Below are 63,880 nucleotides of genomic sequence, written 5' to 3' on the forward strand. Positions count from 1 at the left end.
TCCTTCACACTCAGGGGTTCTGGCACCGGCCCCTGCTGGGGGAGCCTCTGTGTCTTCCTCATGCAGTCCCCTCACCTGGAGGGCTCTCTCTCCAATATGGCCTTTCAAGTGCTGGCTTGAATGCCACCTCACAGACCCGGCTCTCCCTCTGTGTAACTCTGAGGTCCCCTCCCTGTAGATCCCCCGTGGCCCCATCACTTCCTGCCTTGTGCTATGGACACCCGTGATGAGGGCGTATCTCCCCAGGGACCAGCCATATCTCTTGCATGCCGGACTCACCAGCACCCGATACTGTGCCCGGCACACAGTAGGTGCTCATTAAATGCGTATTGTTTAGAACTGAGATGAACTGAATTCTTAGAAACTTCGAGTTCTTGGAGAACAACTCTGGCCCTGCCCGTGCAAGCGAGTCCCCAGCCAAGAGGGTCCCCAGGTCTCCTGCTGGCGCCCCAGAGCAGGGGCGCCCGAGGGGGTGGCCAGAGGCCAGCCCAGCACCTGAGGCCCCCCCGGCTGTTCTGCCAGACCGCATGCTCCGCCTCCTGCAAACGGCCATGGGGGCAGCAGCTTGGGTAAGTTCCCCTTCCGCTTCCTCCTGCCTCCTGTCCTGCTGCTGCCGCTGCTCCACGGCTGGGCGCCCCGCCAGGCTCTCCACACCCCTGGTATCGGCAGAAACGCTCTGTGCCCTGAGCTGTCACCACCGCTGCCCGCCAGGCCCCGGACACGATGCAGGCCATCAAGTGTGTGGTGGTGGGAGATGGGTAGGTACCTGGCTGAACTTCCTCACAGCCCTCTGCCGGGGTAGCCCGGAGACCCTCCTGCCCTGGCGTCCCTGCGGAAGCCCCCCGCCCTGCAGATGTGGGAATCTCCGGGAGAAGCCGCTCCCTTCTTCTCCAGGGCCCAGAGGGAGCCCCCCGGGTGGGCCAAGGACCGCTTCACTCTCTCTGCCCACCTCACCCCGGAAGCTACGTGGGTGCAATGTACAGGACTGCAGATGGGGGTGCCTGGGGCCCTTCGCCTGCCCTCCGAGAGCTGGGGCAGGTGTCCCCTGGGACCTCAGTCTTCAACTCTGTGGACGCAGGGCGGCGGTGGGGAACCAAGAATCTGGCCTTTGTCCCTGGTTGACCTGGGCTCTAGTCACTGGTTTGTGCTGGTATCTGCCCTTGGCCAAGTCACAGCGCCTCTCTGAACCTCAGCCTGGCTGTTTGGGAAGAGGCCCGCGCCCGCAGGGTTGATGTGGGGTCACTTGAGATATTCCGAGTGGTTGTCCTGTGCTCAATAATTGTTAGCCTCCTACCCCCACCCCCTCTCTCCTCCCCCTCCCCCTCAGCCACCTGCTTGGGGAGGATGTGTGAGGGATGTGGGCGAGGAGCAGAGGGGGAGGGGGACACGAGAGACAGAGTTAAGAAAGGAGGAGGGAAGAAGGGATGGGAGGGTGACTGTGGGGGTCCGTGGGGACTGGCTGGGCTGAGGGGCCTTCTCAACTGTCAGACCTCGGTGACCTCGGGTCATTGTGCCCCCTTGTGATCCTCAGTTCCTCATCTGTCAAATGACAGGTCTAATATGCCACTCCCTCGTGCCTCCCAGCGACAACGTCCTAGGGTCCAGCCCAGAGGTACATCCTGGGGTTTTGTGTAGGTCCAGCCCAGCACAGCCCAGCATAATCCAGCTGGGCAGGCCTCTTGTCTGACTCTCCCATTCTACAGAGGGGCGGCTGAGAAACTCGGATCTTTGCTGGCCTGGGTGGCCGGGGTCTCCCGGGCCCCTTCCTGTCAAGGGATCGGGACGCAGGGGGCCCAGTCTGGCAGTCTCGGCAGCGGTGGGCGGGTTATCAGGCAGCCCTCAGCGGACTCTGGTGCACGGCTGGCGTTATCTGCCTGCCTGCACAGCCCTGCTCCCTTCTGCTTTGTATCTGATATAAGGAGGGCCGGGCGGAAGCCAAGGGCAACGTTCTACTCATTCAAAGTTACCTTGGTGGCAGGCCCTGGAGGGCGGCGGGGAGGAGAGGGCGGGCAGGCAGCCCCCTGAGAACGGGAAGTGATGAGACCTAGCAGGGGAAAGCCCAGGGCTGCCCCTTTGTCCCCTTGGCTCCCCACTGGTCTACCTGTGCCCCCATCACGCCCCCTCTAGTTTATCCTCCCACCAACCCTACTATGAGGCCCATTTTGCAGGTGGGAAAACTGAAGCTCAAAGAAGTTAAGTAATGTGCCCGAGACCTCATGGGATTTGAACCCGGGTCTCTGACTCCAAAACTCCGTGCTCTTAGCGGCTACGCTGTCTGTGTGGCGAGGGGAGCAAGGAGGCCTAGGGTCCCCCGACTTCCACTGGCTGCTGCCCCATGCCAGGCACTGTGCTCAGTTCTGTTATGGACTTCACCTAACTCACTTCTTGGCACACTCCTGTGGGGGTGGACTCATCCTACCTCTATTTTCTAGACGGGGAAACTGAGGCATAGGGAGTTTAAGTGACTTGCCAGAGGTCGTGCCACTGGTAGGTGGTGGGACTGGGATCTGAAGCCCCAGCGTGCACTGGCAGAGCCCCAGTCAGGCAGGCAGGTCTTAATCCTCTGTCCCACATCAGCGTCACCTGGGGAAGCTTGTTAAAAACACAGATCCCCAGTTCCGCCCCGCACCCCTGGATCAGAATCTCTGGGGTAGGACCCTGGAGACTGCCCTTTAACAAACACCCTGGATGGCTCTTACGACTCTCAGGTTTTAGAGCACTGATACGGGGATTCTCAGATGGGGAAACTGAGGCCCAGAGGGGTGGGCCTGGGGGCTGGGATAGGGGACTGGGCAGGTGCTCAGAAACTTCCCCGTGTCCCGTCACCCTTGGCCTCTCGAACTTCCTGTCTTTCAGAGCCGTGGGCAAGACCTGCCTTCTGATCAGCTACACCACCAACGCCTTCCCAGGAGAGTACATCCCCACCGTGTGAGTGCCGTGGGCGCGGGTGCTCGGGGGGCGGGGAGACACGCCTCGCCAGGCCCACCCCCTCTCAGGCACTTCTTGTGTGCCGGGCAATGAGGGAACTGGGGGTCGGGCAGCCGGGAGATGCCCTAGCCGGTCTCTGCCTGGAAGACTGCCTGGTGATCCGGCCAGAGAGGCAGCTACCAATGCTGAGATGAGCTGAGGGCGAGCGCCGAGGCTCCCAGAACGGGGGAGACTGCGTCACTGTGGGGTGGTGGAAGGGAGCGGGCGGCCTTCAAACAGGCCTCTGAGAAGAGGGAGATGGAGGGGGCTAGCCTGAGCAAGGGCAGGGTAGGAAGAGGGGCCGGGTTGGAGAAGTGGCGGGGGGTGAGGGGTGGGTGCAGGAGGAGGTAATCCAGGCCTTGATCCCAGGGAGCGGAGACCCCTGGACACGCGTGTGCTAGGGAGAGGGCAGTGCCATCTGGAGGCCAGTCGGAGGCCCTGTGGAAGCAGGGCTGTCACTCGACCGACCGTAGGTAGGAGTGTGTGGGTGTCAGACTCAGGCGGGAGTTGGGGGAAGCAGCCCTCCCTCACCAGCCTTCAGTGGCTCCCATCTCTCAGAGGACAACTTCCCAGCTCGGTGGCTTGGCGTTCAAGGCTCTGTGTGGTCTTCTCTCAACCTCCCCTTCTAGCTTCACGGCCCATTACTTTGCTTCATGTTCAGTCTGCTGCCCGCCCTCTCTGTTCACCAGACATTTCCACCTCAGGGCCTTTGCTCAAGCTATTCCCTCACTGGACTGCCCTTCCTTCCCCTGAGCACGTGTCTAGCTCCTCCAGGCCAGCTCCAGGGCCCCCTCCTCCAGGAGCCTTTCTGATCTAGCCTGCAAGGGTCTCTCTGGGGACTGACTTTATCTGATCTTTGCCCATGAGCCTGTGGAGGGCAGGGAGCAGATCCAGTTCTTTTGGGGTCACCTCTTGTCTTAGCACAGTGTCTTACGCATGGTGTCATCTACACGTTGTCTCATACATGTAGACGTGTTTTGCGTTGACCTGAATTGAACTTCATGGAGAGGCCCTAGGAGAGTCAATCATACCTACCGTCTATTGAAGGCCTACTGTGGGCTGGCTCCTGCACAAAATGGCACATGTGACCTCATTTGATCCTCACGGGGGCTGGGTATTATTATACCCAGGACGCCATCGGGGATCTGAGGGTCACAGCAGCTGAGGGGCCTGTCCCCAGGGTCACCAGGTGCCCTGGGCTCTCTCTACTGATATTTTTCCCCAGGACACTGACCCAGGCCCCAGTTGCCTCAGACACCGTGGCCGGGCAGGAGGAAGGCAGGCAGAGAAACCTGAGTAGGGAGGCTGGAAAGCCGATTTCTGCCCCAGCTCGGTCCCCAGCTCGGTCCCCAGCTCACCATATGGCCTCGTGCCAGTGCCCGCCCCGCTCTGCCCCTGCCCTTATCTGCCTGTTCACCATCAATCATCAAACGTTTATCAGCAGCTCCTAGTGCCCAGGGAGGGCTGGCTCTAGACCTGAGCGGGGAGGCAGGTGCAGTCAGGGAAGGTGGCTCCTGCAGAAGGCCATCGTCACCAGCCGTGTGCTGGCACTGCCTGCGTTCCTTCTTCTGCCTGTCCAGCTGGCCTGGAAGGCCCACTTGCCTAAGGACCTTAGACTATTCAGCTCCTCTCTCTGAGCCTCAGTTTCCCTTTCTGTAAGAGCTGGGGGCTGGGCTGGGAGATCCCAAGCTCGTTGCCCGGGTGCCTTCTCTCTGCAGGAGGATGGAAGGCATATTCTCTGGTGCAAGACAGTGGGACTAGCGGCAGCCAGGCTGGGGCTGATTGTTCTCAGCAACTTGGAGAACCCTGGGCCCTGGTGGCCTCTAGTGGCCTCGGGGCACTGGACAAACTTGCAGAAGGACGGACAGAATGGACCAGACAAAGTCTACCTTCCCAGGACTCTCTGAGGAGCTGAGTCGGAGACCAGGGCCGGCTTCCTAGCTGTGCCGTCTAGGCGGTTGCACAGGCCCCGTGCTCAGAAGGGTCCTGCACTTGGCTTAATACTCTGATGTCCTCGTCTTGAAATTCTTACCTTTTGAACAAGGGACCTTGCATTTTCATTTTGCATGGGGCTCTGAAAGTATGTGGCCAGTCTTGCACGCCGCCCTCCTTGGTCTTTGGGTACAGAGTTCCTCAGCTCTGGACAAGCCCCCAGAGGGGCTCCTGCTACAATGCCTGTGCCCCTGCGACAGGAGGGGAAAATCAGTCACCCTGAGCCCGTGACACTGGAGAGTGGGGGCAGCGGGGAGAGTGGAGTTGGGGAAAACAGGCCGCCAGAGAGCTCTGGCACAGAGATAAAGATTTGGGGAGTTTCTGGGGCCGGGGAGGGGAGGGCTTGCCGGGGGCAGGGAGGCATGTGCCACCACACAAGATCAGGTAAGCAGGGGAGCTGAGCTCCGCTGGCTGCCAGCGGCTGGGGGTTAACAGCCAGGGTCAAACCCCGCTTTACAGATGGGGAGATGGAAGCCTGCTCCGTGGATGGTCCTGTGTGGGTGCTGGGGATTCAAAGACACAGCAGGAAGACCCTGCCCCTGGTCACAGGAGTCCTCTGTGACATGGGGGTCTCCCCTTCCATCTCACCTCCTTATAACCATTCTCAAAGGGAAGCCCAGGTGAGCTTTCAAAAGGGAAAATTCGATGGAGCCCACCCTGGCCTGAATCCCTCCATGGCTCCCTGCGCACTTAACACCCATCTCCTATCCTGGCGTCAAAGCCCTGAATGATGCTCTCCGTCCTCCCCCGCCAGCCTCCCCCCAGCCTCTGTGCTTCCCCCTTCCCATCATTCGGTTCCCTGCCCAGGTATCACCTCCCTGACCCCCCCCCCAACCCTTCTAAAAAGGCCCTTCCTCCCCCCAGGACCCCCCCATCCCACCACCTCCTTCGTAGGCGGTGCTGAGCTGACTTCCCTCCCCGAGATGGAAGCGCTGAGAGGACAGGGTCCTGGTCTGTCTAGTTCACTGCTGTCCCACCACCTTCTAGAACAGAGCCGAGCACACCGCTGGCACTCCGTAGTGACGGGACCACCATGGCAGGCAGGCAGGGCACACTCTGGCCTGCCCCGAGGAGGTGCGGAACTCGCCACCAGCGGGGTGCTCAGCTCTGTGGGTCTCCTCTCCGAGAAGGAAGAACACAGGTGGTTCATTCAGGTCTGATGGGCCAGTACTTGATGTTCACCCTCATCTGTGAACCGGCAGATGGAGCCTGGAGACCCCATAGGTGGGATGACATCAGCGTCCCCTCTAGCTAGACGAACCGGGGGCCCTGCCCATCTCTCCTGCCTGGCCCTTCAACTGCCCCTCTGCCCAGACTCCGGCCACCAGGCGTGCTCTTCCTCACCGTGCTCAGCTGGCTCGAGCCTCCCCTCTTGGCTCATGCACCCCCTCTGTCCCTTCACACCCCATCTGGGACCCCTCCCTGCTTCCGCACCTCCCCCAGCCCCCCTCCTCTCTCTCCACTGGCTCTGTAACGCCTCCCATTTGTCTCCCAGCTTCTCCTCTGGCCCTTCTCCAAACTTCTCCACGAGGCCGAGAGGGGCATTTTCTAAACGCAAGCCTGATCACGTCACCCTCTGCCTGGTGAAGCCCCTCAGCGGCTCCCCGTTGCCCTGAGGACCAAGACCTCAATCCTAACAGCCCGCCCGACCTGGCCAGTCCTCCCAGGCCCCCCAGTCACCAGCCACGCACGCTCGACGGTCTCTGTGTTCCTTGAAGGCACCATCCTCTCTCCTGACGGGTGGGCTTGGGTGTGGGCTGGGTGACGCCCGGCCCCCTTTCACCTGCCCCCGTTCCAGGCCATGCCAGGGTCAGGGCTGGGCCTGCAGGCCTGAGGAGCGCAGAAAGAGGCTGCGCAGACTCTGGGTGAAAACACCCTGCTGTGTGACCTTGGGCAGGTCACTTGCCGTCTCTGAGTCTCAGTTTCCTCGTGTGTAACATGGGGACAATGAGAGCGTCCACTTCCTGGGCCTACTGAAGGGCCTGGAACAGTGCTTGGCACCCCTGGGTGCTCAGCAAACGTGAGCTCCTGCCCTCCCGCAGCTTAGGGCAGCCCCGCGCCCCAGCTCAAACCTCGTTGAGCCTCCAGCCATGAAATAGCTGCGATGCTTACCACACGGGCTTGTCCGAATTGGGTAACGGGATCTAGTCCTGGCTCTGCCACCAACGGCTGTGCGACCTTGGGCAAGTCCCTTCCTGTGTGTGAACCTCAGTATCCTCCTCTGGAAAACGGGTGCAAGGACTGGCCCCAGCTCTGGTGGAAGGTTCCCCTGGTCCTGGCTCCCTGTGGGTCTCTGCGGGAGGCGGCTCCCCAGGCGTTGGGGATCATGGAAACATTGTCCCTGCAGCGATCCTCAGGCTCCGGCAGCTGGTCCTCTGGGGAGGGGCCAGCGAGGGGTGTGGGGACATCGCACATGAGATTGCTCAGCTTCTCAGCATCCTTCATGGGGTGGCTTGAACATCCTCTGTCTTTCTGGATCCTCCTAATTGCGCCGAGAGACAGGGCTTTTTTCACAGTGAAGAAAGTGAGGCTCAGAGAAGCTAGGTTACTCACCCAGCGTCACGCAGCCAAGGCAAGGCTTCACAAGGGACTCTGTTCCTTCCCAACCCTGGGTGGCTGACGGCAGGTGGATCAACCCTCTTGCAGTGCATCTGTCCACTCACTCGCTCACGAATGGGTGTCACAGAAGGAGCAGGGCTGAAATCCCAGCTCCTCGGTTTATGAGCTGGCTGGCCTTGGAAAATTTACTTGGCCTCTTGGGGCCTCAGTTTCCTCATCTGTATAATGGGTCCTTTTGTCTCGGGTCACATGGGATTTCCACACCTAATGTATGAAGGCCCTTAGCCCTCTGCCTGGCCCCAGAGTAGGTGCTCGGTGCTGCTACAGGTCCCAGGAACCGGCTCTTTTCCCATCGCCGCGGTCCCAAGACCCTGGGGGCGGCTCAGAGAAAACAGACACCTTTGGCTCAAGAAATCCTGGGAGGCTTTTCATCTCCAGAATTTCAGACTGGACGTTAGAGGAGGGAGTGTCCCTACATCCTAAGCTCATTGCAAAGGAGTGTTTCTGGCTGAAGCCGAATACAGCCTGGTTGCTTCTTTTCCCATCATGCCCAGCAGTGTCTCCCCGGACAGCGCCGCCTTCCTGAACCCCCGTGGTGGAATGGGTGGTGCCCAGAGGAGGTACACTGAGCCTCGACTACATGCCAGATGTCGTGCAGGGAGGAACAAGCCAGGCTCGGTGCCTGTTTCTTGGGGTGCCGAGTTCACCGCAGATTGCTGGGTCAGGGCAGTGTGCGGGCCCCGACCCGGCTAGGGATCCGGAAAAGCTTCCTGGAGGAGGTGATCTGGAGACGGGGCTGGAGGAGGGCCTGAGTAAGAGTCAGCCCAGCACGAAGGAGGAAGAGGAGTGGGAAGTCTGGGAGGGGTGTTTGCAGGAGCAGGAGGCAGGAGGGAGCAGGGCCATCTGAGGGACGGTGAGGCGACCAGGAACACACTCCAGGCCTGAACCAGCACAGTGTGTTAAAAACGTCAGGCTGCCATGTTGTGTGTGTGTGTCGGGGCAGGGTCTTTCTCAGGGCAGGGGCTTTGGAGTTACTCTGGAGCAGTGGGGCTCCTGCAGCCTGTCGCTGAGCAGCCTTCTGTGAGGGCTTCGCCGAGGAGGTGGCGTCCCCGGGGCTTCCGTTCAGCTGGGTTTAGTTCTGTTCCACTTGCACTCACTGGGGCCAGGCCTGAGAGTGTGGAGCTGAAGCCCCCCACAGCCCGTGGGGACAGAGACGGGACAGAGACGCACTAAATGTCTGCTCCTCTGCTCATGGTCAAGGCAAAGCAGTTGCCCGAGGGAGGGAATGCGAGGTCTTTCCAGCTGGGGGACAGGGAAGGAGGTGGCCTGGAGGCTTCCCCACAGAGGAGGAACTGCCTGGGCAGGGTTTTGATGCATGAATAGGAGACAAGGGGGAAAAGGAAATGGAAGGGTGTTCTAGAGAGAGGGCCAGACAGGAGCAAAGGCCTGGAGAGTGTGGGTGACCACGTGGTCAGGGTGGGTGGGAATATTTGGACAAGGAGAGGTGGGGAAGGGCGTTCTGGGCAGGGGGCACAGTGCGAACAAGGGCAGGGAGGAGCGATGCCTGGAAACGGCTTGGCTGGCGTGTGACAGGAAGAGAAGGAGGAGAAGCTGGAAGAGCCTGAGGTCTCAGTGGGCTAGGTCAGGAGACAAGGAGCAGGGCCTGTGCGGTGACTTCAATGAGGAGAAGTAGGGTGGTGGTCCCTAGCTCTCAGGGGAGGGATGCGGGTATTGCGGAAGCACAGCTGTGGCGCGGGGCAGTGACCCCCAGATCAGACAGAACTGGCTTCTCACCTAGTTTGGTCACTTGCTGGCTGTGTGGCCTTGGGCAAGTCACTATACCTCTCTGATCCCAGTTTTCTCTTTCGCACCTGAGGAACCAGCCCCTTCCTTGCAGGGGTGTGTGTATGTAGAAATACTGCTGGGTTGAATTAAAAATTCTGGAAGCTCATTTGATGGCCCTGGAGGCCTCTCTCGTGCTGGTGGGGAGATTTTAGTCGCTGTCGTTGCCCCACCCTATCCCTTGGGCATGTGTCTTTCCAGTGTGTGCCCCATTTCCCAAAAGTGCCCGTGACTGAAGGCTTTCAGTGTGCACTCCGGGGTGGGCTGGAAGACCAGGAAATTAACCCCCAAGGATGTGCCTCTGCCAAGGGAAGATGGAGATGGCGGGTAAATACCCCACTGCCTGCCTCCTCTGGGGACGCCCTGAGCACAGTTCATGCTGTCTCCCAGGTGGCCCCAGAGGGTCCTGCCCCTGCTGCCCACAGTGGTAACAGCTCACCCGCACACCCTGTGTCGGCCGCTGCCCCTTCCTGTCTCCTCCCCACTCCCCCCTGTGGCTGCCAGGGGTCGCTTCCCAAATGGCTCAGGGTTTGCTTCTGGGGGCCCCACCTAAGACAGAGATGAACATTCATTCAACAACATTCAAATAGTCAAACACTGGGGGACCGACTTCAGTGTCCAGCGTGGGAGGGGGGCAAGGTTTATTCTGATCGAGCCTTGGAGGGAATGTTATGCAGCCTCAAAAAATCGCCTCTCGAAAGGATAGGGCAGAAGATTGCAAGGTCAGAGCTGCAAGGGCAGAAAAATGATGGAGACAGTGTTGTCCTCTTTATGCTTACCCGCATGAAAAACATTTTTAATGTAATAGACCAGTAATGAGAAAAAAAATAAAAGAAAACCCAGCCACGCAGTGCTGTGTGACTTCGGTCCTGTCCCCGTCCCTCTCTGGGTCTCGGCCTCTGCCGTGGGGCTGGGGACTGGGGCTCCTCGAGCTCTAGGGTGGGAGACTGACCCTTCTGTCTGGCCTGCTCCCCACAGGTTTGACAACTACTCAGCCAATGTGATGGTGGACAGCAAGCCCGTGAACCTGGGGCTGTGGGACACGGCCGGGCAGGAAGACTACGACCGCCTGCGGCCGCTCTCCTACCCGCAGACGGTGCGCCCCCAGCCCCCAGCCTGGCCGCACTCTCCCGTTCCCTCTGTGGGGGATGCCCTCGGCCCGCTCGGCCTAGTGGACCCTGACCCGCCCCCTAAGGCCCAGCCTGTGGGGGCTGTGACCAGACGGTAGGGTAGTGAGGGCCTGGTTGGGTGTATGGATTCTGGTTCCAGACGGCAAACGCTATAACCTCTGTAGCCTCACCTTCCCCATCTGTAGAATGGGCTAGTAGCAGCACTTCCTGCAGAGTTCTGTGTGAGGATGAAGCTCTTAGGGCAGGCCCCAGCCTCTAGGACGTGTTAGACGAATGGACAGCAGCCTGGGAGCAGAGGGGGAAGGGCACCCCTGCTCCGCCCAGATCCTAAACCCCCAGCGTCCCCAGGCCCCACCCCTCAGTGGCTGCCAGGGGTGGGAGGGGCCCAGGTGGGACCCCCTCCAGGCCCCTCCCGGGTAACCCTGGCCTGCTCTGTCCCCAGGACGTCTTCCTCATCTGCTTCTCCCTGGTCAGCCCCGCCTCCTATGAGAACGTCCGAGCCAAGGTGAGCTGGACAGAGCAGGGTCCTGGGGGCACGAGGCAGGTGACCCAAGGGAGAGAGGGATGGACAACTTTAGGCCTGCCCCTGGGGCAGCAGTGGGCCTGGGCAGAGAGTGTTGCCGGTGGCAGCCAGGGCTGGGGGGACTCAGGGGGTGAGACCTGGAGGGGGTCTCAGAGCGGGCTGGGATGGCTAGCTTTCCTCTCTGCCGTCTGTAACCTTGTCCCCCTCCTCCCGCACCACCCGGTGCCTCTTCTCACACCCTTGCCTGCCTCTCCTCTCCTCCCCGCTCTCATGCCCCTCCTGCCCCTGCACAACGCCTCCCCGCGCACCTGCGCAGTGGTTCCCCGAGGTGCGGCACCACTGCCCCAGCACGCCCATCATCCTGGTGGGCACCAAGCTGGACCTGCGGGACGACAAGGACACCATCGAGAAGCTGAAGGAGAAGAAGCTGGCGCCCATCACCTACCCGCAGGGCCTGGCGCTGGCCAAGGAGATCGGTACGGGGCCCGGGCTCAGGGGGGAGCTAGAGGCAGGGGCCCGCCTCAGCCTCGAGGTGGCTGCAGACAGGGCTCCAGGGCCAGGCTGTGCGTTTCAAGCCGCGTACCGGCTGTGTGACCCTGGACGAGTCACTTAGCCTCTCTGTGCCTATTTCTTCAGCAGTAAAACGTGGCAATAGTGATAGTTCCAGGCGGTTGGGAGAGTTAAGTGAATTAGTACACACGAAGCTCCCACAGCCCACTCACCATGTGGAAAGCCCTCTGTGTTAGTTAGTCGTAGTAGCAATATAATCCATAAGCAGATACTGAAATAGTGTGTTTTGAGCAGACAGAAGCAGGGATGAAGTGAGTGTGCTGTGGTTGCCCGGAGGACGAGCAGACAAGTCAAGCTTGGGTTTTCCAGGAAGGCTTCCTGGAGGAGGTGCTTTGGTCTTAGGTTAGAAGGGTGACACCTTCCCTTCTGCCTTCTTCTCACCTCCTTTTTCTCAACCCCCTGGCTTCTCAACCCAGCTCTTCTTTGCCTCCTGATCACTGGGCCAGAGAAGTAAAGTGACTTCTCAAGGTCACACAGCTAGCAGGTGTCAGAACTGGGATTTGAACACAAGGCAGCCAGTTGCTGGCTTGGGGGCCTCCGTGTGGTGGCTCAGGGCTGCCTGCTCAGGGAGGTGGTGACCGGCCTGGCCTGTCCATGGTGTGGGGGCCTGCTGTCCTTGGCGAGGCCCTGATCTGCCTGCCGCCCGGGGATGCGACACTTGCCTGAGAGCCCGGGATCACCAGCTGGGTGTGGCCACTGTGAGCAGTGCCCCAGCTGCCCCGGCTCGGCCTCCCCACAGGCTCCTGCAGGCCAGGGTTTGGCCCCCGAATAGGTGGGGCCTCCCCACTCGTCCCTGCCTCGGCCCTACCACTCTTCCTTCCGCCGGAACTGGGAGGGCCCTGGGGACTCACATCTCTTCACAGGAAGAGAAACCGCAGCCACCACCTCCCCCTCCTGTGACTAGCCCAGGGACATGGCCATCTTCCCCCGGGGGCCTCAGGCTGCCTCGTAGACCCTGAGCTCCATGCCCCATCCTAGGGGCTCTGGTTCCCAGCTCTGCGGGTCTTTCCCACAAACATCGAGGATTGCACCCCTGCCTTCTCTTCTTCCCAACCAGCCTGTCCCCCCCGGACTCCTTCCGCCCAGGACTGACTCTCCAGCCTGCACTGACGCTTTCCGTTTAAAGCACGTGCCCTGGCATAAGGAGAAGGGGCCTGGATTCTGGGCCTGGCTCTGGCACTGACTTTCTGTGTGACCTCGGGCCACTGGCTCCCCATCTCTGGGCCTCTGTCTCTCCACCCACACAAGCTGGCCTGGACGATCCCGCAAGGTCCTTTCTCCTCTGCGAGGAGATGACTCGGGATTCTGCCTTGGCCTCTAGCCAGTCCCTCCTGGAGCTGATCCCAGGTGCGGGTGGGGCAGGGGCTGCGAGTTAACTAGCCTCAGAGAAGCCCAGGTCGAGGGTGAGGTTGGGGGACCTGCGGGGCTGATGAGGAGGACAGCGATTGCCTCTGCCCGCCTGGCCCCTCCGCAGCCCCAGGGTGACAAGGTGTGGGCGCCACTCTGACCCCAGCCGATAATTGTGCTGCCAGGGACTGAGCATGTCCTGCGTGCTGGGCCCCTGCATTGTCCCTCCTCATTCTCAGAGCAACTGTGAAGGAGGGACTCACCACCCCCACTTCACAGAGGAGGAAACTGAGGATCGGGGGGAGGAGGTCACTGGCGCAAGGCCACTCAGCCAGGACGTGGCAGAGCCCAGATTCAAACGCAGGCCGCCCGGCTCCCTCAGTCATGAAGAGCAGGGTCATCTGCTGCCCCCATGCCCCCTCTGCAGCTCCCCTGCCCCCCTGGCTCAGCTTGACAAGCCGTCACCTGTCGACGTGTCCTAGACAGGTGGGAGACCGAGGTGCAGAGTGGGGACTGGCCAAAGTCTAGACTGGTCAGAGGAGGAGCGGCAGGGAGCCCAGGCCCCCAGCTCAGGACCTTTGCTCTGGGCGCCACTGAGCCAAGAAGAACAGGAGGGTGGGGGCGCCGGGGAGAGCAGTTGGTGGGTGTGGAAGAGTGGACACTGGCTATGGTCCCCTGCAGAGAACAGTGGCAAAATGCCCAGTGCCACCCTTCTAGGGACAGATGGTGATGGCAGTGAGGCCCCCAGAACTCAGGATGCTCCGTTCCTGCCAGCCGAGCCCTGGGACCACTGCCCATGCGCCCTGGTGGGAGCGTGCTCCCCTTGGAGGAGACACGTCCAGCGTGTGACTCTGGACAAGCCACATCCTCTCTGAGCCTCAGTTTCCTTGTCCCTGTCCCCTCCCCCTTTCTCCCCAGCCCCGGGCCTTGGTGGGCTTCCCCCTTCCAGGGGCTGCCCCTCCTGAGATCCTGGCTCCCCCTCCCCTGCTGGGTGTCCCTGGGCCCGTGGCTCCACCTCTCTGGGCCTGCTTCCTCATCTGGGAAGTGGGGAATCACAGTATTTCCTCACAGGGTTTCTGGAAGCGCCCGGCTTGGTGCCTGGCAGGGAGCAGGTGCCCAGCAGTGTCACCTGCTTCCTTCCCTAGAAGAGGGGCTGCAGGGAGGAGGCAGAGACCCCCTACCGCCCCGCTCCTTCCTCTTGTTTCTGAAATTGGCCCCCAGGCCTCTCGAAGAAGGGATTTGCAGTACCTCACTGCAGGGGAACTGGGTTGTAGTGGACTCGCACAGGTTGCTTCCAGAAGGTCATGGCACGCTGCCCTGGGAGTGGGGCTCTGCCTGCCCTTCTGGCTGTCCGTGCCCTGGGCTCCAGCCCTGAGTGGGCCCCTCATGGGGCAAAGGAGAAGCTCTCCATTCTCCTTCCTCTTGCTGAGGCCCCAGCTGCCCCGAGGTGAGGAGGGACGTCCAGCGTGTGACTTTGGACAAGCAACTTCTCTATGAGCCTCAGTTTCCTCGTCTGTAAAATAGGTGATGCTAAGCAGTGGTCAGATGACTTTTGGAGGGTCCTGGTGAGTTGGCCCTGAGGGCCTCAGGCCTCTGGGGGAAGCATGCAGGCAGGTATGTGGCTGTTTTCTAGAAGCAACTGAGGCATGGAGAGATTCGGTCACTGTAGCATGAGCCTTTCTCTTCCCAAGAAAGTATCGAAATTCCCACCTCTTTTCCGCTGATTAGGGGCTTATGTGTCCAAGAAGGACACGGACCTGCTCTCATGGGTCTTAACCCCTTCCACCGGATTCAAGCTCCTGACTTCAGACATGAGGGGGCCTGGGAAGGGGTCTTGCCCAGGACTCTCCCCTGACCAGGGCCTCTGCCCTCTTTCCGCCCCGCCCCAGACTCAGTGAAGTACCTGGAGTGCTCGGCCCTCACCCAGCGAGGCCTGAAAACCGTCTTTGATGAGGCGATCCGGGCCGTCCTGTGCCCCCAGCCCACGCGGCCGCAGAAGCGCCCGTGCAGCATCCTCTAGGGGTAAGAGCCTCCCCTGTGCTTCATGACCCCCCCCACACACACACAACAGGCTCTGGCCGGGAGGGGGCATCCAGCCGCCGCTCATGGCCCTCAGTTTCACTGGGAGTGCACTTAGGCCAGGACAGAAGGGGGAGTGGCAAAGTGGCCTCAGTTTCCCCATTTGCCTGAGCCAGTCCCGCTCGGTGAGCCCAATTCCCAGAGGAAGGTCCAAGGTATCAGAATATGCCGGGGAACCTGAGCCGAGGAGCGGATGTCACCAAGCTCCTGCTCTGCTGTCCCTGCAGGAGGGCGGGGGGACAGGGGATGGAATGAGCCCTCGGCCCCCCCCAGGAGACCCCAGTCTGGCCAGGGATACCTGACACCCACGTCGGGGGGAGCAGGACAGACCGAGCTCTGAGACTCTTGGGGCGGAAGGAGGACGGGGAGGACTCGGCGTGGCGGCCGAGGAGGGGGGCCGTCCTGGAGGGAGGGCCCCCCTGGAGCAGGAGCCGGGAGACGGGAAGGGGCCGTGAGCGGGCTGTAGAGTCTGCTCGTCCCCAAATTCTCAGCCCCTGCCTGCCTCCCTTCCAGGTTGCACCCAGCCCTCCCACCCAGATGGTTGTGACCTCCAGGAGCCCCGCCCAAAGCCCGATGGCACCCCAGCTGGCCACACTGTCCCCTCCTTGTGGCGTTTCTTAGCAGATGGCTGCAGAGCTTGGTTGAGCGTCTTCTCCGTGCCGGAGGCCCCCTGGGGCCCGAAGGCTGTGAATTTGTAGGTGCTGCGTCCCCATCCCCTCATACTCCTGCCTTCTCAGGGGCCAGAGGGGACCCCCGGACCCAATAAACCCCTGTGCTACCGTGGCCAGTGCCGGCTGCTGCATGTGGCAGCGTCCACCCGTTACTCTACTCCCACCCAATGCCTGAATCCCCTCTGGAAACTTCGGGCCAGATGGTTGCTGGCCACCACTTGTATACCTTCAGGGACGGGCCTCTCCCTCCCTCTCGAGGCAGCCTACTTCAATACTGATGGTCCTGCTTGTCTGAATGTTCTACTGAACTAAAATAAGCGTCAGATGTTTACTCCTCTGGTCTTAGTTTTCCTTTTTGGGACAATGTAGAACAAATCATATTGTGTAAGTCTCTGCGGGCATCTGCCCAGCCAGTCAAAAGCCTGGGTCCAGCTGACTCCTGCCATGTCTCAGGTCTTTCTGCTCCACTCACAGGATCCTGAGCTGCATTTACCTGTGAGAGTCTTAAAACTTTCAGACCCCAGTCGAGACTTTTGCTATTGCAAATAGAAAACCCAATTCAACCTGCTTAAGCAGAAAATAAATTTATTGATTCAAGTTTGGAAATATCATGACTTCAGGTGCAGCTTGATCAAGGGGACTCAAATGATGTCATCAGGGCTCACTTTCCTGTACCTCTTTGCTCTGCCTTCTGCTCTCTGGTTCCTTCTCAGGCAGGTGACTCTCAAGGGCTTCATCCTTCCAGTTCAAGATCAGCAAAAAAGAGCCAGTGTTTGCCCCAGACGAAGTTCTAATTAAGGTTTACTCTGATTGGACCAGCTTAGGTCTGGGGCCCTCTTTCAACCAATGATATTTGTCAGGGAGATGCTGTGCTCTGATTGGCCAGGCCTGGACCACATGCCACCTAGAGCAAGGAGTGGAGGCAAAGCCACACACACCAGGTTCCCAAACGGAGACTGAGAGCCTTGCTGGGATTTGGGAATATGGGTGTCACAGCCAGAGACCCCCAGCCTCTACTATTGCAGGTCACGGGAAAGTGTCCCAACAGCGTAAGGAAGCAATGGCGGTCCCAGCAGGCACTAAGCAAAGGCAAGTCTCTAGGAGAGAGATGGGGCTGTCTTAAGGACTTAGGAGGGTCATCCATTAAGCACGCGGTGCCTGGTATGGCGGGTCCCACCATAGTGCCTGCTAATTTACAAACGCCAGACTCTCCGCTCCTGCGGACAATCACACGTCTCTATCTAAACCTCATCCATTATTCCACACGTGTTCATTAGGCACCTGCTCTGGGCCAGGTGCTGTTTCAGGTGCGGGGGTGGGGGTGGTGGTGACGTCCAGTTGCGGGGATCCAAGGATGCACACAAGTTCCTGCCCTAGCGGCCTGGCGCTCTAGACGCTAAAATAAAGGAATAAACAAAGAGACAGAAGACCCCGTCCCTGATGAAACAGAGGTCCCCCAGTTCCCAGCCAATGAAATGCCTTGGGTTCCCATTTTCGGCTCCCCCAGAGCTCCTGGCCCCCCCACCGCCCCCCCTGATGTCCTGAGGCTCCGAGGCAGGACCCCACCGTCTTGAAAGGGACTGGGCGCAGGGGGAAACCCCACGGCCTGTCTCAGCTGCAGCTCAGACAAGGTTGTCGTGTTTTTAAAGTTACTTCTCCTCTGAAACAAAACAACAAACCCCATTAAAACCCACACCCACCTGACACGAATGCAGACATGGGTGGGTCAGACCCCACATCCTAATATAGTCAATGTTTAGGCACCCCCTGAGGCGCCCCCTCTGGTTGGTGAGAGTCTGAGGGGAGCCTCCTCCTGCTCTTACTGGGGCCTCGGGATAAAATTCGGGGTCCCTGCCATGGCCCTGGAGGCCAGGCCACACACCCCCCTCCTCGGTACTCACACCTCCACTGTCGGGCTCAGCTCTCTCTCATTTCCTCAAAGCCACATTCCGAGACCTTTGCACTCTCTGGTCTGGTTTCCTTTCCTCGAATAATTTCCTCTGCTCCTCCAACTTCCCTGCATGCCAAGGGCGGGCTTCTTCCCCTGAGCGTGCCCCAGGGGACACAGTCCTTGCTTTATACCAATAATCACATCAGCGAATAAGTTCTCTCACCATTGTGTGCTCCCACCTAGCACATATTATCTCATCTAATCCTCCTAGCAGCCTTCCAACGTAGGTAGTAGCAGCTCTGTGGTGCAGAGTAGGAAATAGAGGCACAGGAGGGCACAGGACCTGGAGCTCAACTCACTAAGGCAGACACTCTCCTCTCCCGCCCTCTACCACTACTCCCATCCTCCTTGCTAACAGGATCCTAGCTTTGTGCAGAGCAGCAATGTACCTAGCCTCAGACAAAAATACTTGTTTTCCCAGCCTGCTTTGCAGCTGGGGGTCCCAAGGTCGCACAGTTCTGGCCCACAAGACATAGGTATAAGTCAGCTGGAGAGGTGGCTTCTGTGAAAGTTTTTGTTTTCTTCCATAAAAAAGTGATAGACCCAAGCAACACTGCCCTTTGTCCTGTCCCCTTCCCTGATGAATACTGATGAGATGTCTGGAGCTGCAGCAGCCATCTTATGAACTTGAAGCCACAAGCGTGAAGATACGAGCTAACACGCTAAGAATGGAGGAGCAGAAAGATAGAAGGGCCTGGGTCCTTGCCAACTTTGTTCTGCAGCTGAGCCAGTGCCAGTGGCTGCCTTGTTATGGAAACAAAATGAAAATGAAACCACCTATTTGTTTACGCTGCTGTTGGTCGGGCCTTCTGTTACCGTTAGCTGACAGCACTTGTAACTTAGGTCTTAGGACTCCTAGGCCTGTGCTCTTTCTACTGTATCAGCGTGCCCAGCAGGCACTGGACATGGGGTGAGTCACTTGTTTCTGCTCTGCAAGGTGGCAGAGGGCCAGAGGCCCTTCAGATAGGAAAGAGAAACCTTGAGGGAAGTCGGTGAGGAGCCTGTTTTGAAACAGGAAGAACTGTTGGTTGTGGGCAGGAGCTGAGAGCAGGTGATGCTGGCTCAGTTGAGAGCAACCGCTCACAAGCACCCACGCAGTGCCAGGCCTGGGCCGGGTGGCGGGGCTCCAATGCATCAGACTTGGGCAAGGAAAGCACCTGCCAGACAAGACTACTTCATTCGGTCTCGGTCTCAGAGCCTGGCTGCTCCTTGCTCCTTCTTCCAAAGCAGAGGCTTGGGGGCCCCCCGGCTGCTCCTGATCCCTCAAGCCTGGAAAATTCGGCCGTCCAATATCTGCTAAACCACCCCCTTATCTAACCCACTGCCACTCGCTGCTCCAGCCCTTCCTTCTCTCCCCTGGACAGTACCTACGGCCTCCTCACTGGCCTCCCTGCCTCCACTCTCTCTGCCTGTCCTCCACCTCCACCAGGAAGCCTGGAGGATCTCCCTTATTTACAAACAATTGTGTCACTCAGATGCCGGACGTTCTCCTGTTGCCTTCAAAACTGCGTATACAACTATCAATTCGTTCAATCATCTAGTCGTTCAGCAAACAGTTATTGAGACTGTGCCCCCAACACAGGGTTTGTGGGTGAGTCAACGTGGGCCTGCTCTCAGGAGCTCACCACCTGGCGGGAGGCTGCGGAGCAAGCAGAGAGCCCAGGGAAACGGCCCCTCTGCTCGGAGGGCCCCCCACGACCCTGGCCAGCACCTGGGACCTAGTACATGTTGGACAAACATTTGTTGCTTATATAAATGAATAAGCAGATGAAAGATGGATTTTAATGGCGACAGAGACCTGATCTTTCCAGTGACCCCGCTGAGCGCAGCCTTCCGGCCATCCTTGCCAAGGCCCCAGTCCCGCGCGTGCGCCGTCTTGGATGTGCCAGCCCAGCTGAGTCCCCGGATGATTGCAGCCCCCGCCAACACCATGTGGAGCAGAAGAGCCACCCGACTGGGCCCAGCCAACTCACAGAATCATGAGAAAGGATAAAATGATATGCTGAAACAGTGACTTTTCTGGGGGCGGAAGTCCCCTCGCTCTCTTCTTTTGATCTCTTCTCCTCCTCCTCACCCTCTCTACTCCCCACCGCCCAAGAAATATCACCCCTGGGGACATCTGACTATCCAGGCCTCCTGGGGTATGGGAGGCAGGCCAGGGTAGGCTCTGGGGAGGGAGATGGAGATCTAGGATGGTTCTAGAAGACTTCCAAGGCCTCAAGAAAGGTGAAATGATGAGCAGTCATCCACGTAACCTGAGTTCAGTTCAATTCAGTTCCCATGTTTTAGCTGCAGGCTCTGTGCCAAGCTGTGCCGGGAGCTGGAGGTGCAGAGAAGGGTGAGGCCAGCTGTCTGCTCCCCAGGGGCTCAGAGGCCAGGGGGAGAGGCAGACATGTACGTCGACACCTGCCACGAGATTTGTTCCACATACCACAGAAGCGTGTTCAATAGAGAGGAAGAGTCTGGTCTCAGGCAGAGATGATTCCGCCCTCCCCCTCGCCGCAGAGCAGCCACGACAACAGGCAGAACACGAAACAGAAACACAAAGTCTCATCTTCAGATAAACCAGGAGACACCTGTGGCCCCAAACCACAGCACACCACGACAGGCAGCAGACGGAGGGTGGTCAATGATTTAACAGGGCCCAGGAAAGGCAAACCTAAGCGCCGGCTGTTCCACAGCAGGGCAGGCCGGGGGGCTTGGAGACGGAAGAGATGCAAACCACCTGGCCTCGTGGAACCCTGGGGGGCTCCAAAGTAGGGGACCCCGACACCCCAGAGGGCGAGGCAGGAGGCTGAAAACAGAGGGGTGCGTGTGGAAGTCTGTTTAAGGAGCAGTTAGACCCCTGGGTCCCCCCTGCACTGTGCAGCCGGGCAGCCACCCCTCCCTGACCCGGGCAGGGAAATCAAGCAGAGAGTTCTGGACCCAGGGACGCCAGCTACAGCGCCAGTGGGGGTGAGGCCCCAGACTGATGACTGGGGATGTGGTAGATTTGATTATGTGTAGAAAATACTCACTCCCTCCACCCCCACCTCCCGGGGAGGAGCTGCTCCCCTCCACTGATGCTGGCCTTGGCTGTGTGCTACGTTTCGGCCGACGGGACGTTAGCACATGCATAAGGAGGACTTTCGCACCTTGGCGTGCTCTCTTGTGCTGACAAAAGAACATGCCCTGGTAAGTCTGCTGGCTCCAAGAGTATAAAAGAAACACGGGGCAGAGGTGTTCAGCTGACCTGCAGACCTGCAGCCCAGCCTAGACCACCCGTCCCAGCTGACCTGAAGAGTCAGGTCAGAGTGCAGTGAAATAAACGCTTCTTGTCATGTGCTGCAGAGATTTTTGTGATTGTTTGTTACACGGCAATAGCTGACTGATACACGGGGATTCAGTGAAAGTCTGAATACTGAACAGGGTGACCCAAGCCCCCTTCCCTGGCCCAGTTCAGTAATGCTAGCACCCAGGCATACACTCATCCCAGGAAACTGGACAGGATCTGACCACCCCAGAGAAAAGTCTTACAGATGCTGACATCTGGGTGTCCTTGACAAAAAACCCGGCTGTCCCTACAGAGATGTTCACTATTTTGCAGCTCTGCCTTCCTACATGGAGCTTCCAGTCCGATTTTTAATGTTTCATTCTGAAAAATGAATGGATAATAAAAGAGGACTAGACAATTGAGGAAAGCTCTAATATGAAAGAGACCCAGTCAAACAAATAGAAAAAAAAGGAACTAGCAAGAAATAGAGACAATGCAGTGATCAGGAGAAAATTTAAAAAAAAATCATCCTTGCTATCCTTGGAGAAATAAGGAAACATATTACATCCACAAATAGACACAGAATACCATAACAAAGGAATAATCAGAAAACAGAAGAACTCTTAGGAATGAAAAATATGTTGATTAAAAATTAAAAAAAATTAGAAGCATTGGAAGATAAAATACAGTAAACAAACAAACAAACACAAAAACAGCTCCCAGAAGGTAGAATAAGAGGGTAAAAGTAAACAACAAGAAAACTAAAGGATTAATGCAGGAGGGCCAATAGTCAAATAATAGGAGTTCCAGAAGAAAATAATAGAAAAATTCTTCCCAGAACTGAAGAAAACAAACTTTCAGAGTCAAACAGTTCACTGAGCGCTCCAAACACTTGGTGCTGGGGGCACATGACCCAAGTGTTATGAAATTTCAGAAATTTAGGGATAAAGCAAAGATCCTAGAAGCTCCCAGAGTAAAGAAAAAAGCTACCTAAAGTTACACACAATGGATTGAGAATAAGAATATTACTGGAAGCTAGAGACATAGACAGATGCCTTCCACCCTCTGAGTCAAAGTGATTCTCAACCTGGAATTCTATACCCAGCCAGGCTATCAACAAGTGTGAGAGGAGACTTAACTATTCTCAAACACGCATACTTTCTCAGGAAGTTACTGGAGGATGTACGCCAACAAAATAAGAGAGTAAACCATTAAAGAGGAAGACACAGGATTCAAGAAACAGGATCTAACATGGGAAAAAGCTGAGGGGAGTCCCTTATACGATGATGGAGAGAGAATCCCAGCTGTGCACAGGCACGGAAGACACTGGGACAGATAACGAGGAGCTTAGGAGTCTCCAAGAGACAATTATCACTGTGGTAGACCCTGGAAATTCCACTGTGAGGTTTTTATGAAGCTGTAGGAGTGTATGGAAATAGTTAGTCCAAGAAATCTAAGATATTAAAAAAAAACTAAGCAAATGAAAAAATGAGGCAATTATTACATCCTGGCTGAGCAGGACATAATAGTTATATTACATTAATAATGGAAACTCTGACTATGCATTTAACAGAAAATTATGTTGTGTTGAGAGGATGGGGAGAAGGGAAGAGAGTGTGTAAGAAATCTAAAATCCTCACCTACATAATAGGAAGTCGGTGGATGATGGGTGAAGTAGGGAATCAGGAGATGGAAAAATAAACCTGATATTTAGCAAGATGCAGATAGATACAAGGAGAAATAGCTAAGAGGGTGGAATTGACTCTGGGATAAGAGGTGGGTCAGGGCCACCGGAAGACTGCTACTTTTTGCTGTTATTGGTCTTTTGAGCACTACTGCTTTTTAAAATTTACTTGCAAACAGTACTCTGATAAAAATAAAAGCAAATTTAAAGTAACTGCTTTACAGATAAAAAGGAAGCCCAGAGGAGGGACCGTCAGAGGATGGGAAGGCTTCAGAGCAGGTGATGCTTAAACCTGTTGAAGGATGAAGAAAGGGATTGGGAACAGCCTGTGCAAAGGGCCTGGGGCACGTGTGAGGCTGAGCCTGAAGGCCACGGTGCTTCGGAAATAGAGGAAGGGGCGGTTGGGAAGAGAAGCAGGCACAGGGTACTCAGGCCATGGCGGGGACTGTGGATTTCATTCTCAGCAACGGGTGGCCCCAGGAGGGGCTCAAGGAGGAAGCAGCTGGTGTGACTTAGGTTTTTAACAGACTCACACTCCCTGGTGAGTCGGGGTGAGGGCAGAAGCAGGGGGACCAACAAGAGGTGACGGTGGCTTGGCCCAGAGGGAGTTTGGGGGCTGGGCAGGCTAGAAAGATGAGAGTTCGAGGTGGAAGCAGTAAGGCTTGGTGCTCAGAGCGACAAGCTTACCCGTGTCTGTTTCATCTGATCTTCACAGGAAACCCCTGGGGCCTGGCAGGAAGGTGGGCACATTCTACCCAAGAAGAAAGTTCTCAGAGGAGTTTCACAAAGTCACGCTGCTTGACTGGGGCAGCGCTGGGGCTCAGACTCACCTGCAGGAGATGGGGGGTGGGGAGGGTCACGCTAACATGCGGGTCCCGGGACACCGGGACCACTGCTGTGTAAAGGGGTTGACCAATTCTGTCTCGAAGCAACCAGTGCAGCAGGTACTGACAATGAGGGGCTGAGGCTCAGAGAGGTTAAGTCGCACATCCAAAGTCACACAACCAGTAAGCGGCAAAGCTGAGATTGAACCCCAGCAGGAGCCAGCAGAGGCTGATGAACTGGAGGACACCCTTGCTGGGGACTCCAGTGACAAACCCCCAGGGGGCTGGGCTGGGAAGGGGTTGGGATCATCTCATCTTATTTGAAAGACAGACCTCAGTATCAGTAGCTGAGGCCCCCACCTTGCATTGTGGTCGGCTGTGTCCTGGCTCTGGGGCATGGGAGGAGCCTCGGCCTCGGCTCCTGGAAAACTACCCGTCTGACGGTAGAGGCACAGTCGTTGTCTTGGGGAGCCCTCCAGTCTGAGGGTGGAGACACGGCCTTGGGTTAAGGAGGCCAGGATCTGATGGGGGAGATGGCATTGTCCCATCTCGGGGAGGCCAGCCAAGCAGCCCCCCAGGATAGCAGGCAGACAGGACAGCACTGAGGTGCCAGGTCCAGGCCGGAGGTCAGAGGCCCTGACGCTCCAGGACCTCAATGCCAGGCAGGCGGGGCCGCCCCACGGTGCCAGACACCCAGCATCCGCCGCTCCCCAGAGCTCACAGGTGTGGGGTTGCACTTCCTCTTTCTGCCCTGCCGCCCCCAGGAGGAGGGGTGGATCGGGGCCCCAGGGTCCCTTCTGCTTGGGGAAAGCCCCGGGGTGGGTTGGGTGTCTGACCCAGGACACACCTGCCCCCAGCCCGGTGCCCAGGATGGCCACCTCTCCAGCCTCCTGGAGGCGCTCGGCGGAGCACAGCCTCCCCCAGCCCCCCACTGCTGGCCATCCATCCACCCTCCTCTCACGAAACACGCAGCAAACGCCTACTGCGTGCCAGGCTGGGGCCGGGCCTGGGGCCACAGCAGGATCCACACAGACTGTCCCTCGGGGGCTCCCAGCCCAGCATGGGGAGGACACAGAGCCTTGAGGAGCTCGGATCAGAGGCCATGGGGGGCCGGGGGCTCCGGGAGGTCTAGGGAGGGGCCGAGCTAATCCAGGGCATGCGAGACCCGGGAGGGGCCACCTCAGGGAGGACTCCATCTCACACGTGGAGGTGGCGTGAGAGACTGTCCCAGGCGGGGTGCACAGCCTGTGCAAAGGCCCTGAGGGGAACCAACACTCTCTCACTGTTCCTGACTGGTGGGCCTTTGAGGGACACAAATCAGGTCACACAGTTCCTCTGCTCACGCCCTGTGAAGCTCCCCACCCACCTGGGCTGAGACAGCAAGGCCCTAGGTGGTCTGGCCCGAGCGGGCGCCCTCTGCCTCCCTCCTATCCAGCCGCACTGGTCCCCTTCTGGTCCCTCAAACACACAGGCTTGTCCCCACCTCAGCGCTGAGGCACGGCCGTTGCCTCTGCCTGGGCGCTCTTCCTCAGACGTTTGCTTGGTCTCCCTCACCTCCTCAGAGAGGCCTTCCCAGCTTACCCGTCGAATGAACGAATGAAAGATCGAATGAATGAATGAATGAATGGCTGTCCTTAGCCCTTTATGATGCTCATACTGAAAGAGGAGCTTAGGAATGATCTAGTCCAACCTCCCCATGATCCAGATGAGCTAACTGAGGCCCAGAGAGGGGAAGACTCCCACCGTCACACAGCCAGTCGGCAAGCTGGGACACAGCGTCCAGGGGCAGCCAGGCCTGTGCTCAGGCCCCAGGGCAGAGCATCTCAGACCAAGTGTTGGCACCCATGGTCCAGGGGCCGAATCCCGCCCACCGCCTGTTCGTGTGCAGCCTGCCAGCTAAGAATGGATTGTATAGACGACCATTTGCAAGCAATTTGATGACAGGAAATACTAACTTTGAGCTCCAATTAAGCAAAGTGTGATTCCCCCAAAAGAATTCCATTCTTCTCAGTGGTAGACCTGTGTTATAAAAAATGTCCTCAATTGTTATTATTATATTCTGAATTTCGTCAATTTACAAATAGCAGACATTTGTTTTCTCCTGTATAGTGTCTTTGATTTTGCCTCTTGGCCCCCAATGCCTGAAATATTTATTCTTCACCCTGCCCTTCCTCTCCTCACCCTGCCTGAGGCTCTCCAGACTCGACTGGTCTCAGGACTAATGAACCCCACCTGGCCTTCCTCTGTGGCCGGTGTCCAGCCTGTGGCCGGTGAACCCAGACCGTGGGATTGTGGACTCCCAGCCCAGTGCTCGCCCGTGCTCCCAGCCCGCCTCGCAGCACTGCCCAACCCCACACCTGCCTGGCCTCGGGCCCCAGCTGTCGCCCCGGGGGACATGTGCCACAGTGGCCTGGGGGGCGTCTGGCCGCTGGCTGTCGGCCCCCAGCTCCCCTGAGCACCACACTCTCCTCTCCAGCCCCTGCAGGAGCCAAGGCCAGCGTGGGTGGCTGGAATCTCCCTGGTAACAGGGTCTGACCCCCAGCCTTCTCCCCAACCTGCCGCCCCTCCTCCCTCATCCCGCACCTGCTCCGGCCCCTCGGCCCCTCCTCCCGGTCCCTCCTGCACCCCCCACCCCTGCTCCCTCCTTCTCTGGCTCTCCATGTCACCATCTGTGGCACAATCCCTCTCTGTCACTCTCCCTGCCACCCCCTCCTTTTTCTTCCTCCTTCCTCGCTCTCTCCCTGCTGCTCTCCTCTCTGCATCTCTCCCTCTGCCCCTTCTCCGCTCCCTCTCCTCCCTCCTTCCCTTCTCCCTGTCACGCATTTCTCATCGCCCCCCCTCATTCTGGCTTTCCACCCACTCACTGTCTTCTCTCTCTCTCTCTCTCTCCACCTCCGACCGACCCCCCTTTTCCTCTATTTCTATTGGCTCCTTACAGTCCACTGTTCCCCTTTTCCTTCTTTTCCTTGGGAGGCTCCTGCCTGCAGACCCCCCATCTGTGCCCCTACCCCCCCGTCCAGGAGGTGTCCTGGAGATGGGGGGTGACGCACCAGGCGCCGGTGGGGAGTCAGGGCCGGAGACCAGATGGGAGCGGCTCTGCGGGCAGCCGTGGCTGCTGCGGGCCTAAGAGGGGCCGCCGGCCCGCACCCAGTCTAGAAGTGGGCACAGTGTGGGGCCCCCGGTGAAGGGGTGCTCTGGGGGCAACAGGGGACTGGGCAGGGAGAGGGGCCAGCAGAATGATAACCAGCCTGGCAGCAAGGAGGGCATCCCTCGCCCCCTGGGCAGGTAAGGAGGCTGGGGCCTGGGTGGGGTCCCGGAGGGTGGGTGCTGGAGCCCACCCTCTGCCCAGGATTAACGTGGGAGGCTGAGGCTGGGGGCTGGGCCCAGGGAGGAAGGAGGGCTTCCTGCGACCTCTTGGTGGGCTGCAGGGGGTGGAGGGCATTAATCTCAGAATTTCGTGCCACAGTTCTAGAATCGTGGAATCACAGAACAGCAGAATGTTGGAGCTGGGAGGAACCAGATGCATCACGTCGTTGGCCTCCTCGGCTCACGTGCCAGCTTCCCTGAGCTCCCTTCCGTGCTGGGCACTGTGCTCAGCACACTGCTGTTTAGTCCTTTCTACAACCCTGGGAGGTGGGTACGCTGGTCTTCATTTTAATAGGAGGAAACTGAGGTCCAGAGGTGGGAAGTGACTTGCCAAAGGTCACACAGCAATTTGCATCATCACTCTGTGGCAGAGCCTAAGCCCCCAGCCTAGGGCTCGTGGGGCATGTTCCTGGGGGCAGATTCCTGGCCTGGGGTGGGAGGGAGTCAATGGCCCTGACTAGCGCTATCCGGGTCTCTTGGGGGAAGGCCGAGGGGAGCAGAGGGCAAGCAGAATGCAGAGCTGGCCAGGGGCCATCAGCCTGCATCGTCTAGGGCTGTCCCAGTCCTCATCTCCTCTCAGCCGAGGCCTTCTGGGAAGCCGGCAGGGCCGGGAGGTACTGATGGGTTAGGAGTAGACAGGGCTGGGTTGGAATACTGGCTCCCACTCACCGGCTGGGTGACCTTGTGTAGCTGACTGAACCTCTCTGGGCCTCGCCTTCCTCCTCTCTAAAAACCCTCCCTCGTGGGCTTGTGAGGATTTCCTGATCTGAGTTTGAGGGCTCTGCCAGGCAGCAGCGGCCCACCTTGGAGCTCTACTCACTGAACTGCTTGGTCTGTTCCCATTTCCCGATGTGCTGGTACTGGGCTGCAGGCTGGGGTTAAAGAAACAAACAGCTCAGGGTCCCTGCACCCAAGAGCCGGCACTCCAGAGGGGAAGGGAGTGGGGGACAGACAAAGGAGAGTGACTGGGGCGTCTGGCATCCGTGAGGGACCGTTCTGAATTGCTGTGGGGCTCAGGGCAGCCACTCACCCTCTCTGGGCCTCCGTCTCCTCCCGAGCAGTCCTCTGAGGAGTCCGCCCCCGGCTTTCAGGCAAGCTTGTGCCCAAGATAAACCAGACAGGGAAGAAAAGTCCCTCCTCCCCCAGGAGGAACTAGATCATGCACAGGATTCCAGCTCCTTGAAGAAAAAGACGGCACCTAAATTGCAGGTCTGGCTGACGCCCACGGAAAGCTGTAATTTCCCCGCTTCTGACGCCCCGGGCCGTTAAACTTTGACGAGGAAGATGGGCCCAGATAAGGGTGGAGGCAGGGAGTCTTCCAGAGGAGCCAGGAGCTCAGGGAGGGGCTAGTTCACCCCCCTCCCCGTATAAAGGGAGGGCCTGGCTGGAGGGGGCTGTCCTGAGAGCTCACCCCCAGGTTTCCCTGGGGGCATCTGTCCCTGCAGCCTGGAAATTAGGTTTGCCTGGCTCGCTGCGCCTCTCTCAGGAGCCCGGCCTCTCTCAGGAGCCTGGCGCTCTCCTCCCTCCTCCAGCTCTGGGTTGCAATTGGCCGCCCGGAGGGGATGCTGTAAAGAGGATTTGCGCACAGAGGCAAGGTGGATGGGTGGTGACGTAGGGCCCCCTGGCTGAGGAAGCCAGGACTCTAAGGTCCCAGATTCCACAATTCCGGGTCTAAGAAGGGCTGATTCTGGCATTCTGGAATTCTGACATTCTCGGATTCAAGGACACGGAATCTAAAAATCTATGACTCTACAACTCAATTCTAAGAATCTAAAATGCTATTTTTAGGCCTTTAAGAGTCTAGGGATTTGGGTCCATGATCCTAACAGTTCAAGAGCCAGTGGGAGAGCTGGGTGCCAGCTGGGTGCCCTGACCAGCTGTGACACTGAGGCAAGTGTCCTCCCCAGGCCCGCCTGTGAAATGGAGGTGGGAGGAGGGTGGTCTTAAGGGTCCTCCCAGCTCTGCCCCTTCCTAGCTGTGTGACCACAGCACACCTTTCACCTTTGTTCCCTGTCTGTACGGTGGGAATGACACCAGTGTCTCCCTCATAATACCCCATAGGGTGCTGTACATCACCAGCTTAGCCCTGGCAATCGGGCCTGGGTGACAAGGAGCTGGCAGCACTGTTAGGGTCCTATGAGCCCACTGCCCAGACAGCCCCTCCCTTAGTGCCGCTGTCCCAGGCTCAGGAGTGCTGACGAGGTCCTGGGGTGAAGGGAGGTTTGAGGTCAGTTGGGGGTCTCCCTCCTGGCTTGGAGGAGCAGCGAGGGGTGCTCTGAGCCCCAGCCTGGGTTCTGTGCCATTCTCAGCACCGCCCTGCCTGGTGCTCAGAGCCCTTGGAAGCCCCACGTCACCGGGAGGGGCAACCAGGCGCGCTAACCCACCCAGAAGTGTTTGCTCAATTTGCGGTGCCTGCCCTTTCCAGGAGCTGTGCATCTTAAAAGTGGTGTCCGGACAGGGCCGTGCAGATCGCAGGTCTCGCTGGAGGCGGTTCAGGCCCATCCTCGGGCGGGAGGATGTTGGAGGAAGAGCTTCTCCTCTGCGAGATTTCTTTCTCCCTCAGGGTTTCTGGAGGGAGAGTCAGGGGGCAGCCCAGAGCCAAGGGACGGGGAGGGGGTGTCATTAGGAAGAAAGGGTCGGGGAGATCCAGGCCCCAGATGAGGCTCTAGCTTTCAGCCTTGGCCTCTACCTGGGCCTCCTGAGAGCCAGGAAGTCCTGCTGAGGGAGGCTAGCAAACCCTGGGGGCCTTTCCCCGGGGGGCCTGAATCTCCACTAGCAGCAGTTCATCCACCCCTTGCATTAAGAACTGTCCACTCCAGTTCCTGTGAGTCCTCGATGCCTCACACACTGATGCAGAGCTGTGTTTGAGGGGAAGGGTCAAAGTGAAACAGGGGTGTCTCCAACTCAAGGAGTGTCAAGTCTAGCAGGGAGCCTGGAAGAGTCCCAGCTCCCTATAATACAAGGGAGGGGCGACGTGAAAGGTGCTAACAAAGTAAACAGGGATGCTGGCTCCCACTGTGCCCGTGGGCAAGCTCCTACCCATGCTTCAAGACCCATATGAAATGCCCTCTTCTCGGGAAGCCTGCCCCGCCAGTGCAGGGGGAGGGGGCTGTTCTCATACCCACCTCCAGTGTGTTGTGAATTTCTCCAGCACAAGTCAGCCTCTGGCAGGAGAAGGGGCCCCAGCCCCACCCCCAGCTTCACAGCCAACCATCCCAGGCAGGGCCTTTTGGGGGCAGAGTGGGGTGGGCTGGGTTAAAGGGGTCCCCAAGGGCTCTGACTCCCAGGGGTGGGGACACTCCTGAGCCTGTGGTTCTTAACTCCATTCGGAATCTGATGAAAGCTCTGGGCTCCGCCCAGACAAGACACGGACATGTTAACTTTCACAGAGTTTCCACAGAGGGCTCGTGGATCCTCTGAAGTTCATCTGGAGACCCGGGTCAAGGTTAAGGACCTGTGATGTGCCGTAGTTTTTTTCAAAGCAGAGTTTTTCACTGTGTCTTCACACGGCAGAAGGGGCAGGGGAGCTCCCTGGAGTCTCCTTTATAAGGGCACTAATCCCATTCACGGGGGCTCCACCCATATGACGTAATCACCTCCCAGGGCCCCCCTCCTAATACTACCACACTGGGGGTGAGGGTTCAGCATATGAATTAACGGGGTACACATTCAGTCTGTAGTAGTGGGTGATGCACTTGGGGCTCTCAGCTGGGGCCATCCTATGTAGAAGGGACAAGTATTGTTTTATGAAACAATATGGTTTCAATGGGTTGTGATGTAAAATGAACTGGTGTCAAAAAATGTTTGAAAAGCACTCGTATAAAGGGAAAGACCTAGGTTGTCATCGGCCGATTGAATGACCCACTCGTTCCTTTATTGGACATGTGTGGAGCACTCACCCTGTGCATGGGCGAAGGGACACGGTGGTGCACCTGCCAGCGCTGGGCCCTGCCCTTTGGAGCCAGGCAAGCCCATGTCCCATGCCATGCCCTAGCTGTGTGAAACAGGGTGGTCATGTCACCTCTCTGAGACTCAGCTCCCCCATCTGAGAAGTGGGGACATGTTGCCAGCCTACCTTGCCCTCCTGTGCAGAGTGAATGGGCTGGTGCAGGTCAGATTCTGCCCAGGTGCACGGTAGTGTGATGGGGGAGGGGCAGTGGAGAGAAAGCCAGCTTCTGCCATGACCGGGCTGTGTCCTCCCTCCTCCAGGCCAATAGCAGCTGCTGACCGCCCTCCCCTCAGCCATGGACACCCTTGGCTATCCTTCATCGGTGCCCACGACCTCGGAACCTGGGAACACCTCCTCAGTCTGGCCCCTGGATGTCACCCTGGGAAATGCATCCTCAGCCCCGAGCACAGCAGGGCTGGCCATCAGCGGTGTTCTGATCCCACTGGTCTACCTGGTGGTGTGCGTGGTGGGCCTGCTGGGCAACTCGCTGGTCATCTACGTGGTCCTGCGGCATACGGCCAGCCCGTCGGTCACCAACGTCTACATCCTCAACCTGGCGCTGGCCGACGAGCTCTTCATGCTGGGCCTGCCCTTCCTGGCTGCCCAGAACGCCCTGTCCTACTGGCCCTTCGGTTCCCTCATGTGCCGCCTGGTCATGGCCGTGGACGGCATCAACCAGTTCACCAGCATCTTCTGCCTCACCGTCATGAGCGTGGATCGCTACCTGGCCGTGGTGCACCCCACCCGCTCTGCCCGCTGGCGCACGGCGCCCGTGGCCCGCACAGTCAGCGTGGCCGTCTGGGTGGCCTCAGCCGTGGTGGTGCTGCCCGTGGTGGTCTTCTCGGGCGTGCCCCGTGGCATGAGCACCTGCCACATGCAGTGGCCCGAGCCGGCGGCGGCCTGGCGAGCTGGCTTCATCATCTACACGGCCGCGCTGGGCTTCTTTGGGCCACTGCTGGTCATCTGCCTCTGCTACCTGCTCATCGTGGTCAAAGTGCGCTCTGCTGGCCGGCGGGTGCGGGCACCCTCGTGCCAGCGGCGGCGGTGCTCCGAGCGCAGGGTCACACGCATGGTGGTGGCCGTGGTGGCGCTCTTCGTCCTCTGCTGGATGCCCTTCTACGTGCTCAACATCATCAACGTGGTGTGCCCGCTGCCTGAGGAGCCTGCCTTCTTCGGCCTCTACTTCCTGGTGGTGGCACTGCCCTATGCCAACAGCTGCGCCAACCCCATCCTTTACGGCTTCCTCTCCTACCGCTTCCAGCAGGGCTTCCGCCGGGTCCTGCTGCGGCCTTCCCGCCGGGTGCGCAGCCACGAGCCCCCTGCGGGGCCTCCGGAGAAGACCGAGGAGGACGAGGAAGAGGATGGAGAGAAGGGTGGGGAGAAGGGGGCAGGGAAGCCAGGGGAGAGGAAGGAGGAGAACAGCCGGGTCAGCCAGATCACACAGCCCGGCACCAGCGGGCAGCAGCGGCCGCCCAGCGGCACGGCCGGCAAGGAGCAGCAGTTCCTACCCCAGGAGCCCTCAGCTGGGGAGAAGTCGGGCACGCTGCACATCAGCTATCTGTAGGGGCCTGCAGAGGGCCAGGGTGGCCCGAGGACAAGGCAGAGGCTGTGGGTGTGCCTAGGGAGGCCACCCGAGGGGCCAGGGGCCCATGATGGGGTGTTCGGACGCCTGGGCTCTGATCCCAGTGCTGCTGGGACTTGCTGCATGACCTTGGATGGGTCAGCTTCCCCTCTCTGGGCCTCGTGTTCTCTGTGACTCAGGGATGGGAGTCATTGGCCTGGACGAGCTCCGCCAAATGAGAAGTCTGGAGGGCATCACTGCTGGGCTGACCTTCCTGAGGCGGGCCCAGGTGAAGAGGATACGGGCAGACTGCCCTTTCCCCTCCTAGATGGAGCAACCTGGTGGATCAGCCTGAATCTTGGCCCTCAGAGGGATAAACCAAGGCCGGAGTTCCTGGGCTCAGAGTCAGGTTCCCAGAAGAGGGACTGGGGCCCCAGGTTCACAGGGAGTTGGACTCAGGCCACGAATAGAGGAAAGTTTTACTCGGCGGGAGGAGGGTGTGAGACCGTCAAGGCCCATGTCAGCTCTCCCCCACTGGCTGCAAGGCCTGGAACCAGCTCTTCTCCTCTCTGGGCCTCAGGGCTCACCTGCCGAACAACCCAACAACCTCCAGGCCCCCTTGGCCCAGACGGTCAGCGCCGGGGCTCGTGTGCTCCTGGACACGAGGAGAAGGGGTAGGTTCTCCAGGAAGCTAACTAAGTCCAGCTTCAGGTCCCTTACTGCTGGGGCCCTTCCGAGGCCCTGCGTCTAATTTTGTACTCGTAATTTTGTATTCTTTTTCTTAAAGAGGGACTCCAAATTGCATAAGCTTAGGCCACCCAAAACCTAGGTTAACCTCTATTGAGGGCAGCTGATCAATCCCCAAAGCAGCTCACTTTGTGTCCTGTGGCTGCAGAGGGGTGGGGGTGGGGCCGGGTGGAGGGCAGGGGGTGGGAGGGAGTCTCAGGATCTTTGAGACTCCAGGAGCCCCCTCACAGGAGACACCGTCCCCGTTCCTCCCCTCCTAGGGACCACAGCAGGGACCCGGCCCAGGCGGATGGGCATGGAAGGCAGAGCGTCTCAACAGAGGAGAAGGAGGAAGAGGAGGAGGAAGGGGGGGAGGGGGAGGAAGAGAGGGCAGGGGAAAGAGGAAGAGGAAGGGGTGAGGACCAGGAGGAGGGTGGAGGACAGATCTGTTCCATGACCTTGGAGCTGTCCTCCACCCCTCTGGGCTGAGCCCAGTTGCGGCGTCAATGAAACTGGGTTGCCGATGGCTGGCCGGATCAATCTCAAGGAAAAGATGCCACCAGGGTGGAAAAGCAAATGCTCTGAAGGGTCCAGGGCCGGCCCCCTTGAGGGCCTGCCTCTCTGCTCCCTGGGGCTATAGTTCGGGGAAGCCCAGGGGAGACAAGAGGAGGCTGGCGTGGGACCACAGGAAGAGGCCACTGACCAAGGCTGGGCATGGACCCGCCTGGACTCCCTCCCAGAGATGACCCCTTAGAGCCACAGTGAGACTGGCCCCATGGAGGGCGGTCCCTCGGGCTAAACCCATCAACCCCCACCCTGCAGAGGGCAGGGGACCCTCAGGGAAAGCATGGGAACCACAAATGGGGAGACCTAGGTCTTCAACCTACCTCAGGATCCTGGTTAGCCTTGACCTCTCTGGGCCTCAGTTTCCCCACCATAAAATGGAGGTGGTTGTCTCAGCTTGCCTGGCTCCTGGGATGTGAGCTGGGTAAACAGACCCACACACTGCAACGGGTGGGGGTGGGGGGGTGCGTATCAGGGCGTTATAAAGTGGAGGCGGCCCCCATGCCAGGCTCAGCCTACACCCCCTTTTTCTTCATCAAGTGGCCTCTCTTTCTCTAGCCCTTGGGGGAGAGGACACCGCAGGACACGACAAACGGGGCATTGGGGGGTCAGAGGCCAAGGATCAGGGAGGCGGGGCTTGGGGGAGAGGTTGGCCCCCTCAGGGGGAAGGAATATCACAAAACCAGACCTTGTGTGCAGGTTGGAGGCTAGAGGCCCAGCCCTCGGTCTGGGGTTCCCCTGAGGAGGATCTGGGGGTCTGAGGGATGAGGGGCCCCTGGCATTCCAGCATTCCGTGGCCAGCCCTGCCTTCCTGATTCCTGGGGCAGGGGAGCCTATTCTGCAAGGGTGGCTGGGAGGCCCCTTAGGGAAATCTGCTGCTTCTGCCCCTAGGTCTTGTCAATAAAGACGGTAACACATGACAACAGCTGTGGCCTGAGCCAATTCCTCTGCCAGGTGCTGAGTGTCTAGACTGGCATGCATGGATGGGTGTGTGTGGGGGTCCGTCTCTATCAGGATGCTCCCTCTATCCACCTTTCAGCTCTGTGGCCAGGCCTCTTTGTGTGTGGCCCCCCAGAGTCCCGGTCCTCCAGGGCACATGGAAGATGCCCCTGACAAGCCTCAGCCTACATCCTTACAGATCTTATCCAAAAACAGTAGATATACTCTCTTCCTGTGTCCAAATATCAAATCTCATGGAAGAAAGCTGATTGGCTCCAACTGGGACACATGATGGTCCCTTGGGCCAATCACCAAAGACGAGGTGATAGAGTGTCATGATTGGCCAGGTGTGGGTCACATGCCCATCCTTCCTGCCACTGTGATGGACAGTTTGGCCTGACCAATGGGGTAGGGGATGAGTCACAGGCAGACTACCCACGGCAAGGGGAGGTGGGCCAGGCAGCGACAACAGCAGACGGGAGGGATGTGTGTGTGAGCCCAGTGCAGGGCACATAGTAGGTGACAGGGCATCTCAGCCGATCCATGAGTGAACGTGAAGGGGTTTTAACACCGAGGGCCCGCTGTGCATGTGGCAGGTGTGCACGGGGTGGGAGCAGAGGAACTCTGGGGGCCGAGTGTTGTCTGGGAGGAGTGCCTGGGCCGGGGTTCCCCCGCTAGACCCCACAGCCCCTGGGCCTTCCCCCGACACAGTGTGTCATGACCTGTGCATGCTCATGTGCATGCGTGTTTGTGGGTGTCCCGCTCGCCTTGTCCCTCCAGGTAGGGGCTGTGCCTGATGCGTCTGTGTGCCCAGGGCCCAGCAGCACTGCGGGCCTTCACGTGAATATTTGGAATAAATGAACAAATGGGGGGAATTGCCTTTCCCAACTCCAGGGGCAATCTCCACCCTGAGACTCGAGCCTCCTTTGGATCTGTGCGACGCGGTGACCCTGAATAAGCAGAGGAGAGGGGCCGGGGGCACCGAAGGAGCTTGTGTTGGGGTTCGGGGCTGGAGTCTGTGGGTTATGGGACCTGCAGGGGCTGCAGGGCGAGGGTAGGCTCTGGATTGTGAGCCTGAGTGGCAGGAAGGGGTGTGCCGACCCTCCCTGCCTGACTCCTCCTCTCCAGACAGCCAAGTTGCTCAGACCCAAGGCCATACCTTGAACTTGTCTCTCAGAGGCGGTTGCCAGGCAACAGCCCATGGCCACCAGGCTCTGGACCAGGACTCCGTGCATCAGCATCAGCATCAGCGTCAGCATCAGCGAGAGGAGCTGGGAGGCCGCAGGGCCGGGGAGAGGGGAAGCCGAGGCCCCAGCCCTTCAGGTGCTTCTCACCTACAAGGGGTGGGGCAGACAGAGGCCACTGTCCCATGGGAAGGTGACAGCCTGGGCTCCACAGGACTCCAGACACAGAAGAAAACGCTCTAAAAGCAGCGAGAACCCCAGGCTGTAATGTGAGGGGCGCTCCCTGGAGTTGTGCAAGGCCACGTCCAGCCACAGCCTCAGGGTGCTCTGCTGTTACGGGCAGGCCCTGGTGAGACCCTCGGTGAGTCCACTGGAAGGCGGTGGGGGAAATGCAGCCCCTAAAAGCCATGGGACCCGAAGTCAGGAGGCCTGGACCCTAGGCCCACTCTGCCACAAACCTGCTGTGTGGCCTTGGGCCATTCACTTCACCTCTCTGGGCACAGTTCACTAAGTTAACAAAGATTTTCCTGAGCACCGACTGTATACAAGGCCCTGACACTGGGTGGGGAGGACAGTGGAGGGAACAGACACGGCGCCTGTGCTGTGAGTGCTCACAGGCAGCCACACAGGTAGCTCTCCCGTGGGAAGGGAAGTGCAGTGTGCTCTGGGGGCACGGTTCGGGGGGAGGGGTCAGTGAGGGGGCTGCGCTGAGAGCAGAGGACCAGTGTGAGTGTGCCAGGCAGAGGGCCCTGTGTTCCCTGAGGCCTTGAGGCTGGAGGAACGCAGTGGATGAGAGGGAGAAAGGCTGAGGAGAGGCCTAATTCAGGAATAGAGGCTGGCTCAGACAGGACCTCCCAGAGGGTTGAATCTTATCATCGGATGAATTGCGTCTCCCCCGCTCAAGTTCGTATGTTGAGGTCCTAACCTCCAGCACCTCTGGATGGGACTTTATTTGGAAATAGGGTCCTTGTAGGTGTAAGTACTTAAGAAGAGGTCATATTGGAGAGCGGAGGGCCCCCCCCCTTAAGGACGGGGGTCCTTAAGAAAAGAGATTTGGACACAAACACGCACACAAGGAAGATGCTGGAGTGACGCTTCTACAAGCCAAGGAATCCCAGAGATGGCCAGCAAAGCCCCAGAAGCTGCAAGGGAGGCCCAGAACAGATCCTTCCCTCACAGTCCTCAGAAGCAAGCAGCTCTGCCTGTCACTGTGATCTTCCAGCCTCCGGAACTATGAGAAAGTAAATTTCTGTTGTTAAGCCACCTAGCTTGCGGTACTTTGCTATGGCAGCCCGGGCAGATGAATACGATTTCCCACCTGCAAGACCGAGATAACGGCCTCTCCTCTCCGGTCTCCGGTCTCCGGAGACTAACTCATTCAGGCTTTCATTCAACAAGTGTTCACTGGGCGGCTGCCAACTGCAAAAAGCCGAAGGCAGAGAAATGTGAGGCCCGTCTTTCAGGGTGAAGGAAGTCGCAGCGAAGATAAGAGATAAAGACGCAGAAAGAGGCAGTTCCTAAGTCCCCAGCCTGCCTGGGTTTGAATTCCGGCTCATCCATTCGCTAGCTGTCTGACCTTGAGCCATTAGTTAACTAATCTTTCTGTGCCTCAGTTTCCTCCTCTCTGAGAGGAGGATGAGAACAGATGTGTGTATTGTTAGGAGGTTTAAAGGAGTTAATATTTATTAACAGCTTAGAAGAGTGCCCAGTGCATCGTGGGTGCTCCGTGTTGAATAAACACTAGAAGGGCCTTACAGGAAGCAAGAGTCCATCCCTGGTGGGGGTGGAAGTCTCCCCAGGAGGGGTTACAGCCCAGCTGAGCGTAAAGAGGGAACTGGAGTTTGTTCCCCCCCGTGAGGGAGACCTGGGAGACGGCCAAGTGCTGAGACCAGCTCTGATCTGCATTTCACAGCTGAAGACAGTGAGGCTGGGATGGTCCTGTGACTTGCCCAGGGTCACTGCACCAGAGGCAGGACCAAGAACCTGTTTTCCCAGCCCCCAGTCCAGTGTGCATAGTTTTTTAAAACTATGAGAACGAGGGCCAGGGAGGCTGAGGGTGCAGAGAGCTCTGAGGCCACTGGTGCCAGCTCTCTGATGGCCCCCGGGGAATGGCAGACGATGCCCTTGCACAAGACCCAACAGGCAGGAGGGCTGCCCAGGCCCCACCAGGACCTTGATCAGCTCCTAGAGGCCCAGCCACGCTCTAGCGAGCCCTGCAGCCCCGGCACAGGCCTGCCTGGCAGGCTGAGGTGGTGTGGACACAGGGGAGAATGACAGGCACACACTCATGCACAAGTGCATGCGTGGAGGGCAAGGCTGCCTTCACTTTTTCACAGGCTCAAAGACAGTGCTGGGTCCACACTTGGCCAGTGTCCCAGCCTCCAGGGTCCCAGACACCGGGAAACACAGCTGTAGGCAGCCAGGGCCATCTCTAGGGCCATCTCGCTACAGGAGGACGAGGACGGTGGCACGTGGCCTCTCGGCCCTGCTCTCTGCTTAATGACCAGGAAACATGTCAATATTTGCACACGGCACTGCTAGCCCCGCGGCGCTCTGTCGGCACGCCCGGAGCCTGTCCGCTTTCTCCATCAGTAAGGGGGGTTGTGTCTGAGCTCGGCCCGGCCCTCCGCCTGCTCACCAGACAGGGCGGGCCTCTCCTCCTCTCTGGCCGTAATAAATGGCTGCCATTACGAGAGTAACACAAAGTAAACACCCAATGCCCGTGTGCATGGGCGGCGGTGGCAGGTGAGCTCTTGGCCACGCAGTCAGGTTCGAGCCCCAGCGCCACCACCTCTTAGCTCTGCGTGTCTTTGGGACAGCCTCAGGACCCCCTGGAGCCTCAGTTTCCTCATCCATAAAATGGGCTCCATATCCCCCATCTCACAGCACTGTCTCAGGACCGGGGTGGGGGGGGGCGGGCGGATTGGCTCCGGCGAGGCCAGCGCTGCGCTCTGTGTCCGGCAGGGGGCGCCGCGGAACCTCCCCCTCGCCGCGCGGAGTCGGCCCAGCAGCTCCGCTCGGCCGGACTCGGCTCTAGTTGGCCCCACTCGGTCAGACTCGGCTATGTTCGGCCGGACAGGCTGGGCTCGGCTGGACTCGGCTCTATTCGGCTATCGTCGGCAACCCTCGGCCGGACTCGTCTCTGCTCGGCCCAGCTCGGCCTTGCTCGGTTCTGCTCGGCTCCCCTCGGCGCCGGACGCGCATAGGCCCCTCCGGGGCGCTGCCGCGGCTCGTCTCTCCGGCTTCCGGGAGGGAGGCTCCGAGGCGGCAGCGGGGGGTTTCCCGAGGCGCGGGTCCGCTTTGGCTCCGCCCTGGGCGGTGCCCGGCGTGGCCGCGACTGGCGGCAGTCCTCCCAGTGCTCGAGGCCGAAGCGGGCGGGGATGGAGGGCCTCCGGGCCTGGGGTGGGGAGTCGCTCCCCTAATTCCGCCGAGAGAAGGGGGCGGTTGGCGCTGGGCTCCCGCGCCCCTGGCGACCCCATCATCCGGGCTCTGCCACTGGGCGGCCGTGAGGAGGGAGCCGGTGGGAGCTCGTTTCCCTGAGCCTCAGTTTCCCCGAGCCTCAGTTTCCCCCTCTAACAATTAGCAGGGTCCTCGTCAGGGTCCAGAGGCCCTGGGTCGGCGCTGGCTCCTTCCGTCTCTGGGGGACTCAGTTTACCCTTCTGTAAAATGGGGTGAAACTCGCCCGACTCAGATTAACACCCATATCAGTCATGGGTTGCTGAAAGCCCCGGTTGGAGAAACTGAGTCCAGGGAGCGAAGTTTACCCAGGGCCACCCCGCTAGTTAAAGGAGGGCTCAGCAGAACCAGGAAGCCCAGCGAGCGAGCTGCTTGGACGAGAGGGGTCCCCTTGGATCCTCTGCTTACTTTGCGGGGAGTGGGGTTTGGAGGAAGAAGGCTCCCCAGCCGGCCCCTAGCGCGTCTCAGTGGGCCCTTCATCTTCCGCCCCCCCTCCCCCCAACCTTAGCTCTCGGGGAAGGGGATGGGGCGGGGGGAGCATCGCCAGCCGCGGGTGGATGGGTGGGCGCCGCGTGGGATGGGGAGATCACAGCCGCCGGGTGCGACGGCTGCCCCCAGCAGGTGGCGCTCACCGTCTCCTTCGTTTAGTTTCTTAATGGGTCTCTGTCCTTGAACAATTAGATCTGTGACTTGTCGTTAACAATTTGCATAGCGGACTCTGGGAATCATTGTGTTTTCTGTTCTCTCGCGTTTGGGCAGGCACACGTTTTGTTTTTTAAATACGTGAAGGGTTCCTGCGCTTTGTAAGCACTGACTAAGTGTCACGACTTGCATACCTTCTCCCGACCCTGGGCTGGACGGTGGGATGTGGCTGGGAGCTTGGTTCTGAGCGTCAGCGAGCCTGTGCCTCATTTTCCTCATCTGTGTGTGTGAGCAGAATGGGCTCTCGCCCTCGCCGTACTCAGGGTTTACCCAGGGAGAAGCACGGATGGGCGGCCAGGATAGAGTGCCCCCACTGGGGGTCCCACCAGGCTGCTCAGATGGTCTTGGCCTCCTCGTGTCCCTCTGGCCCAGGGACACGGAGGCTCAGGGGCAGGGAAACATGCCCAAGGTCACACAGCTAGAAGGAGAGGAAGGTGAGCCACAACTCAGTTCTTTCGGCCCTGGGGCTGGTGCTCTGCTGGGGGCATCCTTGGAATGGCTGGGAGACCAAGGGATGATGCACGAATGGAGGGATTTTAGGTACGGTGGGAAAATATTACAGTATAATATTCCTGAGTCCTGCTCTCTTGTCTGCCCTGCCCCTAGCCAGCTGCCCTGGACTAAGGGGGACAAGGGGACCCTTTTCTGGGTCTGTGTCAACGTGGCTGGGAGCCAAAGGGGCTGGCCCTAGAACCTGGCCTGGAGTCATGTGCCTTTCCAGGGCTCAGCCTCCTCCCCTGTCAAGGGGGATGAGCAGCCGTCCCTGCAGAGGGGCTGTTGAGTGTGGCATGGAGCACAGTGCTCTGGACAAACCACTCCTGTGTCCCCAGCCTGCTGCTCCCATGCCCCACCCGCCTTCCCTTCCCTTCCCCCTTTCCTGAGATGCTAGGCTTTCTCGGGAGCTGTGCTGCTGACTCAGCCCTTTCCCCTGGGGGGCAGCTGAGTGGGGAAGGTGGGGAGGGTGGCTCCCCTTGGCTCCCTCCCTCGGCAGGCCTGGCCCTGTGCCCTGGGAATGCTGCCTGGGGCAGGGCCACGTAGAGGGCACAGCCACGTAGAGAGTGGACCTGACAGTTTTCCCAGCTGTTAGGGTCCTTCCATCTGCTTTCCTTTGGGCCCCTTCGACCCCTAAACAGGCCTCGGGGGGGAGGGGTGCTGCAAGTGGGCTTGGGAGGAGGAAGCCCCACAAGGCTAGAGGTTGGGAGAGTCTGGCTCTCATCCCGGCTTGGACTCCAGTGGCTGTGTGACCTTGAGCCAAAGACTTGCCCTCTCTGAGTCACAGTGTCCCTGTGGGTCAGATTAAGGAGTTGGATTAGATCCTCTCTAAGGATCCTTCCAGGCCTGATATTTTCTGTTTGGTTATCCCCAAAACGAATAGGAAACTGAGGCCCAGAGATGAGAGAGCTGGTCAAGGAGGCACAGCCCCGGGGCTGTTCCATCCTCCACACTTTGCCCAGCTGTGAGTGGGGACAGGGGTTTAGAGCCCAAAGCCCCAGACTTCAATAAATCCCACTCCTGCACCTCCTGAGGGAGATAATGTCACCACCTCTCTCTCCCCAGGGGACAGCCCCCGAACTGCAGCCTTTGCCCCAGCCGTGCCCAGCTGTGCCATCGTGGCAACTCCAGGGGCTGGAGAGCGCTTCGTTCTGTGGGGTTGTGGTTCCTCTTCACTAGCCCTGTGACCTTGCACAAGTCCCATCAGCTCCCACTCTAGCTCTCTCTCCCAAGGCTGGGGTGGGATTCGTTGAAATAGTGGATGTGAACACCCTCCGGGTACCAAAAGCCCTGCAAAGATGAGGCCTGGTCCGGGCGGTAAGCACTCGACACACATGGATGAGAGACGCTGGAGGGCGGAGGACGTTTGAGACTGTCTTTGCACAGGGGTCTCTGACTCCAGGAAGCAGAAGGAAGGTGAGGCAGGAGCCGGCCCAGGCCCAGGGGCATACGGTGCAGTCTGCCCTCCTGCGAGCTTCTTGGAGGTCATGTCCATGGGGACATTGGCTCTAAAGACTGGAAGGATGAATCAGTCGTGGCAAAATTCCAGGCAGAGGAGGGGGACTTTGGTGTCCATTGGGGATGGGGGCATTGTCCTGGCTGCTGCCCTTACCTGGTACCTGAGGAGGTAATTCCTTCGCTCAGCAGACATTTACTGAGTCTCCCCTATGCCTGGCGTGGATGGGCTGGGGACTGGAGTTCTACAGGCACCTAGGGTCTGGGAGGCGAAGGTTCTGGCCCAAGTCACTGGCTAGTGGGTGGCAGTGCCGGGATTCGAGCCTGAGGCTGCTGGGCTGGTGCCTGTGCCCTCTCCACTCCGCATCCTGGAGTGAGGGAGCTCTTCAGCTCAGGCTGGAGCCCAGGCAGCGGGAGTCCAGCACTGCCCCCACCTCCTGAGCAACTCAGGGGCCTCCTGCCCCTCCCCCTCCCCCTCCCAGGCCTGGATTGCCCAGCCTGCACATCAGGGGCATCAGACCCCTTCCTGCTCTGACTTTATTGGGCCTCTGAATCAAGCAAGACCCCACTGGACCGCCAAAGAGTTAAGCAAAGGAAATCCCCGGCTCCTTTCATCTCCGCAGAACCCAGAGGCTGGAGGGGAGGGCGCCGGGAGGAGGAGAAGTGGGAAGCCAGCTCAGCCGGCTCCCTCTGCCCGCCCTCCCTCCCTCTGCCCTGCCTCCCTCCCTTCCTCCCTGCCTCCGCGGCTGGGCCTGGGGGCCTGGGCCAGCAACAAGTTATGATTGCAGACATGGGCCAAGGAGCCAGAGGCCGCCCAGAGGCCCGGGGCCCAGGAGCCGCTGTGTGAGGCCGCAGGACACAGGGTGAGTGGTGGGAGGTGCTACAGCTTCCTCCAGCAGGGACAAGGGGGCTGGGGTCAGAGCCTGGAATTCCTCTCCTCCCTCCTCTCTTCCTGGACCGGTTTAGGGACCGGCTCTCTCTCTCTGCTCCCGGCCAGCCCTTCTAGGCTCTCCCCTCCCCATTCTCTCCTGTGACTGAGACCTTAGCCCCTGGTGAAGAGCTGTCCTCTGCTGCTCCTAGCTTGTGCCCACCCCTGCCTGGACACACACCACCTCAGGTCAGCAGGGCCTGGCCCTCCCCCGATCCCAAAGAGGTCCCTGCTGCCTCCACTCGGGAGCTGGGACACATCACCCCCAATTGCCTGGTCCTCACGCTTGATCCCTGCCCGGCACCGTCTCCCAGGGCCGGTCAATGATGTGGCTGTGGGTATTTCTTTTGTTTAAGTCTGCTTGGCTTCCTGCTTCCTGCCCCCCAGGTTACAGTTCCATGTCTCAGAGCTTTTGACTCCCATCTGGCCGGGGCCAACAGAAATGTCCCCAAACCGTGCCGACCCTCTGGGAGAAGTTCTGCCCTTCCTATCCCGTGCAGGCACTGGGAGGTAGTCTTGTTGGGCAGAACGAGGACAAACTTCTTATTACGAGTCTTTTACAAGTCAGGCACTTTCCCTGCATTTAAATCCTCCCAGGTAACCTGGGAGGGAGGTGGTGCTGTCATTTCCTTGTAAGTATCAAGGAGCAGGAAGCCCAGAGAGGTTAAACCACTAGCCCTAGGTCACACAGCTTGTAAACTATTCTGGGATCTCAGGTCTGACTCTAAGTCCTCACCTTTCCCCAAGAGGTCACATCTATGGCCAGGAAAAAGGGAATTTTTGCTCTTCTCAAAATCACCGGGATGGTTTTAATTTACAAATAAAAAGTGAGGGTGATGATCTGGGGGTGGAGTGGGGTGGGGGAGCCACTACCAGCTCCCAGGGAGCGGAGGTGGGGGTAGGATACAGGTGGGGGGAGGGCTCCTGGCCCTTTAAAACCTAGCTCTTATCTCTGTGCTCAGCGGAGGGAGGATGGCATTTAAAAAAAATAATAATTTTACCTTCTCTACATGTATTAACCACAGAAAAATATTTTTGAATTGTACTAAATGTTAAAGGAGAACGAAAAGGAAATAAACAAACACCAGAAGTGTAAAAACCAGTCTGGTTTCAAAAGCCGAGTTTCTGATCCTGCGATAACTCGGCGCCAGCCCCCAAAGACTGCCACCGCCTCAAAGTCTCTGTGCCCGGCTTCCTGCCCACCCGGCCCCGGCCTGTCTCCAGCCCCTGTCCAGGCGACTTCCTGCCTCTCTGCTGGAACGCTGATCCCTTCTCGGCCAAGGCCAAAGACAGACCCTCACAAGCCCTTGGACTCCTCTGATCCTTTATAATTTTCCAGCCCTTCTGGTCCTGCCCCTTAATCCCAATTTACCACCTTGGCTGCTGATTGGCAGGTCTATTATGATTGACACACAACCTTCCAATGAATTAATGCTCTCCGGAGCCTTCCCTGCAGGGCTTCTGTGTAAGGCGGAGTTGTGCAGGTTGTTGACTGCGCAAAGATGCTGAGAGGGGAGGTGGGCTGACACCAGCCCTTGCCAAGCTGTACACATTCAGTGTTGCATTCCTCCAAAAGGCACTTCTTTTCTTTTTTATTTCCAATTTGTCGGTCCAGAGCGGCACTTTCCTCTACCTTGCACAAAGGCGCTGTATAGGCTGGCAGGGGCGTGCAGTGTACAACGCAGCTTACCTGCCCCCAACTTCTCACCGATATAATAACACCATCACCACACATAACCTGCGCGTTTTGGTTGGTGTTGCTTCCTGTCTGTTAGAATAAACGACCTTTCCTAGCTCCTTTGTCAGGACCACGGTGCTCCCATGCCAGACCATGGGCTCAGCCACGTGTCCCCTCTCCTGGAGAACGAGCCTGCAGAATCCTTTGTGTTTGTCCCAGGGGCCCACTACCCTCCCTCATGCCACACTGGTGGGGGGCACGTGGTTGCAGGAGATGATGGAATCAACGGGGAGAAAACAGGCCAGTGGGAGGCGGGAGGGCGGGAGGAACATTTACAGTCTCATTGGTTATGGCACATGGGCAGCTGGGCATCCTCCTCACCTGCCCCAGTGAAGGCCTCCCGGGACCCTGCTCTGCTCTTGGCTGTGGCTCTCTTCAAGGGGCTTCCTCCTCCGCAGGGCCATGTGTGGCAGAAACTCCGTGGATTGGTCCCGGGAGATGCAGCCTCCAGGCCCTGGTGGGCCCAAGTCTCTTTGGAGGACTTGCTTCTTTGTAGGCCTCAGTCTTCCCATCTGTTAAGTGGGACACTAACAGTTTCTCCCCGAGTTATGTCAGGAGAGCGCTGGCTGTGGGTTGCAGCATCCACGCCGGGCACCGGCACAGCCATGTTAAGTGGAACATGTGTCTGCCCCTCCTGCCCTGCTCCAGGTCGCCATGGGGATAGCTGCCCCGGGCCTCCTCTCGACAGTCCTCCTGCTTCCTCTCCTGGTGTCTGGGGTCCCTACCGAGGAGCCCACCTCTGGGGAAACTGTGGCCTCCAGTCCCCCTGGGCACTGTCGGCGGTGCTGTGACTCTGAGGACCCCCTGGTCCCTGCCGACGCTGCAGATGTGTCCTCGGCCTCTCCGTCCGCCCTCCCATGTGTGCTGCCTGAGGTCAGGCCCTTCATTAACATCACCATCCTGAAGGGTGAGTGCCCACAGGGGCTCTGCTGGATGGGCCTGGTTGGGGATAGGGAGGGCGTGGGCGTCTCAGCCTGGGGAGGTGAGGCGGAGGGAGCAGGAGAAACCAGGACAGAAGACTGAACAGGACATTTTCTTTCATTCACACATTTATTGAGCACCTACTGTATGCCAGGACTGTTCTGAATTCTAGGATGGAGGATGAACAAACCAGACAGCGATGCCCACAGCCGTGGAGCTTTATTCTAGTGGGGGAGCCAGGCAGTGAGCAATACACATATTACCCAAGTTAATGAGATAGAATGTTTGATGGTGATAGATGTTACGGAAATGACAGGGTGGGGCAGGGTAAGGGGCATCCAGAGTGCAGGTGTGGAGGCAGGTGGCCTGTCAAATGGGGTGCTCAGTGTAGGCCTCACTGAGTAGGTGAGGGAGAAGCCATGTGGATATCTGAGGAAGAGCATTCCAGGCAGAGAGAACAGCAGGTGCAAAGGCTCTGGGGCAGGAGTGGGCCTGGTGTGTTTAAGGAACAAGGGGCAAGGGGAGGAGCTGAGGTTGGCGATGAAACAGGGGCCAGGTCAGACTTGGGCTTCTCTGAGTGCGTTGGGGAGCAAGGGAAGGCTTGAGCAGAGGAGGGACCTGATGCAACTTAGGTTCCAAGTGGATCCCTCTAATGTCACATGGAGAATAGATGGCAGGGGTCAAGAGTGGAAGCAGGGAGACCTGTGGAGGCCACTAGGGCCTAGCTGGCTCCCTGTCCTCTAAAATCTGACCTGAAGGAAGCTGCTTCTGCTGCTGGGGCATGAAGGGCTGGGCTGGGGCGTGGACGTCTGGGCTGGGGCCAGGCCCTTGGCATCCTTCACCTCCTTCTTTGCTCACAACACTCCAGTGAGATCTGCACTTTGTCTTTCCTCCCACTTTGTAGATGGGGAAACTGAGGCTCCTAGAGGGGAGGCGCTCTCCTGGGGTGACACAGCTGTCAGGGGCAGAGCCAGGATCTGTCCCTGAGGCCTCCACAGGCCATTCCACCCCACGGCCAGGGGTCAGCTGGCGTCTGAGACCCTCCGGCCTCCTTTCCTTGCCACACCCCCCACCACCTCATAGGTCACAGCTTCCCCAAGGCCCGCAGGGTCCTGTGCCTGAGGCTGAGGAGGTGCCTGGGTGCTGACGGCACTTCCCCCACACTGTCCCCTGCAAAGCCCCGTGTCACCGCTCCTGGGCGGGCTTAGCTGCCTGCCGGGGCGAGTGGGCAGTTTGCTGTGGCAGAAGGCACCTGGCTGGCACTAGGAGTCCTGGGTCCCCACCCTGGCTCTCCAGCTCTTCGCTGTGTGGTTAGGCTGCTCTCTCCCACCCTGGGCTGCCGGCCTCATTTGTAAAATGGAGAAGGTAACCCCTCGTGTAACCAGCTTCACCTGACCCCTCAGGGCTAAGGCCAAGCAGGTGCCCTGCAAACTGTAAAGTGCTGTGCACGTGATGAGGCGGGTAGTTCTCCCATGAGGCCGCCGAGCCAGACCTCCACGGAGCTGTGGACCCCTCCTCCCCCTTCTCTGCAGGCTTCTCCTCCACGGGCCTGTGCCCTCCTCTCTGCCTCTTCCTCCACTCTTCCCAGGGGCCCTTGGAAAGCACAGGGCCGGCCAGTTCACTCAAAGGGGTGTGGCTAACGTGGGATCCCGGGCACTGTGACAGGCAGCAGGGAAATGTTTGGGATCAGGTCCCTCAAGACATAGCGGTCACTGCTTTTCTTGTTCCAGGTCAGCCTGGAGCAAGGGCTGGGCAGAGGCGTGTCTGACTTGGGGCCAGTGACCAGACCCCAGGGCGGGCAGAGATAGCCGAGCAGTGCTGGGTGACCATCCTGCTTCATACCTGCAGAGTCCGCAGAGCGCAGGGCATTTTGTTGAGGGCTCACGAACACCCCTGTGTGGTGGGCATGACCCGCTTCCAGATACAGACAAAAAAACCCAGACCCCAACCCTGAAATGCCCCAGGTCACACAGTGGGGCAGTAACGCCAACCGAGGGCTGCCTGGCTCCCAGTACGGGTGTTTCCTTCCAGGTGGGCAAAGGTATTTTCCTTGGTTTCTTCTCTGGGTCAGAAACTCAAGTGCATCCTGCCACCCCCTACATCCCCACTGGAGTCTGGCCTGGCCTCCCGGAGCCTACCGTCGGACCTTTACTGCGGGGCGAGGGGAACAGGTGGGCGTGGAGACAGACCGTGTTCGGAGTCCCGCCTCTCCTGCCCCTGAGCTGTGTCACGCTGGGCAAGTCACTTAACCTCTCTGTGAGCGAAGCTGGTCACGGTGTCTCCTTTAGAGGGGCGTTCAGGGAGGCAATGCCTGGTGTGCAGTCGGGGCTCAGTAAATGCCGGCTCCTTCTCTGGGCAGGGGCAGAGCCTTCTGCCAATGAGCATAGGTGCCTCCTTGGTGCAGGCCCGGGTGCCTGCCCTGACTTCTCCCCTTCTTGTCCCCACAGGTGACAAAGGGGACCGCGGTCTGCTGGGCACTCCTGGGAAGCTGGGCAAGGAGGGTCCCCGGGGGGAGCGCGGCCCGCAGGGCCCCAAGGGTGCCAAGGGGCAGGCGGGCAGCCCCGGTGGCCCGTGCCAGACGCGCTTCTCGGCCTTCTCGGTGGGCCGCAAGACGGCCCTGCACAGCAGCGAGGGCTTCCAGCCGCTGCTGTTCGACACGGTCTTCGTGAACCCGGACGGGCACTTCGACCTGGCCGCCGGCCGCTTCGTGGCCCCGCTGCGCGGCCTCTACTTCTTCAGCCTCAACGTGCACAGCTGGAACTTCAAGGAGACCTACGTGCACGTCGTGCACAACGAGGAGGCGGCCGTCATCCTGTACGCGCAGCCCAGCGAGCGCAGCATCATGCAGAGCCAGAGCGTGATGCTGGCCCTGGCGCCCGGGGACCGCGTCTGGGTGCGGCTCTTCAAGCGCGAGCGGGACAACGCGGTCTACAGCGACGATGTGGACACCTACATCACCTTCAGCGGCCACCTCATCAAGCCCGAGGACGAGTAGGGCCTCCAGCAGGGCGGCCCCGGGGCGTGGCCGTGGGCACGTCCGTCCCCTGCAGGGCCTCGGTTTGCTCCTCGGTAGCGTGCACCCCGGGGCCTGGCATCCTCCTGATCTCCTTTTCTTTTCTTCCCTCCGTCCCTCCTCCCAGCCTGTATTTGCCTCTCTCCTCTCTCGGACATATTTTAAGAAGTTCTAACCTAAGTATTCTGGAACTTTCCTAACGTTTTAGACCAGCACTTCTCAAACTTGAGTGTGCGTGTGAATCACCCAGGGATCGTGCTAAAATGCAGATTCAAACTCAGCAGATGTGGAGTGGGCCCAGGAGTCTGCATTTCTAGTAAGTTCCTGAGTGATGCTGATGCTGCTGGTCTGTGGACCACACTTGAGTAACCGGATTCTAGAACATTCACAACATGCTAGTACTTTCTGAACATTCTGGAGTCTTCCAAACATTCTAGAATCTTCTCAACATCCTTAAATTCTCTCATCCCTCTAGGACTCCCTCGTCTCTGTTCTCTTCTTCTCTTCTCCCCCTTCCCCCTTCTCTCTCACTCTCGTCGGCACCCCGCCCTGTGCAGCCGCCATTCGTTTATTCATTCATCGAACACTCACCGAGCACTCACTCTGTGCCAGGCTCTGGGAGAGCTGAGGTGAATCAGACACAGGCCCTGCCCTCGGTGAGCGCCCAGGCCAGCCAGGGCGGGGGGATAGGATTCTGAAACCAGACCCCGAGAGACACACGGGGCTCTGATCACATCCGTCTGTTCTGGGCATTCAGGCACTGGGCCCCTCATTACCCACCACTCCCCAAGGCTGGTGGGACAGGGTCCCTGTGATGGGGGGTTATCCCCTGCCCCTTCCTTTCCTTCCTGCCCAATGCCCGTCACTAAAGCAAACCCCACAGGGGCCTTGGTCAGGGCAAGGGTGCTGTATGGGGAGGGCTGGGGGCTTGAGGGCATTTTGGGGTGAGAGAGGCCCCTGGGGAGGGAGCCCAGACCCACAGCTCCCCACCCAGCTGGAACGGTAACGGCGAGGGCTCCTGCCCCCCTCACGGTATCCCCTCCCTGCCCGCTCCCGCACTCTGTCAGGGCCTTGCTCAGCCAGCCCTGCCAAAGCGCCCGGGCCTCAGTTCTCCAGGCTCCCAGCCTCTGTCAGACATGGACGTCTGTCCCCAGGTGCTCTCGGACCCTCCCTGGCCGCTCTCGCAGGCCCAGTGCCCCTGTTCCCCAGGCTTTGTTAAGGTGCTAGGCCTGGTGGGCAGCTGCCGCCCAGCAGAGCCTCCTCGGGCCTGGTGCTGCCTCCACAGACGCCGCTGGGCAGTGGCCGGGACGGAAGGCACCAGGCTTTGGAGCCCTCAGCTGGTCTGGGGAACTGAAGCGGGCAACATTCCAGGCCAGTCAGGGGACCCTCCTCTGAGCGGTGACGCCAAGAGAGGCCCTGGCGAGGCAGAGGCCAAGTAAGGGGCATCGGGCTTTCTGTCCCTCTCTCTCCCGGGTGGCCTGAGCCCCTCCCCAGAGGGAGACGGCCTCCGCGCATTGGTGCTTCTGCAGACTCCGGGGCAGAGGTGGCCCCGGTGGTCTCCGGTGCTCACTCATAGCCGAGGGGGCCGTGGCTGCGTGGTACGTGGCTGGGAGGTGGCAGCAGGCCTGACCAAGTGCCAGAAGGCCGGTGCTATACGCCCGCCCCAGCCCGACTTGGCCCCTGCCTTGCTTGTCCGACGTGATTAAAGGATGTGTGTCTTCTGGCAATTCAGCCTGGTTCTTTCTGCTCGGCTCCCTTTCCCCTCCTTGGGAGGGCAGACGGTCCTGGTTCCACGGGGGCCGCCCAGATCCGGGGCTCCAGAGAGACTGAGGCAGCCCAGGGGTCCACCTCACATACTCCCCACTCACAAAGAAGCCAGCCCCTCGTCACTCCAGCAGCCGGTGCGCCTTGGGGTGGGGGGAACCGGTTCAGAGTCCGCTGTGCCGTGCCCTGGCTGTGGCCTTGGGAAAGTCCCCACATCCCTGAGCCTCAGTTTTCCTCGTCTGTAAAATGGGGATGATGATAATCTACTTCATGAGGTGGCCGTAAGGATTAGAAGAGAGGTTGCTTGCTGAGCGCTGTGTTCATCCTTTGAACCGCACCTATTGAGCACCTACTGTGTGCTGGGTACCCCACTAGGCATGGAGGTGCAGTGGGGAGCAGAATCCACTCCCCTACCCCCGGAGAACACCCATGGAGTTAACATTCTAGTGGGTGCTCGGAGGTGCCCAACAACGACAGCCCCTCACCTGGGGATCCGGGCTCACGTTTTGTGTTTGACATTTATGAGGGAACTGTTGGATGCTCTCTGGAGGTGAAACATACACCACATTCTACAGTGCACTGTCCTGAGGGGTCCTGACTGTCTAAGCAGCCTGGTGGCTACTGACATTAATACATTTAGAGTAATCCATGTCGACTCCCCGTACTGACTCGACGGGGGCATCCTGCACTGCTGTGTGTTACTATTGCTGCATTTGATGCCTTTCTGGGCACCACTTGGAAGAGCGTGCTGGAAAAATGAACCCACCGTAACTGCCCCAGGACTCAGCTGAGCCCAGCCGCCGCACAGGTGGGGATAGACACGAGCCTTCCTTTCCTTGGAGGGCGTCTGGCCTCTGACGGAGGCTCCCCAGCTCACCTGAGGGCCTGGTAGCTCTCACCCGAGAGCGCTGACAGGGCAGAGGCTGCTCAGAGGAGCGATCCACGGCCTGCTTTGGGTCCTGGCTCTGTTCTGCATCGTCGGCGTCACCAGCACCCTCGCGCTGACCCTGGTGGTCAAGTTGTCTCCCCCAGGGCCAGGCAGGAGCCTTGTGTCGTGGGTGTCACGAGGACGGGCCGTTTGCTGATTGCTGAGGCAGCAAAGCTCTGGAAACTCCTTGCCAAACACCCGCAGGAGTGTTGAAGTTTGTCCTTTGCAAACTGAGGCCAAAGGCTGCAGACGGTTCCGGGCCGCATCAGTTCAGAGCTCAAGACCGGCAGCTCCTCGGTGGTCTCATCTGGCCTGCTACAAACACTCCTTCCATCCACGGTTCCCATGCAGCCTCTGCTCCGGGACCACCAGGACCCCAGTTCCTGACTTGCCGGCATATCCTTGGTGGGTGGCAAGAGCCTCGAGGTCTTGGTGATGGAGAATCTCCCAGCTGGCGAGGCCTTAGCGGGAGTGGGAAAGGGCCCTGGGACCTGGAGGCCCCGAGCCTGCTGCCAGGTCTGTGGAGACACCGTCCCCCAGGAGACCCACCGTGCTTAGTCCTGGTGACTCCAGCGAGCCGGTGAAACACCCGTGTAGCCACCTCCCCACCCTGGGGGCAATCTCTTTCAATTATGTATTTCCAAAATGATGTTTCCCCTTGAAGTGTTGGGCAGCAGGGAGGGGAAGGGAGAGGAGGGCCAGGAGGCCAAGCAGCCCTGGAGGTGCAAATACCCTGGGCTGGGAGTCAGAGGAGCTCACCTCCGCTTTGCCGTTGCTTGGCTGGGCGGCCTGAGGCAAACGCAGGGAATATTGAGGGCAAAGGGTGATCAGACAGTGATCTGAGTTGAAACCAGGGGCAGAGCTGGTGCAGGTGGCTGGGCATGGCTGCGTCCCTGGTCACCTGCGGCCCGGATGGGAGAGCTGGATCATTCCATGTTTTTGGGTAGGGTGCATCTGGAAGTCCTCAGCCTTCCTGGGAGGAGGATCCACACAGGAGCTCCTTCCTCTGCCACATGGGAGAACGGGGAAGAAAGTGGACAATTCTAGAGAGGGTGAGCTGAGAAAGCTTCTTAGTGGAGGGGACATTTGAGCAGGGCCTTGGAAGATGAATAGGACTTTGAAAGACATGATGTGGGAAAAGGGGACAGTGGTATGAAAACGTTGGAGGTGGGACAATGCAGTCTGTGTTCTGGGCAGTGGGAGAGACCAGTACTCTAGATAGATGTTTGGAAAGGATGCAGAGAGAGAGAGCAGGATGGGATTTGAGACTGGAGAGATAGGGGCCATGCCATGAAAGGCCTCGAATGTCAGGCTAAGTCTGGACTTGACCTCCTAGGTGGTGGGGAGCCGCTGGAGGTTTCTGAGCAGTGCGGGTACTGGTTAGAGCTGATTTAAGAGGGAGATCACTCTTGTGGCCAGGTGGGGCATGGGTTGTAGAGGGTGAGACCGGAGGCAGTGAGGGGGCCGTGCTGTGGTCCAGGGGAGGACATGGAACGCCTGGAAAGTGGGAGAATTGTGGACGTCATTCTGGAGGAGGGGGCCGTGTCCCCACTGGACTTTGAAGGAGGTAAGAGATTTCATAGCAGAGGGGCAGGAGGAGGGCAGCCAGGTGGGGGTCCAGCTTGGGCAAAAGGTCTCCAGGCTTTGTTGCTCCTACCGGACTTTTCTCTGACAGCAGGAAGAGGGCAGCCTGGGTGCCAGGAGGTGGGCTCCTGTCCCAGCTCTGCCCGGGGGAGTCACTGATTGACTCGAGGACTGGAGGGTGCTGGGTAGCTGGTCTAGTCTCTCTGGACCTCTCGTTGTCCTTACCTGTCACATTAGATTCAAAGTCCCTTGTCTCTTGCCCCATCAAGGCCTTTGGGAGTATCTGAGGCTATGTGAGGTGACTGTATTTTCAGAACCCCAAATCAGACCCATGGACTAACAATGGGGCAGAAAACCTGAAATTAATGCTGATTGCCCCAGAAAATATTAAGTGTATGTGACAGGGCTTGAGAAGTTTCAGAGAAGCTCAAATTCCAGAGTGCGTGGGCTCTGCAGCCAGGCCAGCGGGTTCTGTCCACACTTCTTTAGAACAGCTCCTGGCTCAGAGCAGACATTATTTTTCCTATACGTGTGACCCGGGCTTGTCACTTCCTCCCGCGAGTCTCGGCTTTGTTCCGAGCAAGGACAGAAGGTGGTGGTGGTTTGCGCATCAGCAGTGGCTGGCACACGGCGGGTGCTCCAAGAGAAGAGCACTGGTTCCAGGAATGATTTTCACCGAGTGGCAGGGGGAGAGGAGTCATTGGCCAAGAGGTGAAATCAGGCAACTCCCTCTCCAGCTCCCTCCTCTTCCTGCCAGCTCCTCTGGTCTTCCAGTAGCCACATACTGCCACGTGTATGTGGGGGGGTGGCAGGGAGGAGCATAGGCAGGAACTCACCACAACCAAAACAGATGTCAAGAACATTATGGGTGGGGACGAGCAGGGGAGAGCTGGAGCCAGCGGGCAGCCATGGGAGCCAGAGAGGAAGGAGGGATTTCCATGACACGAGTCAAGAGTGCACGGGGCTAAGCCGGCGTGGCTGGGAGCAGCTGGCCTACAAACCCAGGACGAGAAGCTGGGGCGGCCAGGCACCAGGCCCGGGGGCGGCCAGGCACCAGGCCCGGGGTCGTAGCCCAGGGTCAGGATGCGGTGTGACGTCGCAGCCTGGAGGTGATGGTGTGGGCGGGAGGAAGTGTAACTGGGGTCCGGGCTCACACAAACAGGGGACCCTGTGCAGGGCAGCAGCAGAGTGAGGGTGCGGGTGCGGGTGGCCGACCTTCATCTGGCTGTCTGCTGTTCACCACTGGGGGGAATGAACTGACACCGCAAACTCAGATGTACACGAAATAGAACTTGCTTTATTTCTCCACGACTAAACTTAATTTCCGTTAGGCACGTCCATTCTGCTGAAGTCAAAGAAATGTGATTTTGGCCAGCTGGGGTTCCTCTCCCAGCACCTTCCCCAGGGGGTGCGCCATCCTGGCCGCAGGGAGGGGTCACCTGGCGCTGCATGTGCACGTGACTTCTGCTGAGTTTGTCAAGGTCCCATCTGCTCTGAGCTCCTGGGTCCGCCCCCACACCTCTGAACCATGCTCATCCCTGCACAGCCTCCTGGGTCCTCATCCCTGTTGGGACGTCCAGGGCCTCTCTGCACAGGTGCCTACCTCACAAATTCTCTGTCCCCCAGAGGGCTGTCTGAGCCTGTCTTCGTCTGCCTGGATATACCCTGTGATTGTTTCTTCCCTGGGGTCTCAGCCACCTCCCTGGAGTTCTGCCCGGGAGAGAGAAACAGCTCCTCTGAATCTCAGGTGCCCCAAAACTGCTGGGGGTCTCCTCTGTAGCCCCCCAAACCTGGCTCAGCTGGGGAGGATGGGGCAGGATCCACTTTTTAGCCAACCATGACACATTCCTGGCTTCCCCTCTGCTCGCCCCCCGCAGGGGCATCTTGGGTGTTGGGGGAAAGGGGACCGTGTGTCTACTCAATCCGTCCTCTCCCCAAACTCTTGGCTGGGCAGACAGGCACTCTCCTTCTGGTTTTGACACTTAAGAACCTGGAAAAGACTCCTTTCCTCCCTCCGCTTTTTGCTACATATCCCTTGTGTATTTGTTAGGATTGGTGCTCTAGTGGTTAAGGTCGGTGTTCTTATCGCCGTGGCCCGGGTTTGTTTCTGGTCAAGTAACCACACTACCCATCTGTTGGTTGTTAGTGGTGGCTGCGTGTTGCTGTGATGCTGACAGCTATGCCACCGGGATTTCAAATACCAGTAGGGTCACCCATGGTGGACAGGTTTCAGCGCACCTTCCAGACTAAGACAGACTAGGAAGAAGGACCTGGCCACTGACTTCCGAAGAACTTGGCCATGAAAACCCTGTGAATAGCAGTGGAGCATCTTCTGACACAGCGCCCCAAGGTGAGACAATGGCGCAGAAAGACCAGGCGGAGTTCTGCTCGGCTGTCCACAGGGTCCCTAGGAGTCAGAATCCACTCGACGGCAGTAACAACAACAAAAAATTTGTTAGGATGCTTTTGGGTGCAAGGAACACATATTGAACATAAAGCATCAAAAAAGACAAATAACCCTAAGTCCCAGGGTGGGGCAACTCCAGGGCTGGTTATTCAGCAGCCCAGCAGCGTCACCAAGGACCCTGGGCTGTCCCCTATTTCCACTAGGCACACTTAGTGCAACTGCTTTGTTCTTAGGGCAGCTTCCCTCAAGGCTACAGGGCGGCGGCCACAAGGTTGCCGTCCCGGTTCCAGTTGTCACATGAGGCACGAGGAGGACCAGAAGCGTCAGAGGTCCTCTCGTCCGGCAGCCTCCCTCACTTCTCACTGGCCAGAGCTGGTCACATGACCACACCTAACCCCACCTCTGGGAAGGAGAGCAGGATTCTGGGAAGCAAGATTTACCCCTGAGCCCCGAGGATCTGGCTGAACCCCTAAGCAATCAGTGGGTCATGGGGGAGGAGTGGTCAGCAGTACAGCCGGGGCATCTCCATCAAAGCTCTCCGGCCACCTTATCCCATGTGGCTTCTGACTCAGCCAGGGTGTCTTGCTTCCAGGAAGCCTCCCGGGACTCGGGCGGCGGCTTCCGCCCGAGTGTCCCCTGATTACAGTGCTTATCAGCGTCAGCCCTGCCCATGGGGCTCACGCTCCGGGGCAAGGGGGCTACAGCAGCAGCAACATCACCACCCCCCGGGAGCCCTCCCCAGCCCTCCCATGCAGGGCTGAGCTTCCCTGAGTTCAACCTCGGGTGCTGGAGACACTGCCTGGGTCCAGATCTGACCAGGGAAATGAGGGCAGGCCACCTGACCGCTCTGTGCCTCAGTTTCCTCACCTGGAAAATGGTGGTGATAATGACAGCATCTCCCCAATAGGGCTGTTGAGGGTTGAAGGAGTCAGTATCTGGAAAAGATGGGCACACAGCAGGCTCTCTCTAGGTGTTGAATATTTTCAGGTAGACATTTTATTCTCATTTTATAGAAGAAGAAACTGTGAAGTGCAGAGACGGGATAATTTCTTCATGCATCGCGTGTGCATTCATTCAACGATGAGGGACCGACTACCTGTTACAGGCTCTGGACTGTGCTAGACACGGGGGCAAAGTGGTGAAGGAAAGAGCCGCATGGTCCTGCCCTCCTGTGGCCTCCAGTCCAGTGCGGGGGACAGATGTTATACAGGCCGTTGCACCAAGGCTTCAGGTCAGGGGATAACAGGAGAAGCTAGTTTGGAAGGTGGCGGGGAGGGGGTCCAAGGAAGAGGTGGTTCAGCGGAGCCCCAGAGGGCGAGTAGGGGACCCAGCACTGCAGGCGGAGGGGCGGCATAAGGAAGGCCTGGAGGTAGGACCCTGCTCAGCACCTCCCAGGGCCTGAAAGCAGGGCCAGGAGGCAGGAAGGAGCCAGGTTCGCAGGCCTGGGATTTGCCATCTGTCCAGAGGGCAGGACCTGAAGGAGGTTAAGGTCATCGGGTCAGAGGTGGACCCAGGACTCAAACCCAGGCCTTCCTGACAAGCGTCCAGGACCCGAGCTCTCATTTCTCAGAGGACGGCTGGAGGACGCATACCTCCTCAAGCTCCGTTGCTCGCTCTCATACTAGGGCAGGACTCCTCACAGTCTGAGGAGCTCATGCCCTCGAACCTTGACCCCCACAGCCAAGGTTGTGCCGGGGCCGGCTGGCACCAGCTGGCAGGCGCCCACTGCGTGCATCTGTTCCCAACTCCGAGTTCAGAGATGTCATGATGTCGACTTGAAATTGGCCATGGTGGCAGTACTTACACCACAGAAAGTGGCAGATGTTACAATTTTGATTTTTACAAAACCAGGCCTTCATTAAAAATGCAGCCCCCCAGTGGTGAGAGGCTGTTCCCAGTGTGTTTACCTCCGTCACGCTAACCATTCATAGGAGGCTGGAGTCCCTGGCCTCTCACTCGGGGTAGGGGTACGGGCAGGCTGGGGCCGGGGCAGGGTGTTGTGAAGGAGACACTTTGGGTGTGGTCCCCAAGCTGGGTGACCCTTTCTTTTCCTGGGATTCTTTACCTCCCACTACCCCCACCCCGCCCAGGGCCCAGCTGTCTACTTTACCCTGCTCCCTGGTGGCTAGGGTGGTTGATGGCTCCAAGGGAGGCCCCAACCCCAGCGGAGCTGGCCTGAGTCCTGCTCTGGGGATGTGGGAAGCAGAGCCACAGCTGGAGCTGATGGAGCTGAGCACGTTAGGGGCTGCAGTCAGGGAACCCAGGCACGGCAGGTGCCAAGGTCCTGGGGTTGCCCTTCTTTCTCCCTCCCTGAGGTTTGGTTGGGCTCCAGCTCCTTGCTCCCATCCCCAACATTACCTTTTTCTTCTTACTTTAACAGGAGTTGAATTCTCTTGCTCACAACCAAAAGGAGCTCAACTGATGTGCCCCAGGTCCCAGAAATGCAAACCACTTCCCTGAGAGGGAGCACTGAAGGAACGATCTGTCATTTCAATTCTGTCACCATTAACCTAGCATCTCCAGGAGGCCCTCGGGATCCAAAAATAACTAGGACAGGTCAGATCTTCTCTAGGGCTCCCAATCCAGGGGAAGGCCCAGACCTGCAGGAAAACGAGGGAAACGCAGTGCATCGGGGGCTATAAAAGAAGTTTGTATAAGGTACAAAGTTTGCATAAGGGTGGGTAGCTCAAAGGAGAGAGCAACCAACTCTGCCCATATGTGTTTGGGTCTTGAGGGATGAGTAGGAGTCTGCTAGGAGGAAGGTGAAGAAGCAGGTTGCAGGTAGCATTCCATTCCAATCCACAAACCCCATAAATACTTTTGAGGGCAAGTCAGGCCATCTTACCCCACATGGAACTCACAGGCTGGTGTGGGCAAAGGCACGGACCGGGGGTCATGGGGCGCATACCAGGGAGTTGTCAATTGTCATGCACATTCAGGAGACATTGCACATCTTCCATCCCTCCTCCAGTTCTGCCTGGCTCCCCTCTTCCAGATTTTCACATCATCTTCTCATGAGGTCTCCCCAGGCCGCCTTATTTAAGATTGTGCTCCTCATCCCCCATATTCTGCACTTTCTTTTCCCATAGTGTTTGTCTTCTAACTTCCTATGGAATTTACTGAGTTGTTACATTTATTGTCTGTCCCTCTCCCCCCCCTCACCCCCCGTCCCCCGGACCGTAAACTACAGGGGTGGGAATCTTCACTGTGTTCACTGCTGAATCCAGGCGCCTAGAACAGAGCTTGGCACATAGTAGGGACTCAAGAAATACTTGTTGCCTGGATGAGCACGAGTCCTAGAATGTGGGGAGGTTAGGGTATGGGGGGCTCCCTGCCTGCCCCAGCCGAGCGGGGCTCTGGTTCTCTGTCCTCTGCGTGGGTTTCGTTTGACTGGGCACACTCCACGTCTCTTACGCTCACTATGACCACATTGTCTAAAGACAAAATTGCCTGTATAGTCAGAAAAATTATGTTCTCTGTCTTGTTGATTTATTTAGATAAAGCCTTAAAAGGTCTGGAATCAAATCCCATGTACTTACTCTGATCACTTGATACCAGCACTGTCCTGAAAATTCAAGCCAATGGTCACTGTACTGACATGCTCCCTTAGTTACAATTATTTGCATATTTGTCCTACCCCGTACTACGAGAAGGTTCCTTGAGTTAGGCGGACTTCAGATCCTGCCGGTCCTTGTTACTCCCACAGTGCCCAGCGCGGTGCCACCAGGAGGTAACCAGTAACTCCCTGAAGAATTAATAAAAGGATGAACAGACACCCCCTCCTCCTGACACCAAGACCTTTCTTCCTTCTCTCCTTTCTTCCATCCTTCCATCCATCCCTCCATCCATTCTTTCAATAAATACAGTTTGAGCGCCTACCCTGAGCCACACATGGCTTTAGGTGCCAGAGAAGCCAGGGGACTCCAAGGACTTGATCTGTGACCTTGAGCCACAGTCCAGCCAGGAAGACAGATCCCAAGCAAATCCTCCACCAGTGCCTAGCCAACCACAAATGGGAGCAGGGTGCGGGAGACGAGGGCGGGTGCTGGGACCCAACAGGCCCACGTCTACTTTAGATGGGGTGGAGCTGGCCAGGGCAGGCCTCCCTGAGAGAGTGACCGCAGCCAGAGGCCTGGGCGGTGGGGACAGGCGGAGGCCCAAGGCAGGGAAGACTCTGAGCTTTCCAGACACTGACTGGCTGCCGGGGGCGGGAGCGGCAGGGCCAGGAGGGGAGGTTGTATCACAGGAAGCCTTTGAGGGGTTTTAAGCAGAGATATGACATTATCTGATTTTCACGTTAAGAGGACAGTAGCCAAGGGCGTGACAGTGGTACTCGGGTGACGGATGGACGAGCAGGACAAGGGAGCGGGAGGGCTGAGGCTGCAGTCTTGGCTGGAGGGGCAGGACTGTGAGCCCTTGGCCCTGAGAGCAGTTAGGGCTGGAGGTGGGGGTGGACGCCATCACCAGGGCCAAGGGAGGGAGATTCAGGAACAGAGGGCTGTGGCCTGGGGCTGTCTCAGGAACCCTAACAGTCAGGGCCAGCAGAAGGAGGTGAACTGTTTCTGATCTGCACCACCTAAAGGAAGATGAGGACCCACCTGGGCTAAGCTACCTGCTCTGAATCTGGGAGTGAAGTGGGATGAAGGGATCTGAGAGGCTGGAGGCCAGAGTTCAAGTCTCTGCCCTGCTGTGTGACCTAAGGCTGATAGCTGCCCCTCTCTGGGCCCAGACTCATCATTTATACAGGGTGAGATGGACCTGAGAGCCTCCAAGATCCCTTGCTGGTCACTGGTCTGGGTTTTCTCCTTCCTTGGGCTCCCCTCCTGCTGCCTTCCTGGAATCCGGGGGCCCTGCTTGCTTCCCGCCTTGTCCCGCTGGCACCCGGAACTCCCAGGGACAAAGCAGGTACTCTCCAGTTCCGGCCACGCTCCTTGCCTTCGCCTTATCCCCCTCCTGCAGAACAAGCCCTGTGTAGGGGCTGGGGAGAAGCGAGCATCGCCCTCTGGTGGCAACTTCTGGGCCCACACGTCACTGTGCCCCGCTGCGTTTTAACTCTAGTATGCTTAAAGCAATTATTGAGCGCCTTTAGTGTGCAAAGTCCTGAGGCAGGCGTGAAGGAGGTGTGCAGTGAGGCGAAGGGGGACAGAATCCTGTATGTGGTGCTCAGAGTTCAATTCTAGAGTCAGCTGACGGGCTCAGATCCTGATTACAAGCCAGATCCTTATCCCCCAGGAGACCTGGGTGTCCTCGTCTCTGCAGTGGGAATCACGTAGAGGAGCTCCAGTGGGTGCAATGGGCAGTAAATGGCATCATGCCTGGAGTGCGTGTCAGCCTTGCTCCTGGCCCAGGACACGCAGGCTGCGTTTATAACACGCGTGCTCAGTGCCTTCAGAGGAGACCGCCGTCCGGAGGGGCACACTGCTGCGTGGGTGGAGACGCCAGCCGTGGGGTTCCTCCAGGCAGAATGGACCCAGGTGCTGAGGCGCCCCTTTCCAGTGCCGTCCCTACGGTGCAGTGGAGGCCCCCTGGCAGCTGCTCCGGGAAGGGAGACCCGCCGTGCAGGTCCCCGGCAGGTACCCTCCTGATTAATGGTGGCGTTTCCAGGGAGCCAGGACTTCAAGGGCCGACGGGTGTGGGGGCCTGTCTCATGCAGCAGAGAGACCTTGGGCGTGTGTGGTGGAGACCTTGGGCAGTGCAGCAGAGACCTTGGGCGTGTGCAGCATCTCTCCTTCCCCCGTTAACAGCTGCACTGGCTGGATCTGCATGGCTCAGGTGTGCTTGAAGGAGCCCACCTGTGCACAGGTGTCCTGGCTTGAATGAACTCATCTGCGTGCACACCTGTGAACACATCTGTATGGGCTTGCTCTTATGGGAAGGAATGACCTCCTCATCACAGGGGGAATTCCAGGGAGTCCGGGCACCCTGGGAGAGATGTTGTGGAGGGGAGATGGGGATCGGATGAGGGTTGGATTCAGGGGTGTTCAGAGCTCCAGGTGTCTGCTTAGCCGCACAGGCCTCTTTGCATTTCTGTCTGCTGCCCACTCTGCCCCTTTGCTCAGGCTGGTCTCTGACCCTTGCTCTGTATTAGATGTTATTCAGCCTTCAAGGCCTGACTCAAAGCCACCTCCTCCATGAGGCCCGCCCTGAAGAGGCAGCTGCCCAGGGAGCGTCTGAACACCTCATGCCCACTCCAGTTGTGGCTGCATCCACGCACGAGACCATTTCCCGCCTCCCAGCTCCTCAGCTAGGCCCTGGACTCCTGGAGGCAGGAGTGAGGCCTGAGCATCTTCTGTAGCCGCCATAACTCCCAGCCCAGAGCTGGGGGGATGTGGGTGCTGGACAAATGCTCCATGCTGATTGGTAGGTGTTCTTACCTTCCGTGCCTGGGAAAAGCATGATTCAGACTCTCCCTGGAGAGATGGGGGCTGGAGAAATGGTGGGAAGGCCCGAGTGGGTTCCAGAAGGCCAGAGCAGTGCAGACAGGACAGCCACAGAATGGCCAGCAGAGCCTCGTTCCAAAGGCAGCGGCGGCTCGGCAGTTAGGAGCATGTCCTCCGGAGCCAGATGGCCTGAGCTCAAGTCCCAGCCCCGGCACATACCACCTGTGTGGCCTCGGGCAAGGTACTTAACCTCTCTGTGCCTTAGTTTCCTCATCTGTGAATAGGATAATAAGAGCACCTACCTGAAAGTGTTGTCAGGATTAAATGAGTTAATATGATGCCTCTCAAACTTCCACGTGCACACGAATCACCTGGGGATCTGGGGAAAATGCAGATCCTGACTCAGCAGTCTGGGGTGGGGCCTGAGATACTGCATTTCTAACAAGCGCCTGGGGCGCCAATGCTGTTGGACCTGGAACCACACTGGCGTACTTGGGAATTAATACGTGTAAAGTGCTTAGAAGAGGCCTGGAGCATAGTAAAGGCTGAGGGGAGTGTTGTTAGCTGCTGTTACCTGGCACCTCTCAGGGAAGGGTATGGCTTCTAGGATTTTCCAGAACCTTTTTGGTGCTCCGCTCTCTGGAGCCTAGGTGATGCTGTAGCCTCTGATGTCTTTGAGATGGGCTGTTCTGAACCTCCTCAGTAGGTGGTTTGTGCTTTGGGCCCCGAGGAAAGACAGGTGTTGGGGGAACAGGCAGAGGGCGATTTTGGGAGAGAGCTGAGAAGAGAAACAGGAAGAGGGCCCTGCGGCGAGGCGGCTCGTCGGGCCCACTCAGTCGAGTGTCCGGGCTTGCTCTGGGGTGAGCTTCACAGCCTAACCACACACCTTGCAGCTCCCCCGCCCCCTCCACTCCTGCCGCCCCCTGCTTCCTGCGAGGAAAGGCACAGGTGACTTCAGCCAGGGTGCCAGCAGCACTTCTGGGCTGGAACCACAGGCCCGAAACCATGGCCACATCCTCCCGATTGAAGTGCCCCTTGGCCCCTTCCTAGCCCTGCTGCCTTGCCTCCGGCCCCTGGTGCACTGGCCAGGCCTGGTGTGGTCCCCGAACCCTGGCTTGGGCTGGGGTGAGGCTAGGGTTCCTAGGTACTTTTGAAGAGGTGGAGGAGATTGGGAGGGTGGTGAACGGAGGGGCCGAGGGGCAGGGGTGTGGAGAGAGAATGCCGGGTCGGGAGGCTGGATGGCCCAGTATCTGACTCAGCACTGAGAGCCGCTTCTCCCTGAACACCTTCATCTCGTGGTCTCTGTCTCCCAGCTCCCGGGGGTCCCATGGCGACCTGTGAAAAGCGGTCTGGGAACACAAATTGCCCTCATCAGTTAAGAGTGGGTGAGGGCCGCCTAGCAGGTGCAACCAGTTGCTGCCAGAGTTCCAGTTTGAGGTCATTTCCCGGAGAGCAGCTCCAGGCCCCGAGGAATTGAGCTAGTCACAGCGCTCCTCTGGCCTTGCCCCGAGAAAGGGTGACGCAGCCTGGGGCCCTTCATCCTCTGCTGCTTTCGGGTTGGCTCATGAGCTCCGGGAGGCCCAGGAGATCAAGGTCACTGGTTCAAGCCCCATGCAGGGGGAGAATGTGAGCTTCCCTCCTTTCCACTCAGCTCTGACTCTGACTGGTTCTCTCCTAAATGGGGGGCCTCAGGATGAGCGTGCAAAGCATCCTCATCCCAGGAGCCAGCCCCTCCTGAGGGCTGAGAAGAGTCCCACCTCCCCTGAGGGAGGCAAGGTGCCCATTCGAATTCCTCCAATCAGAGGATGCCTCTCCTGCAAGAGCTTTCGGGATCCTTCGACCTGATCCCATCCATGTAGGGCTGGAAGGCTGGGCCCAAAGAGGGGAGGCCTGGCACCTCGGGCTCTTGCTTGCTCAGCCTCATCTGGCCCCCTTTTTCTGGTAGCAGCTCCCCATTTCTCTTTGGAGATCTACCTTCCTGCGTTAGCTGAGGTCTTGGTCAAGCTGTCAATCAAAGTATGCCATCCATCCTCTCTAGCCGGGAGGTGGGTGGTTGACTCCATCTTAGCCGATGAGACTCTTTGAATTCTAGGGGAATGAGGCCAGGAAATAGCTGGAGGTTCGTGCCTTGATGGGATATTTGCGGTTGGGCTGGGTCTTCAGCTGTCTCCAGAACCTGTGAACCACTCCGGATCCTTCTAGTCAGTTCTTCTTGGCTCAAGTTAGCCACAGCCCGTTCCTGTGGTCTGTAGCCCCAGAACAGTGTTTACTGTAGGGAGGGACATGCCACTAATGAGCTGGCGGCACTGCTGGGACTCAAACTCAGATCTCTAGACTCCCAACCAATGCTCGTGTCCCCTGGGAGGAGCCTCTGGTCCCTAGAGGAGTGGCAGGACTGAAATGAAGTAGAACCGAAGAGAAGAAACGAGAG

General features: G+C 58.6%; 3 protein-coding genes across 3 annotated transcripts; all 3 read left to right on the plus strand.

Annotated features, from left to right (window-relative positions):
• Positions 1-574: 574 nt before the first annotated feature.
• RAC2 (Rac family small GTPase 2) lies at positions 575-16,288 on the plus strand. Its single transcript, XM_004418112.3, has 7 exons — positions 575-758; positions 2,857-2,928; positions 10,339-10,456; positions 10,933-10,995; positions 11,330-11,489; positions 14,820-14,952; positions 15,523-16,288. The coding sequence occupies exons 1-6, from the start codon at positions 724-726 to the stop codon at positions 14,948-14,950; spliced, it is 579 nt and encodes a 192-aa protein (XP_004418169.1). The 5' UTR covers positions 575-723; the 3' UTR covers positions 14,951-14,952; positions 15,523-16,288.
• A 14,683-nt stretch (positions 16,289-30,971) lies between these two features.
• SSTR3 (somatostatin receptor 3) lies at positions 30,972-33,108 on the plus strand. Its single transcript, XM_014780993.2, has one exon. It carries the CDS (start codon positions 31,003-31,005, stop codon positions 32,269-32,271), a length of 1,269 nt encoding a protein of 422 aa, XP_014636479.1. The 5' UTR covers positions 30,972-31,002; the 3' UTR covers positions 32,272-33,108.
• A 9,197-nt stretch (positions 33,109-42,305) lies between these two features.
• Positions 42,306-50,106, plus strand: C1QTNF6 (C1q and TNF related 6). The gene is made up of 3 exons (XM_004418109.3): positions 42,306-42,649; positions 45,101-45,359; positions 47,821-50,106. The coding sequence occupies exons 2-3, from the start codon at positions 45,107-45,109 to the stop codon at positions 48,366-48,368; spliced, it is 801 nt and encodes a 266-aa protein (XP_004418166.1). The 5' UTR covers positions 42,306-42,649; positions 45,101-45,106; the 3' UTR covers positions 48,369-50,106.
• Positions 50,107-63,880: the final 13,774 nt, after the last annotated feature.

Source organism: Ceratotherium simum, chromosome 25, assembly GCF_057802395.1.
Source record: "Ceratotherium simum simum isolate JZ-2026a chromosome 25, ASM5780239v1, whole genome shotgun sequence".
Taxonomy (NCBI): Eukaryota; Metazoa; Chordata; class Mammalia; order Perissodactyla; family Rhinocerotidae; genus Ceratotherium; species Ceratotherium simum.

Excerpts from the sequence above, each read along its gene's own strand:
- RAC2 (XM_004418112.3), top strand. The coding sequence starts at position 724 with ATGCAGGCCATCAAGTGTGTGGTGGTGGGAGATGG. Across the intron at positions 10,457-10,932 it reads CGCTCTCCTACCCGCAGACG|GACGTCTTCCTCATCTGCTT; the intron begins GTGCGCCCCCAG and ends CTCTGTCCCCAG. Across the intron at positions 10,996-11,329 it reads ATGAGAACGTCCGAGCCAAG|TGGTTCCCCGAGGTGCGGCA; the intron begins GTGAGCTGGACA and ends GCACCTGCGCAG.
- SSTR3 (XM_014780993.2), top strand. The coding sequence starts at position 31,003 with ATGGACACCCTTGGCTATCCTTCATCGGTGCCCACGACCTCGGAACCT.
- C1QTNF6 (XM_004418109.3), top strand. The coding sequence starts at position 45,107 with ATGGGGATAGCTGCCCCGGGCCTCCTCTCGACAGTCCTCCTGCTTCCT. Across the intron at positions 45,360-47,820 it reads TAACATCACCATCCTGAAGG|GTGACAAAGGGGACCGCGGT; the intron begins GTGAGTGCCCAC and ends TTGTCCCCACAG.